Source organism: Bidens hawaiensis, unplaced genomic scaffold (genome assembly GCF_021521415.1).
Source record: "Bidens hawaiensis isolate Kalapana, Puna unplaced genomic scaffold, B.hawaiensis_p1.1 tig00028758_1, whole genome shotgun sequence".
NCBI classification, from domain to species: Eukaryota; Viridiplantae; Streptophyta; class Magnoliopsida; order Asterales; family Asteraceae; genus Bidens; species Bidens hawaiensis.
The window spans coordinates 200972-273060 of NW_027505132.1; the positions used below are offsets into that span (position 1 = coordinate 200972).

General features: G+C 35.1%; 3 protein-coding genes across 3 annotated transcripts; 2 read left to right on the forward strand and 1 right to left on the reverse strand.

The window, feature by feature from the left end:
- The first annotated feature begins 18007 nt into the window (after nucleotides 1-18007).
- LOC143610958 (protein FAR1-RELATED SEQUENCE 2-like) lies at nucleotides 18008-21037 on the forward strand. Its single transcript, XM_077085295.1, has 11 exons — nucleotides 18008-18026; nucleotides 18447-18674; nucleotides 18790-18923; nucleotides 19035-19222; nucleotides 19310-19522; nucleotides 19608-19640; nucleotides 19749-19764; nucleotides 19839-20110; nucleotides 20241-20316; nucleotides 20428-20632; nucleotides 20718-21037. The coding sequence occupies exons 1-11, from the start codon at nucleotides 18008-18010 to the stop codon at nucleotides 21035-21037; spliced, it is 1704 nt and encodes a 567-aa protein (XP_076941410.1).
- Nucleotides 21038-34177: 13140 nt separating this feature from the next.
- Nucleotides 34178-35580, forward strand: LOC143610960 (uncharacterized). The gene has a single exon (XM_077085297.1). The coding sequence runs from the start codon at nucleotides 34364-34366 to the stop codon at nucleotides 35561-35563; it is 1200 nt and encodes a 399-aa protein (XP_076941412.1). The 5' UTR covers nucleotides 34178-34363; the 3' UTR covers nucleotides 35564-35580.
- Nucleotides 35581-60850: 25270 nt separating this feature from the next.
- LOC143610961 (triacylglycerol lipase OBL1-like) lies at nucleotides 60851-66696 on the reverse strand. Its single transcript, XM_077085298.1, has 5 exons — nucleotides 66154-66696; nucleotides 65733-65926; nucleotides 64676-64709; nucleotides 63960-64591; nucleotides 60851-61181 (listed from the first exon to the last, which is right to left on the reverse strand). Exons 1-5 carry the CDS (start codon nucleotides 66443-66445, stop codon nucleotides 60861-60863), a joined length of 1473 nt encoding a protein of 490 aa, XP_076941413.1. The 5' UTR covers nucleotides 66446-66696; the 3' UTR covers nucleotides 60851-60860.
- Between the last annotated feature and the right edge of the window lie 5393 nt (nucleotides 66697-72089).

Below are 72089 nucleotides of genomic sequence, written 5' to 3' on the forward strand. Positions count from 1 at the left end.
GTATTGCATACTTATGTTAAACATTCATAATCAAGATCATATATTCATGTACATATCCCATGCAATTTACTTGAATTATTCTTGAGCTATTCTTCTTCTTCTTCTTATATTATTATTATTTTTTTTTTCATCATCATCATCATAATCATCGTCATCATCATCATCCTCGTCCTCGTCGTTTTCGTCGTCGTCATCGTCGTCATCATCATCATCTTCTTTTCATATGCTATTTATCTAATAAAAACTAATGAATGTTTTAATTCAATAAAATTGATTAAAAGAGTTAAACCTTTTGAAACCCCCGTTAAACTACTTTTTAATTTGTGTTTTAATTATATTAAACATGATTTAATTTTTTAAATTTTATAAAACATAACCACTCTAGAAATTTACTATAAAAGGAGGACTAATTCTCCATCTTTTTCACATCTCAACACATTATTTACTTAAGATTGAAAGTATTAACAAGTAAGTTTTATGATTTCATGCATTTTATAGTTTTTGTTTTGATTTTATGTTGAATGTTCATAATTTTTTTCTTCATGACCATAATACTTTTATAATAAAAATCTTATACTTTGGTTTAAGAATCATTATGATCATGGATATCCAAGATAAACACTTTGATTTTCAAAATATTAGATCAAACCTAGTTATTTTGCAAGAACAAGCATAATTATTTACCTAAATCTTATGATTCATTGATCATCATAAACTTATAAACTTTCTTTTAAATAAGATGATTTATAAAAAGTGTTGTATATAAATATTTTCTTATAATAGAACTAATATACTTCATATCTCTAAATAATTAATTAGGTAAGTTAATTATTGTTTATTTTTCTTCAACATAAACTAGTATGTATAATTTCTTTAAAATAATTCATGTAAAAACCTTTAAATTAATTAATTAGTAAATTAATTTATTATGTTAGTAAAAACAAAATGTTTAATCATAAATTATTTTTAATCTTGTTATTTAAGATTATATTAATAAGTTATAATTATGCATTTACAAATCATTATTCAACTAATAAATATCAAATGATTTACAAAAACTTGAATTCATTTTAGTTAAACTCATTTTTAATCTAAAATCTCCAAGTCCCAATTTGTCGTAGTTTACTTTCCATTTAGACTCGTTGTTAAAGTCTAGCATACGCATTTACTTGTTTAGGATAATCCACTGTGATTCTCCGCCTCGTTTGTTTGACTCCTTCAAACCATCATTTCTCATTTTCGAGGTGAGTTTCTCACACATGGTTTTTAACGCTTTTACACATTTTGAGGGAATCATATATATCCTATGAAATCAATTGTATACTTATTCATTTACAAAACTACAATTCATATCATGGACTTGTGTGTTTACTTGATTACTTGCTCAAAACTTACTTGCACGTGGTTTTCTCAATAAGTATGATCATACGCCCCCTTTTGCACGCTGTACCATTTTGTTATAAGTAAAAAAGAGACCCCCCATCTAAGTATGTTGGCTGTTACCAACTGGAAAGGACCTTAGTTGCTCGATTATCCAAGTACGTTGGCTGTTACCAACTAGAAAGAACTTACTTGCAGGATTATTACACGTGTCTCATAGAATTGAATGGTTTTTATATTATATATTGTGAAACCATTATTTTACATTATACGAACAGGATCATATTGCAAAACATGATACGTACACATGATATGAATAATTTAACGAATACTTTATAGATAATTTAAGGTAGAATACATTATGATGAATAGCGTAAGCTAGAGAAAATCCGGCATGGTAAAGGTACCTTGATAAATTAAGCTCGGATCTCTACTATTCAATGAATAGGATCAACCTATTTATAGGCACACCCCGATTCGTTAACATCACTAAGGAATGGGGTGATCCCAATTCACGAATGACTTCTCATTCGTTATGTCTCCATAAAAATGTGGATCAACTTAACGAATGAGCATCCATTCGCTATATCTCTATAACAAATTGGATCATAACTTAACGAATAACCTAGTCTATAAAGAATGGACCCATTCGCTATGCAATCCATAGCGAATGGCCATATTACAATAAATATATAGACTAAACTATGTCTAACTTATTCGATTGGCTACAGAAACCAAATCATGCACTTACATATATATCAAAACTTGTGTGAATTCACCAACTATTTGTTTAGTTGACCTTTATTTTATATATATGCTTCAGGTACAATCATTAGAGGATGAGACTTGAAGAAGACACTAGAACTTAGGTTATATTAGTAAATGGACAAGTTGTTTAATTGTTCTTATAATTACCTTGTATTTTTTGTTACAAACTTGTGTACTTGACTTTTAAATTAATTAATGATAATATTGTTACTTAATAGTGTCAAATGTGTTTAAAGCAATCTATATGTCACACTCGGGTGTTTTCACTTAAGCCGCAGTGTTACACAGCATTAAGCTTCTGGTAGTCAATGCATACTCGCAAGCCTGTGATGGTTCTCATCGGGATTAGCTCGTCTTTCTTGTTCATTTCTATCGTTATTGCTCCCTTTTTTGATACAACTTGGACTGGGCTAACCCATGGTGAATCAGAAATTGGATAGATTAGCCCGATGTTAAGGAGCTTTATAACTTCTTTCTTCACTACATATTACATGTTAGGATTCAAGCGCCTTTGATGTTGTACCACGGGTTTGTACTCTTCCCCCATGAGGATTTTATGAGTACAAAAAGAGGGACTGATGCCCTTGATGTCTATGATCTTCCATGCGATGACCTTCTTATGGTGTTACAAGACCTTGAGTAGTTTGTCTTTTTCGTCTTTGGCAAGGTGAGTGTAAGGCCCTGGTCCCGATACCTTACTTTGGAGTCGGATTTATTCATAAACACAGTTCTAAATATCAGAGTTAATTAAAAGCTTTTCGTGGAATATAGAAACATCAACCATATATTATAAATCATTCAAATAGTCTCAACAACTAAACTCTTGACTTGAAACATAATTTAAAAGTTCATTTTAAAGCATCACAACATTCTTCTCAATATGCCAGTATCTTCAGTCCAATGCCATGTGTCTTCATTCAAGTGAGCTTCCTTAGCCGATTCACCTATGTGCATACTAAAAGTCAGCTACGCTGAGTGATTTCTAGTTAATCATGCAACATACAATAAGTTCATATATCACTTACTTATCCTGCTTTACTTTCTTTTGTACATACATAAGTATATACCTTCATTCTTACTTTCGTTCTTTCTTTCTTTCATACTTTCATATTTTATATTGCTCTACATACATAATTATACGTTTAAAGAGCCTTTCGCCCCATAAACTCACATATATTATTAGGGTCTGCCACCCTCAAACCATACAACCATACATATATATATATATATATATATATATATATATATATATATATATATATATATATATATACTTTCATACGTCCTCTAAATCTTTTCTATATCATTCATATTACATACATACATCATTCATAAGAATTCACATAACATACACTTACCACTTTAGGTAAGTATATTAACTAATCACATTGAGTATGCACACATCCCCGAAAACATTACAAGGAAATGGGGCTAGAAACTCACATGAACTCGGTTCCTTTCAGAGTTAATGGTAACTTCTTTCCTTAACTGGGTGCGGCTAACTGCATAACAATTACACGTGTCAATTAGCTATCCCTACCCATATCATATTTCTAGTTTAATATAACCCTAAACGAACAGGGGTCTGGGGGCAGCACCCTTGGCAGCGAGGTCTAGAGGCAGCAACCCCTAGCATGGTCCAAGGGGCAGAGCCCGTGACTGGGGTCGAGCTGCCAGGTCAGCTTGGAAAAAATTTATTTTCATTAACATTTCTTTACTAAAATTTCATCAGAAAACTTAAGTCTAAACTAATCTAATTGAATTCTCAATTCTAATCGAATGGCAGATTCTAATCGAATGAAAATTCTAATCGAACCGAATCACCCATTCGATTCGATTACTTTTTTTGGCCTTTCGATTCGATTACATTTCTCACGCGACTCGATTACTTTATATGGCCATTCTATTCGAATACTTTTTCTGACCATTCGATTCGATTACATTTCCTTTGAATCAGGTTTCTTAAGGACCCGATTCAAATATGGGTTACATTTTCATCACTTTCTCGCATTTCCTTTCGACTCGTTTTGCTCATTTTGCATAAGGAACGAGCCTTGGTCTATACGGAACTGTTATCTTGAATTAACACGGTCCAAACGTCACCCGTTTGTCTCGTTTCATTCCAAAACACCTAGTATACGTCCAAGTTCTTAACTTTCCTACTTAATAAGGCCCAATTTGCCTTTGTATCAAATCTTAGGGCAAACCATCTTCAAAAACTAAACCTTTATATATAAAACGTACCTTTTTGGCGTATTTTGGCTACGGGTTTCAATGTGAGATTATGAACGTTTTACTTGTTTGTATGACGAAGATCTAACACAAACCCTTATTGGTTCGGATTTAATCTGTAATGGATGAGAGTGTTTGTGTGTGTTTTTTAGTGTGTATGGAGGCTAGAAGATGAAAATGAGGGTTTTAGGGTCTTAGGGAGGTTTAAGAGAGTTTATATACCCTTAAGCACATGGACCTAAGACCCATCACCATCCATTATTCGATCTTTTATTGTCCATGCCCACACTTTATTATATGTATTTAACTTAACTAAATAATAACACAACCTTAAGTAAACGAAATTTCTTTATTATTTATTATTAAAAAAAAGTAGGATGTTAATTACAGGAAGTTGGGAGTCTTTTTCAAAAAAGGCATATTCTAGATGATTCAGGAGTTCTTTTAACTCTAAGGTTGGTAGTTCTTCTATGGAAGGTTTTCTTTTTCATTGTATTCGATGATTTCATAAATTATTGTTGGCGCTTCTTGGCTAGTGTTGTCTGTTATGTGATTTTCTTGTTTTGGAATGGGTTCAAGAATAGGTTCGGCTATGATTTGTGTTTCGAGTGCGTCGGTGATGACGGACTCTCTCATATAACAAATCGCGATGAAATCAATAATATTAATACAATATAATGTGTCATCATGATGTTGTGGGTGTTGCATATATTTACCTATATCAAAAGTGACTGCCTCATCATTCACCCTAAGTATAAGTTTGCTCACGCAAACATCAATGGTGCCCTATGCGGTGGCCAAAAAGGGTCTTACTAAAATTAGAGGTACACTTTTGTCCTCATCCATATCAAGAATTAGAGGTAACAAAAAGGGTCTTACTAAAATTAGAGGTACACTTTTGTCCTCATCCATATCAAGAATTACAGGCATGTTTTCAATAATTCCTTGAGAATATTTAATGGACCGGTCAGCTAACTGAATGCTCATGCAGGTGGGATTTTGTTCTCATGTCCCTATTTTTGTAAAAACTGTATAAGACATTAAATAAATACTAGCTCCTAGGTCTGCCAGGGCATTGCTAATGAAAATATTTCCTATGAGACAATGGATAGTAAATCTCCCTTGATCTGTCATTTTCTATGGAAATTTGTTTTTAAGAATAGTTGAGCATTCCTCGTTCAAGGTGACGTGGGAAAGTTCCCCTAGCTTCCTTTTGTTTGTGAGAACTTCTTTCAGAAATTTGGCATACTTTGGCATTTGTGCAATAACTTTAACAAAAGCGATGTTGATATGGAGTTGTTTGAAGAGTTCCAGAAATTTCCCGTACTGGGCTTCTAATATTTCCTTTCTCAGACGACCAGAATATGGAATAAGTGTAACATAAGTTATGACTGGCTTTTTTGGTTATGTGGTACTTGCTGGGTCTAACCTCTCTTGAACCTTCTCAGGAGTTTATTTTTCATGACTGTTTCTAAAGTTGGTAAATCAACAGTAGTGGTTCTGCCACTTCTTAAGGTAACAGCATTTGCTGTTGCATTTGAATTTATGTTTGTGTTGCTTGGAAGGGTACCGGGTGGTCTTTCGAACAATTGTCGGGCAATCTGTCCAATTTGATTTTCCATATTTTACAAAGATGCTTGTTGGATTTTGAGGTCAGCATCATGTTTCGCTAATACTCCATTGATTTAAATGGCCCTCAAGTCGGCTCGTTTCTCTGCTTTAGTGTTCTTAGCCCTAATTTGCCTTAGCTTTTATTTAATACTTGAATTCTCTGGAAATTGACTGCTACTGGAACTTTGTTCTTGAAACTAGGGTTTAGGTTGGTGTGCTTGATTCATTGGCCTTTTTCGAATCCTCTTGGCGCTTGATCATTTCCTCAGTCCTGTTAACTGAGGTTCAGATGGCTTCTCCAACCTAGATTGTAGTTGTTGCTGAAGGCGTTCTTCTAGCAGGCTACAAAATCAACTTCTTCCATAGCTGTAAGGACTTGCTGGCATTCATTGGTTTTGTGTGATACCCCACAGGTGTTACAACTAATTTCGTCTTTGTCAGCTCGACTTGCAGTTGTTCGAAATTCTTAGAAAGTGCTTCTAGATGTTCAGAGACTATAGTTTGGAATCAAATTTCCTTCATGGAATGGAATAGATCGTGGTAGGTTATAAGCGAAACTCCTCTTTGCTGACTTCTCCAGAATTTTAAATGCTTCATTTGGATATTTGGATCCTAGATCACCACCAACGATTTGGTCAATTTCCTGCTTGTTCTGGGTGGATTGTGCGTCAAATAAAGTTTGAACTTTTAGCCAAATGTCTAATCCATGATGTGGGAATCTTCTTATAATACTCTTGTATCTCTCCCAAGATGTGTGTAGTGATTCATTGTCATCGTTTTGAATCCGGTGATGTTGGCTCGATCCTTTGCAGTTTTTTCAGGCGGAAAGTATTTTAGAAGGACATGTTCTACCATCTGTTCCCAGTTGGTGAAGGATCCAGATGGAAGAGATTATAGCCAATCTAAGGCCTTTTATCTAAGAGAGAAAGGAAAGAGTTTGTGTTTGGCTTGATCATCTGAACAATTTTGATTTTAAAGATTCCGTATATTCCTAGGAATCGAGAAATGCGAGAGTTAGGGTCTTCATCGATAACCTCATGAAATTGAACTGAATTTTCCACCAAATGAATAGTGTTGGTTTTTTTTTCAAATTTTTCAATGATTCTGGGTAGTGCCACACCATTGCCATAACCTTCATGTGTTGGTCTGGCATATTAGCTCATGTTTGGTTCATTGTTCGATTCAGCCATCATGTGTTTTGTCTGATCTTCTTCCGATATTGTTTCGTCTATTGACTCGTCTTTGGTTGTTTCAGCTACTTCTCTCGCTCGGTTGCGTATTCTCCGATGAAAAAGTCGTACGGGGTCAGTGACTGATGAAAGAAACTCAGGTGCGGGTGTAGAAGACATTCATGACATAGGAAAAATATAAAGGAAATCTATCTAACAATTAAAATTAAACTACAAAGAAATATTAAACTTTATACAATTATAGACAATGGTTAAAATAAAACTCGGAACGTTCTTAGAATGTTACTGTGTCCCCGCCAACGACGCCAAATCTTTGATGTGAGTGCATGAGTGTATAAAATATTGATTGGTTTTCACACAAATCGTGTTTTAAATTTATAAAAAATGATTTCTACTAAGACTAAACTACAGACAAATAGACAGTTGTACATATCGCATATATAGAATAGTGTTGGTAGGAACCAAATATCGATCCACAGACATAGAGTATTTCTAATTATAAATATTTGTTTTTAAATACACCAGAAGTAATAATCAGTTATGGTTGTTTTTTAAACTAAATTTTTGTTAATATAAAGTAAAATAACGTAGGTTAACAAGACGGATTGTAGACGAGAAAATTAATATATGAAGGTTACCATCTAAATGAAGAATCCACTTAACTCTTCTTTGATTATTAATATTATAAATATGCGATTAACTTGATTTAAGAATACAAGATAGAATAACCCCTCATTAAGTAGAATTACCCTATGACATAAAATTAAGTAGAATGCATAACTTCATGTCTACCACTAGAATGTCAATTTAATTAAGCAAGTAGTTTTAGTGGAGTATAAATATTAAGATTAATTTCGATTCTCAAACATCAATTCTAACAACTTTTGGGGAATTACAGGTTAGTCACACAACCCCTTGGTTGATTTAAGTATATTATAATTACACATTTGTTTAACATGTGATTTCTTTAACTAGAAGGACAACCTAATCAATCATATTTAACAATCTTGTTTTAGAATTACTAAAACTAGAGAAATTGATCATAGCATGTATCTCATCTTTTCAAATTCCAACACAAGGGAACATGTTTTGGATAAAATATCAAGATTTTATTTTTGCCATTCCTAGTCTCCAAAAACATGAGTTAATCATGAATGATTATAAAAGTTTGTTTGAAAGATATTTATCATCAATCTTGAATTAATGGATAAAGATGACAAAACATATTTTATCAAAGGATAAATGCAAAATAATCATTACTTCACAAAAACTAAATCACATATTCAGAATAATCATTAAATAGAGTTAAGTTTCATCATAAATTTAGATGGTAAATGGAAGTTTAGCTCATGATGAGCATGACAATGAACATAAAAGAAGATGAAGATATCAAACACATGATTAAACTAGAACAATCTAACCATATTAGTGATGAGTATTTCTTTAATGGTGATGGATGATAATGATGATGACGCCTTCAAACTCTTCAATAGATCTTCAATTTGAGTGTAAAGTGAGTGTTTTTAAGTGATAAACTCGTCCAAGTCTTCTCCAAGCACACCTAGTGAAATGAGACATGCACATCTATTTATAGGCTGTCTGGGCAATTCAAAACGACCTCGTGGTGGATGGGCACGCCCGTGATGAGCTGTCCAGGTATAATAAATGCTTGTCAGGTCGTACATATGCTGACTCACCACGGAGGCGTGGTACTCGGGGCACGGCCCCGTGTTTTGGATGCAAGATTCTTGTATTTTTGTCTTATTTGGTAAGGGTGGCCATGAGGTGTGTTAGGTTGTAAGGCCCCGTTACCGATGCTTTACTTTGGACGTTGGATTTACTCATAAACATAGTTCTAAACATCGACGTTAAAAAAAACTTTCGCGGAATATTAAATCTTTCGTAAGATATTACATCATAATTCATAACTTGTCTAAAACAACATCTTGTCTTTCAAATTTAAAAACATTAAACATAAAACATAACAAGCTTCCAAGAGACGCCTGTCTTTTCCTTCCCATGCCATGTGCCCACGTCAAGCGAGCTGCCTTATCCTACTCACATGCGTTCATACTAAAAGTCAGCTACGCTTAGTGAGTTCTAGTTAATCAGGTAACATACAATACATTCACATATATATACATACGCATTCGAAGATACATAATATATAACATGCTTACCTTTCTTTCATACATATATTATCATATACTTTCTTTCTGTCTTTTCAGTCCGTTTCTTTCATACTTTTATATTAAACCTTACTTTACATAATTCTACGTTTTAAAGAGCATTACGCCCTACTGTCTCGAGTATTATTAGGGCCCAGTTCCCTTTTCTGTCTTGAGTATTATTAGGGCCCGGTTCCCTTTTCTGCCTTGAGTATTATTAGGGTCGGGTTCCCTTTCTGCCTCGAGTATTATTAGGGCCCGGCTCCCTTTCTACCTCAAGTATTATTAGGGTTCGGTTCCCTTTCTACCTCAAGAACTATTAGGGCTCGGTTCCCTTTTCTGCCTCGAGAATTATTACGGCCCAGTTCCCTTTTCTGCCTCGAGAATTATTAGGGCCCGGTTCCCTTTTCTTCCATACAACCATACCACACATGTCTATATATTCATAATCATAACTTTCATACATACATACATCATTCATACATCATATATAACAATCATATCTTTAAACTACTATATGACGGTACATGCAATATCCGAAGATCGTTCACGCACCGTCAAGCATTTATTCATACATAAATCATATAAGGCATACACTTACCACTGAAGGTAAGTGTATTAACTATTCACATCGAGTATGCACACAGCCCCGAAAACATAACAAGAAATGGGGCTAGAAACTCACCTGAACTCGGTTACGTTCACCGTTAATGGTTATTGTAGGTTCCCAGCCGGATCTACACAGGAGTATCTCGTAACACAAGGGTGCGGAATCCCCACGTAATACGATACGAGCGTAAGATATATAATACGTTGAACCGAAACACAAACACACGTTACAATACTAATAAACACGATTGTATTGCAACACTTCAACACCTGATATCAACCATCACTAACACGTTTGGTGAAAACTATTTCAAAAACAAGCCGAAGTGAGGAATATATAATCCTCGACAACTTCGCCTAACATACTAGGCGAAGTTGTCATAACTTTGCTTGACTCCAAGTTCGCCTTCATCCCAGGCGAACTTGTGTAAAACATTATTCAAAACCAAAACAAACAATCTAACACGATTACAGACACATACAAAACACTAGATACTGAACTACTAACACTATGCACCAACAGTTATCCAATTCTTTAGTTGTGCACGGCTAACTGTATATCAATTACGCGTATTAACTACTATCACTATCCATATTGTATTCTAGTTTAATTATAACCCTCAATGAATGGGGGTTCGGGGGCAGCGCCCCTGGCAGCGGGGTTCTAGGGGCGGCGGCCCCTAATGGGGTCCAAGGGGCAGAGCCTATATGTTGACCATTTCATGTTCTTGACAATTTTGACTTTGACCCTTAGTCAAAGTCTGGATAAGAACTGTTGACAGCTCGTTATGATTGATCATTCGTTACGCGGTCATAACGAGTGGGACTCATTCGTGTGACTTGATAACGAATGAACCTTTAATTCATTATCTATCCATTCGTTATATTAAGATAACGAATATGGTCACGTCAAGATAACGAATTAAGCTAACGCACTAGGATCGTTACTCACCAATTCGTTATGATTAAGATAACGAATCATGCCACGTTCTGATAACGATATAGGCCATGAATCAGGCTATGTCAGATAACGAATTTGGCTTAATTCATTATAGTAAATGAGTGGGCGAAGTAGATAGTAATTTAAAAATCCTAATGGAAAATTTGTTAAGACGGTGGTGGCGGGCCACATTGCCAGCTCGGCTTGTGGTGGTGTTGGGGTTGGTGGTGCATGTGGTAGCGGTGGAAGTGATGACCAAAGGAGTGGTGGTTGAAAGGTGGAAGAAGAAATGATTGTAGGTGTACATTGGTGGGTTTTAAGGGGGAGAGAGAGAGAGAGAGAGAGAGAGAGAGAGTTTTTATTTTTAAATATCTTTATGTTTTTATTTTAGTTATTAAATGAATAAATGTATAGATTTACAAAACCACCCTCATGTGCAAAGTACATATCCAGATTTAACAAGAGAACTTAACTGGTTTAGGATTAAATGACAAAACATGATAGAATTTCTAAATATTAAGGATGTCTTCTATCATTACGTTTGCTAAAGGACGCCTACTGAAAAAACGTAAAAATAGAAAGGACTAGTTTTGCTATTTTGTCTTTAATTTTTCTATATGGATTCAGTTACATTAGTGATTATTTTTCATTTAATTTTAACTTAAAGAAAAACATTTCACAAAATAATATCCAAATTATAACAAATGAACATAAAAGAATAAATATAAAACATTTAGTAGATGGTTATTCAATGTTTCATCTAAAAATAAACATAAACGAACACAACCAAACTCAAATGGATCTGAATTACCATTATGAACAATTCATTAACATATACGAACATAAATAAACATATATGAACAAAATAAACGAATATAAATAGACACACTTAAATGAAAACAAACGAACAATTATAAAAAGTAAGTAGATGATTTATTCAATGTTAAATTCATAAATTAACATAACCAAACATAAATTGATCAAAATAGGTCCAAGTATATTATAAACATCCTTACAATAAATTTAAAGAATAGTTACAACTATAACCCTTAATCTTTTACCAATAACTTATTTTTGACTTCACTTTCAACCCAATTCCTCTCGTGATTTTTAAACGTTAAAAGCTTTTTTATATGTTAATATATTTTTTTAAATTACACCAGAAACACGAACATATTTTTCCCTTTAATTTGACTATGATATTGTTATAGTTTTTTTCAGTTAAAAAAAATAACAATTTACGTAGGGTGTTTGCGCCCTGGTTTTAATGGTTTTCAAATTTAACCGTGAGCCAAACCGTTAGTAACGGTTTTTAGTTGTTGAAAACCGAAACCGAACCTTTGAACCTGGAAAACGACCGGCAAAGAAAACCCATGGAATCAAGACAATGACCGGTTTGAACGACTTAACGGTTTCAAACCGTACAATTAACACTCAAAAACTTGTTACCTGATTACCAGTGCCGGTATTTTCCGTTAATTTATACGGGTACCTGTCTAGTAACATATTATATGGTTTAAACTTTAAAGCCAGTTTTAATGAAAATAAGTATACATAAACCTAAATAAAATGAATAGCTAGTGGATGTTGGGTGTAAAAGTAATTTATCGTAATAAAAAATTTATATTATGTGCATAAACCATCAAGTTTTTCCGTGATTTTCCAAATGTGAAAGCAATTAATTCATCATAGTCGGCTGCCGTTTTGGCAGTTTACGGTAACCCACGTCATTTACGTTGATATCACGACGCTAAAAACATATTTTCATTGGCGGCCCAAGGTTTTTAGAGGCCTCAAGCTAACAATCAAGTTTGAGGCTTTTTTTCAAACTTTTTTAATATAAACCCTCCTCCTTTTTCCGAGCTTGGGACCGGCAATAATAAACTAAAACGTTTATAGTTGGCGGAGTTTTAATTTTTTTTTAAGTTAAATCGTGTCGGTAGAAAATAATGATTACATGAAATTTATTTTTCTAGCTTTCTTAGATGCAAACCGTTAAACGAAATAATCATAATTAATTTATGCCAAAAAGTTCTTCTCAATCGACAAAAGAGCTAAACCATTTAACTTTTCATTATTTGTAGGTTGTTCGTCATTTGTAAGTTCATCATGTTTAGGTTCGTTATTTATAGGTTATTCACCATTTATAAATTCATTATTTATAGGATGATCGCCATTCGTAGGTTCTTTGTTTGTAGTTTTTGTGGATGTAAAAAACTTAAAGATGCCTCCTTTTGTGATTCAATTAAAGCCTTCCTTTTAAGTCTTTTTTGCTTTTTTGCATACCCAGATTCGTAAGTTCGGTGTCGATGTGACATTGAAACAAGTAGCAAATAACAATGGGCAAGGATTCAATTAGGCAGTTTCTAAATTTCTAAACTCTAACAGAAATGAGCAAAAAAATCAATTGAGGCAAATTTTAAACTGCCAATTCAGTATATAAACAAACAAATAAACTGACAACAATAGACTAACCTCAAATTGGTAGAGTTTTATAGCAATTTAGTAAATCCACGGACCACTTGAACGGTTGAACCAACAATCAAAAAGAATTTGCACACTTGAACCAGATGCTTATAATGCCCAGCCTCGCCTCAGAACCAAAAATTGAAACCAAAATTTGCAACTGCCAGTTCAATCAGACAATCAACAATCACTGATTAAAAATAGAAGAATATAAGAAATAGAGAATGTTATATAAACAGGGAATATGAAGCTTACTTGGTATTTAAAGATGAGCATGAAGGAAATAGATGATTGATATTAGAGAGACGTTAGCGATTAATGATGATTTACACTTTCCATTCAATAAATTTTGTGAAATCGTGTGCAATTGTGCGTGGAAAGAACCAAAATAGTCGCTTCAGTTCCTCCAATTTAGCTTACATTCTTCTGTACTGCCGTTCTTCCGGTGAGGATAGAAAACCTAATATAATTTTTTTTAAATATGGGGCCTCTATATTTTTGGGGCCTAAAGCCCTTGCTTGGCCCATGATAACTATTGGGCCGGCCCTGCATATTTTTGCATTATATTGCTATCAAACAATTAAAAAAACCAAGCATACTAGCACAGCTGTTAAACGTTAACTTGTTAGAAATTTAATAAAAATGTGTTTTTTTTATTTTAACGTTGAATTTACTCATAAATATAGTCTAAATATTAGAGTGATTTAAAAATTTTCGCGAAATAATTAAAACATCGATTATTCATACAAAAACATTTAAAACTTAAACATGTCTTTCAAGTTCAAACATCTTCAACCATGTGTGCTCCTCAAGCTAACTGTCTCATCCTATTACCTTGTGTGCATACTAAAACTCAGCTACGTTGAGTGAATTCTAGTTAATCATGCAACATACATTACATTCACATACTTACATATATACGTATCCGAAGATACATACTTAACCCGCTTACCTTCCTTACATACGTACATACTTACATTCATTCTTTCTTTCATACTTTCATTCATTACATGCATAACTATCCATACGATTTAAAGAGCATTTCGCCCTATAACATTCGCAAGTATTATTAGGGCATGTTCCCTACATTCACAGATATTATAGAATTTGTTCCATTCATTCGCAGATATTATTAGGGTCTGTTCCCTACATTCGTAGATACTGTATGGTATGTTTCTTACATGCACATATATTATTAGGGTATATACCCTACATTCGCAGATATTATTAGGGTATGTTCTCTTTTTACTCGTACAACCATACATTTATACAATTATATAAATACATCCTTACACATGTCCTTTCACATACATATAACATTCATAGGGCAACCCCTAGCAGGGTCCAAGGGGCAGAGCCCTTGGCTGGGGTTAAATTGAAGTTCAAACTAATCGAATCGAACTTATACATTATATAACATATGCGCTGCATATGTTCAACATATGCGTCGTATATGTTACAAACATATACGTTGCATATATATATACGCTCCAAACAACAGATCTTGTTATTTTAACGCTATTTTAGGGTTTTTTTCGCATTTTTGGCCCGTCAGCTGCCGTTGGCCGCCGCGTTTGGTTGGAAATTGATTATCTTTTACCAAGGTAGACTCGATTGATCTATATCCAAGCTAAGGTGACCCTTAAGCTCGTTTAATCATTCGATTTGTTCTAGATCTAGATTCAAACGGCTTAAACGACACCCCGGGGCAGCGCTATCAGGTTTTATGATGTTAGGTTATCTAAGATAAATAATTTTCTACCTTTGGTTGATCTTGGTTTGGAAGATTTAGCGGTGTAGAGAGCGTTTGGCTTAAGTGTGTGTTTTTGAGTATGTAGGATAAGGTGATGAATAGATGGAAATGAAAGGGATGTATGGTTTTAAGGGTATTTATACCCTAAGCCCATGGACTTAGGCCCATTATCACAAGTCCATGATCTATTCTAGGTCAATCTATTTTAAGCTTACAATCATTTATTTATTTTTTTATTATTTAAAAACATCGGATGTTATACAAGGTGTGGAACCGAAGAACCAAACCATTAATATTAATAATTTTACCCAGTTCTTTAGCATTTTATATTCACTTTTTTAAAACGTCCAGAAACAAAGAGGCGCACATTTGTTAAAGCCCTAAGGCCAAAATCTTCAAACTTCTCTCAATCTCTTGTAACAGATCAATCTCAAACTCTTATGCAGTTGCACATGTGTTTATCATCTCTTTCTTTTTGTTGTATCTACATGATTATAATCTTAATAAACTTGCATTAATTATTTGTTTATTGATTGTAATCTTAAGCTTATTTGTTTTATGATTGTGCTAAAGTGTTTGATTATAATTTTAATGAACATACATAATGAAATCCGCTTAATGAACATATATGAAGTGTTGATTATATTCTTAATGAACGTACTTAATGAAATCCGCTTAATGAACATACATAATGGAACCTTAATAATTAATGAATAGTGTTAGTAGTATTCTTGTTTTAGAGGGTTTTTTGAGTAGTAATTACAATCTCTAAGTCTCAGCATTTAGTAGTATACAATTTGTAGCAATTTGCAAAGTTTGCACAACTCATGTGATAAATAACCGATTGAATCGGTTCTGGCACATAAACAATTAGCGAGAACCGAATTTACTCGTTATGGAACTAAACAAGTTTATTATAATAGGGTCCGATTCCGGTTCTATTTTTCAGCCATTTTCAGTTTCGGTTCAGTTTTGTAGGTTTCGAACTGTTGCACAGCCTAGCAAGAACAGTGGTTGGAATAAATAATGCTAACTCATTAATCATGTCATGACCTATTAAATTATTAATGATGTCTTATGAGATCTCAAAAGTCCATTTTTATTAATATTTAGTATGTCACTGTTTTTAGAACGACTTTCATTTTGTGTTTAGGTCACCGCACTCTCGAGCTTGGAGAGCCCCATTGCCCACTCTTGCCACACTATGTTTTCTTAACTGGTCTCATGCTGGCTTTAGAGTTTGGCTTGGGCGTTCCCCAGGAAACTATACCGTTGGCTGCCACTTGACAATCGATGTTTCACAACAAGGGCAGAACTCTCTAGCGTAACACACGGTGAGACGAAAACCCGGATGGGCTCGGGATTTGAATTGGCAACCTCGTAAGGCATAGCCCAAACCCTTTATTTCCAATATCTTTCCAAAGTGACTTAAGTAGGAATTAAATGTGGGTCTCCATCGAAAACTCAACCTTCCTATCAAGGCCATAAGCAAAGAATATTTAGTATGTCACTTAACTCTTTTTTTACAAGCTTGGTTTTGTTTGATTACACTGATGTTTTTTTATGTTTTATGTGTAGAGAGAACAACAAGTTTTACCCAATCACATTGACTAAAGAAACTTTTAATTTACTCTCTTTGTTCTTTTTAAGTGTCATGATTTGAAAAACAAAAAGTTTAAGATATATTCAATTACTTCTTTTCTTTCTTACCAAATGATAATAATGTCTTAGGAAATTTGGTTCATCAATATTGTTTATTAATGCTAGTTGTGTGTGTTTAAGAGTAAACTTGAAAATTGGCTAATAAATTTGAAAGCGAACATTTGTAATGAAACAGATGAAAAAGAAAATATTGACACTTTTAATAGGACAAATGGAGTATTTCTTTCTTTCAAGATAATTAGAGAGGCATATTCTCTAAACTTCATCTTCATCATTCTAAATTTAACACACTAATTTGCACGGTGTAACCCCGGTCACGTGGCCTTCTCCAACACTCTGGCAACACATATTGATATGATTGTTATACTATGAGAGACATACGCGTTAACTAAGAAGAGGTGTGAAATCTGTTTTAGGAGACCTGTAGAGCACGAATTCTAAGTCACAACCATCAACATCAGTTTACTCTTTCTTGCTGCCAATGAGATTTCAATAAGACTTTGTTAAAACACAAAGTTGACTCTACCTTTTGAAGATTTTGATTTGATCCACATATATATATATATATATATATTGAGGTTATAATAAGAAGTGAAATTAGTCTAAGAAGTGTAAGAAGTAATCTAGTGCGTTATATAGGTTGATCAGATGGTGGATATGAAAAGTGTGTTTATTGTGCGGTGTGTTTTATTTTAGTTGCGGTATGTTTTATTAAATATAATGGTGAAAACACACTTCCTACACTTTTTAGGAAAACTCTACTTCTTATTATATATATACAAGTAGAGTAATTATGTAATTAAATCATAGAGTAATTTCATAATTACTCTACTTGTATATACAATTACTATACTTGATTTTCACGTTTATCACATTAATTTTATTTGTATATATATATATAGAGAGAGAGAGAGAGAAAATATGGAATACGCAAATGCTTATCGTACAAAACCGTACACGACATCTGGGAGTGTCGATCTACACCTTCGATTCAATTGCGAGCGGTTGAGGAGATCCCGTATATTTTAAGCGAGAAGGGTACGATTGTGTTTTTGATTCGTAATCTAACTTTGGTAATTTGCGTATAAACGGTTACGATCCTGATATTTAGCTTAATCAAAATCAATTTCTTATTTACGAAACAATTTTTGTACCGAAAACTATCAATTGAGCTCTCTTCAGTACACGAACTAGTTTTTCAATCGATTTTGTGATTTAGGATTTTGAAATGGAAGACGATCGTGAAAGTAAGTTTTTGTTCTGTTTGAACTAATCAACAGTAGATGTATACTATGATCCTATGTTTTTAATCATGGCAGTAACCTGTATGTTAGTTTCTATGAGAATCACATGATAATTGATTGGTTTAGTTTGCGAGCGTGTTACGAGCATGCTAATATTTGGAGTGCTTTAACATGGTTGATTTTTGGTGTTTATACTATGAGCGTATCATGAGCGTGTTAATATGAATGATTATAATATTATAGAATATGAGCGTGTTAATATTAGGATTGTTAAAATGGTTGATTTTATAATATGAGCGTGGTTTGAGCGTGTAGTTTATGTATTTTATAATATGAGCGTGTTTGGATTACTTTATGAGGCTTTTTGGTGTTAACACATTTGATTTGATGTTTGTGTAGATGATTAAAGTGTTTTGGTTGAAGTTCAAAGGGTTGATAGCATTCCTGAAGTTGCTTCTTCTTACAGACTTGTTAAAGGAATGATGTTTTCGTCAATTGATCAAGCATTTGATTTTTATAGTGAATATGCTAAAAAAGCTGGATTTGGGGTTCGCAAAGGTGGATCTTACCTGCATGATGGTGTACTAAAGACCAAGTATTTTACATGTTGTAAAGAATGTCTCAAGCCAGCCAAAATGTACGCTTCAAAAGGTAATTGTAATGAATCAAGCAAGCCATATTATAAAAGGAGGAAGATGCCGACAATTAGATGTGGTTGTAGAGCACATCTACAGTTAAAATATGTTGACGATGTAATTTTTGTAAGTACATGATTTTGTTGAAGGCCATAATCATAGTATGGTAGCAGATTCTGATATGCAGTTTATTCGTTCTGCGAGAAAGTTAACACATGTCCAAGAGGAAGCTATTTATGAGTTGTCTAATCTGAATCCGGGACCTGTTAAAGCGTTTAACATTATGAGAACATAGTACGGTGGTTTTGAAAAAGTAGGTGCAACTAAAGATGATTGTAAGAATTTTAAACAAGGTTTGAATTGTTGTATTGGAGAGTATGATGCTGAGATGATTGTTCTGAGATTGTGTGCGAAGAAAACATTTTCATCTAATTATTCTTTTGAATATGATGTCAATGATGATCGTGAGTTAATTCGTATGTTTTGGTCTGATGAGATTTCAAAGAGTAATTATCTTGCATTTGGGGATATTATATCATTTGATGCTACATTTAAGACTAACAAGTAAGTTATTGATCCATACAGTTATCAATATAATATTCAAGTGTATTAGTTAGTTTTGTGTGTATGAATATATTTTTTTATGTACAGGTACAAAACGGTTTTTGTAGCGGTCACGGAAATTGATAACCATTGTCATAGTGTGACTGTCGGTGTTGGATTGTTAGCTTCTGAAACTATTGAATCGTACACATCGTTATTGAAAATTTTACTTAATTCGTTTGGTAGTGCACCGAATGTTGTTGTTACTGATCAAGACCCTGCTATGAAGCAAGCTATTGCATCTGTGTTTTCAAATACCAGGCATAAGTTATGTATGTGGCATAAAATGAAGAAAGTTGCTGACAATGTAACCTTTAACTGTGTTTGATTTGATTGTTTTAAGCAGCTTAAATGATGAGCGCTTTACAAGCGTTTCATGGTAATAGTTTTTTTGATGTTTAATATGTGAGCGTTTTATGAGCGTAACATAATTTATTGTAGATTTTGTTAATAAGCGTTTCACAAGCGTTTAACATTTGTTTTTCAGGTGGGAGCCGATTTATGTAACAACGAAGATTTTAAGAGTAGGCTATGTAATATTGTGTGGACGGATTCAATTAGTCCTTTTGAATTTCAGGAAAAATGCCAGGCTATAATGGTTGAGTTTGAGCTTGACAAGAATAAATGGCTTACTGATATGTATGAAATCAGATTTGATTGGATACCTGCTTTTTATAAATACGAACCTTTGTCTGGATTGATGCGTACAACATCAAGATCAGAGAGCGAAAACCATTTTTTCGGACAAGCTACAAATTCTCAGTTAACAGTAGTTGAGTTTTTCAACCATTTTGATTTTTGTATGGAGATACAAAGATACAATGGCAGACGGTGTGATCATGATAGTAGGTACATGTAGCTGCAGTTAGAAACCATAAGTTATCTTGAAAGGGAAGCGGTTAGGATATATACAAGATCTATTTTTTAATGATGTTCAAGATGAAATGAATGAAATTATTGGTGGTGTTTCACAATTCAGTTCCTGTGAAGAAGAAGGAGGTTATTTGAGGTGTAAAATATGGAATTTTAATGCGTATGTTCCCGGATTTTTGGAGGTAAGTATGAGCGTTTAGTAAGCGTTTTAGTTTAAAGTTGTTTAATCTTAAATTAAACAACTAGCGTTTAATAAGCGTTTAAATTGAGTTTTTTACATTTTCTTTTTTTAGGTTGTGTTTAAGGACGGTGAGTTTGGTGAAGAATCTACTGCAACATGCTCCTGCAAAAGATTTGAACAATATGGTTTGTTGTGTCGGCATATTTTCTACGTTATGAATATGTATCAAGTCAAGAAATTCCCGAAGAGATATATAAATGATCGATGGAGGAAAGAGGTTGTGGTGAATATCAGAACAGTTCCAATGTCAGAGTTTGGTAATGATCAGAACATGATGATCAAAGAGATTTCAAGAGAAATAAAATATGCCGGCGAATACCCTTATCAATAGTTATGTTGCAGATATCGATGAGTTGATTAAAGTTAGAGATAAGATGAATTTGATGATTGAAAAAGCAGACTTAACTCGGTATGAAAGAGTATGTCCATCTAAAAGGGATAGATTTGCTGCTGTTTTATGTTTTGAACAACCATCAGAAGTTACTATCCGTGTACCTAATGGAATAAGAAACAATGGCCGTGGCTCACACAAAAGAATTAAATCAAAGAAAGAAATAGCCGTTAGTCGATCTGTGAAGAGTTATAGGGAGTGTCATATTTGTCACCAACTTGGCCACAATATCAGAACTTGCAAAGCATTGCAGCAACAACCACAACAATGAATTCGTAGTGTAGTGTTTTAAAGCGCTTAGGTAATTGATTGTTTTAGATAGACAGAGTTAGTTATTGTTTTAGATTGTGCGTTTTATAGTCACCTTTTTTACAAGCGTATGACAAGCGTTTAGATAAACTTTTTATTTATTTATATTTTTAAAACACGCGGGGTTACACCCCATCAGACCCCATCATCATAAGACCATGCAAACTAAAAAAAAAGCTAACATCATCAGACCCCATCAGCTCCCTGTTCTTGATGATCTCACGCCAATATTCCTTGAACTCCATGTTGGTTGACACTTTTGAAACCGTGTCAACCAAAGTACCATACACGGAGTCGAAGCATGTAGTATGTTGTCTCAGGAACTCAACAGTCTTGGCCTTGAACTCACTGTCTTGTAGCTCCATGAGTTCGTTATATGCATCAAGAGTTTTGGATTTCTCTTGAAGCACGTGGGCCTGTGAGTGTTGAAGGGCGGTTAGAAACTTCTCATCCTTTGCTTTCTCAAGATCCAACTTTGCATTCACCATGCTTTTCACAGTTTTATCACATGAAAACATTGTGTGTGTGTTTTTGTGTGATCTGAATAACAAGAACGGATGTGAAATATATAGACATAATTTGGATGTCTATTAATTGTGGGTAGTTGAGATAGAGTTATTCAATGTCATTTAATTTTGATGTAGGCTATCATCAATACACAAATGTCATTTATTATCTCGTAAGCGTGTTTAAGCGTAGTTGACGTGTTTAATATTTTGGTAGTTGACATAGTGTAATTTAAATTAATTAATATGATGTAGGCTATCAGTACAAAAATCTTTTTCCAATTTTTGGCAAGCAATGAAAAGGGCTGAAATGAAGAAGGTGGAGAAACATGCTAAAGCCTGCGAAGAGAACCAACATGTTTTTGTCTCTCTGGCTTTTGATACCTTTGGCTCCTTGGCACCGGAAGCTATCCGTTTCCTAACCAGGGTCCAACGGGTTGTGCATAGCAATGTGTCAACTCCAAAGGGGCAGGGGTATGTCTTTAGCAGGTTAGGGTTTGCAATTCAGAAAGGGGTGGCGGCGCAGCTTGTTGCTCGCCTACCTGCTATGTTGATGTAATATCTATGTTTCTTAATAAATATATATAAAAAAAATACACGAATATTTTTGGCAGGTGAATAGTAATAAGTGTAATTAAACTAGATTAAAAATTTGTTTTTAACCTGATACAGTGGGTTAGCGTATTACAAACGTATAATAACGTATAATGAGTGTCAGAACTACGTCATCACATTGTTCTATGTTCGACCGTGAGTGTACAGTTTTGAGCGTTGTTCAAGCGTTTTGGCTTTTTATTATGATTTTGGTCCGTGAACCTGCAGTTCTTTTTTGTCTTTTTGTCCTTTTTTTACTATTTGGTCCGTGATCTTTTCTTATATATATGCTATATTTTGTTAGACTTATATCTACATATCTCAAAATCAGTTAAAATGGATGCCTCATCATCGTCGTCATCATCATCTAAATCAGCATCTTTCAAGGAAGCTTTAAAGATGAAGATTGTGGAGCAGGTCGCTGCAGACAAAGCTTGCCGTGATAAGTTAACACATGAGTTTGTGATGCTTAACAATAATATGGATTACAGGGATGTTATTACGAATGTTCTTGTCAAAATGCCTGCTAGTACTATCCGTGATCTTGCGGTTTTGTTTATGGTTGATATAGGGAAGAACAAGTTTGAATAGTTCAAAGTATTATCAAAGGCAATTCTTGAACTAAACTGCTCAATGAAATTGAAGTTGGATTTTCTCAAGTCACTATTAGAGTAGGGGCTAGCGGCCTGATGTGTTGAGAGTTTGGTGAGCGTTTGTACTAATAATTTTGTGTGTGCTTTTGGTAATAATAATATTTCCAGTGTTTTGTTAGTTAATTTATATTAACATAAGGCTATTGATTAAAATAGATAACAAATTTTGAAAGAAGTCAAATTAGGTGTTGCCTTTTTTGGAGTTCTTCAATCAAATCCGCCTCGGACAAAGCTTCGTCGTTATTTTCACTAAATTCCTGCGCCTTCTCGATAAGATAATCTCTTTTCTTGTTTAGATCTGACAGAAGGATTTTTCCCAAATACTTTGCCCTCAACCTTTTTAGCTGATTCACTTGTTTAGGACATTCCTTGTAAAATCCCCACATCCATGGTTTCTTCCCATCATATTTCTCCATGTGTCTCATAGCAAAAACCCCACAATCTACCCCATTTTCTGTTGTTCTCCATAACATCCTTAATCTTGTGATTGGAGCTTTTTGGATTTGATCAGCAATGGGGTGATTGATTTTTCTTAAGATACATGTAAAAGACGGTTCTCTAAAAAAAATTAAAAGCACTTAAATATTTCACAAATCTATAATAGATATTATTGAGAGTTTGTTGAGCATTTACCAGGATTTGAGGATTCTTGTTGTATCTTTCTTCAAAAAGACTTCTGATTGCTTTTTGTTTGTCCCCTAGCCTTTTAAACTTTTTATCAGCCAGTAGAGTTCCTGATGTGCACGGTTGTTAAGCAATTCTATCACTCATGTTTAAAGGTTGAAAGCAACCACATAGAAGTGACCCTTTTGTAGAATTGGCACAAGGAAAATAGCAACTTCCTTAATTGTTTTGACATCACTCCTCATCATCTGTGTTTCAATGTTGTCCGTAAACACTTGGAGTCTTTGTTCGTATGTGTGACCAAATGCCTCATCATAATGGTCATTTGTCAGCAAAAGAATTCAAATAAGCGTTTAAAGATAATAGGTAGATTAAAGCATACCAACATGCAGTGTGCTTGTACCGAAGAGCCTGAATGGTGATTCTGTATATTTTTTCTTTTCTTCATAAATCATCAGTTCACAGAATGCATCCATTGCATTTTTTGTTAAATACAAACCAGGACAAAAACTCTCAAAAATCACCTTAAATGAATCTGTGTAAGTAGACTTGAAAACCTCTTTCCATATGTCTTTGAGACAAAAAAATATATATACTCTGAAATTATTTTTCATCCTCTGTGACATTTGTGCCTATGTCAACCTCTCTTAAAAGATATGGTGATTTCAACGCAGGAGCTAACTTTCTCTTTCTTTCTTCTCTCACCAACTCTTTGTCTTTATTTTCTTGTAATAATGATACCGGAGATGTAATTTTGGGTATCATATTTGAAGTTGATGTCAGTTTTATGAAATTTTCACTTGGTGACAAACCAGTGTCAGCTTTTGATTCTTGGTTTTTCTCTTCAACTTTACTAACTGAAAAACAATAAGGACAAATCACTGTAGCAGTTTACTAAATTTATTTTTATAAACCAATGCATTTTTTCTGTGTTTTACCTATGATATCTTCTAGAGTTCCATCAGTTTCAGTGTTTATGGAATTAGCATCATCTTTGGTTTCACCTCATTTTTTGTTCACTAAACTCCTGAGCATTTGTATGAACATACACCATATCAGCTCCAAGTGAGATAACTGTGAAGCAATAAGTGTGAGCGTTTAATAAGCGTTTATTTATGAATATGTTAACAAAAATTTGATACCTTCAACTTCTTTTGGAATTTCAGTACACACTGAACTATTTGCAACAGTGTGCTCCATCTTGTCCTCTTTCGATCCAACTCATGTATCTTTCATATAAAATATAAACAAATTAACATGAGCGTTTGATGATTGTTCAAGTTGTATGAAGATAAATTTAAGCATATTAATACCTTCCTTGGCCCATGCAAGTACTGTAGTAACAACTGAATCAAGTTTATTATTCCCTTCAAGTTTTGTTACTATAATATCTTCAACATTGTTTACTTCTGATTCATCACCAATGACAGCTGCATCTGGCACATAAAATTTTAAATAAAAATCTGAGTGTTTGTTGAGCTTTTAAGTTGTATAAAAGAAGTTTTTTATAAATTACCACTGCATCACCAACACATGCATCAGCAACCCTTGTATCACCAACAATTTCTCTAGATTTTTTCTTGTCCTCAGATAGATTATAAACTTCAGGAATATCTGGGATTCAAAACTTAGATATCAGAGTTTGTTGAGCGTTTATAGTATAAGTATATATAATAGTACCAATACCTTCTTCACCAACTACAATATCTGAACCAACTACTACATTACCAACAACAAAATCTGAATGAACTGAATCAATTGCGAAGTTGTATAAGAAGTGGTAACTTTCAAAGATATATAAATATATTTTTTTGAAGAAGTGCATATGGTTGAAATTTAAAAGAGAATTAGATTGTTTTATCACCTAAATTAAGGACTGTGTTGGTTTTCATGGTCTCACATTCTTGTGTTTTGGGAACCACATTTTTGTTGAATCTTTCTTCCCATTCATAACATCTTTCAAAGATCTTGTTATTAGATAGATGTTTGTCCTTTCTTTCAGGACCAATTCATTGATTTCTGAGCAAAGTTTTTCAAATTTCTCCAACTTTTTATCCATTTCCTTATTCCAAGACTGTAAAATGAAAATGTAGTTATTAATTGATTCAAGATATTCAATAAATCAAATATCTCACCTTCTCTTCCTTTGTTTCTTTTGGTGGTAGGTAAGCAGACATCCTAGACAGCTGAAGTGGGGTTAGATAAAAGTCGACCAGCTCTTGCGTGTGTGTTCCCAATGGCATTTTCAAACTCAAATGTGAATACGTATCATCATCATCATCATCATCAAATTCGCCTTCGGCATTGTGATCGGCATTATCTGTTTCCGTTTCACTTCCCACATCTGTCCCTGACAGATGTTATGTTATAAAAATGTATCATTAGAAGAAATACACATTAGAAAGTTTTAATATGAAAATAACAATTTTTTGTTACCATGTTTTTGGTTGTCATCATCTGCATCAGGCTTATGCATTGCTTTGTCACCAGCAGCTGCCTCACCAACTGCATCAGCAGGTTTATCAGCAGAAGCAATAGCAACTGTATTATTAGCAGCAGCCTCGGGAACTATCTTGTCACCGGTAGATGTAATCTCACCAGCAGCTGCAACATCATCTTTACCAGCATAGTTCCAACATTAGCAATATCAGTTGTAGGCTCAATCAATCCTTTGTTTGCAGATTCAACATCAGCTTCCACACCAACCGTTTCAACACTCTCATACGCAGGAGCGTATTCCTCGTTTTCAGAATCATCATCTAAAGGAGGCATTATTATACAAGTATCTCTCCATCTTTGCTAGAGTTGTTGTTATGTAGTTGAGTACAGGTGTTGTGACTGGAGCCCCAAATGAACTATATCTCTTCTGGTACTCGTGTGTGTAAAGCATCACAAGAAAGGTGATTGGACCGTTGTATTGTTCATTGACATATTTCCATTCTTCCTTTGTCATCTTCAGGTTGTCAATTACATAGCTGCACCAGTCCATATTTCGAATATCTGAGAGTTTATCGATTGCGGTGATAAATCGTTGGTTGATTGTTGTTGATTTTGTTATAAATCTCATACATGTGTTGAACAACATTAGGAAATTAATCTTAAACAACTCACCAACTCCTTGATCTTCCATCAACTTCTCTCTAACATGCTTTATACTTATTCTTGTAGTCGGGATTGATTCTTGAACAGATCTATAGTTGCATCGTCCCCCAATCTTGGTCTACTCCTTTTCTAAAACTGGAATTTTACCCATTGGTATCCCCAACACTTCACGAACTTTTGCTGCAGTTATCTTAATACCACTGTTGCCGATGTTCAATTCATTAAACCGATGATCATAGTTCATTAGCAAACAATGCCCTAACATTGATGGAGTTTGGTTTACTTGTAATCTTAATATTGACCCAAACCCCATTTTTTCTAAACAAACTTTTTGTTAAGAGTTCATAACACTAACTGCATCCACAATGTTAAATGGTGCACATCTGACTCGTAACTTTCTGTCTATAAATTCAACAAAGGGTTTCCTTTGTATCCTTTCAGCTGGCTCTTTTTCTTTAATGACCTTCTTCCTTGGTTTTTGAAAGTTCGAGTCAGAACTACAGTCTTCTACCTCTTTCCCCTTCTTTGTTAAAAACTTGTTTATTGGAACTTCAAAGTCCGAATCAAAATTTGCTTCAACATGTATTGTTTTAAGCTTTTTCACTCCGGCATCTACTTGTTTTGTTTTAACCTTTCGTTTAACTGAATCACACATAAAACTCAGATTAATTGCATAGTTTCAGATGTTAAATCATCCCAAAACGCTTATCAAACGCATAAGACTAGACTCAAGTTAATTGGACAGATTCATATGTTGCAATCATCCCTAAACCCTAAACGTTTATCAAATGCATAAGACTAGATTTAGGTTAATTGGACAGATTCATATGTTGTGATAATCCCTAAACCCTAAATCATAATCCCTAAACCATAAACACTTATCAAACGCATCAGACTAGTTTCAGGTTAATTGGACAAATTCATATGATGCAATCATCCCAAACGCTTGTCAAATGCTTCAAGTCATAGTTTAATTGACAACGTAAAAACCAATAATCAAAAACAAATCAGCCCAAAACACTTATTAAACGCCAAATTATACTAACAGTTAAAACCTAAAACAATGGTTAAAACCTCTCTAAAACCTAAAACGATTACAGGATTAATAAACAAACACATGATTTATCAGTAATCTGAGGTTTATCTTGTTTTTGCTTTGATCTTCGTTCCTTCGTCGAAGCAGATGAGCTAGGGTTCTTCTTTTTGTCCATCTTTCGTTACGATTGAATGTAGTACGCTTCGTCGTCGGGATCAGTTGATTATAGGTTGATTATGCGAGTGATTTTAGGGAGAGTGATGGAGACTAATTGACGATCTTACCTTTTTTGAAGAATAGAGGCGCGCGTTTTAAAATTTTGATCGGACGCTTGATGTAGTCGTGTACGGTTTGTATGATAACCATTTTAAACTACTAAAAAAATCTATAAAAAATATTTTAAAAAATCATAAAACAAAAAATTAAAAAAAAGTAAAAAAACCAAAATTCTTATATTTCATTCTAGTTTCATTAAAAAACATCATATTATACACATGTTTATAATTTAATTTAATCTCTAGTTACGTAATGTACATATTTGTACATTATCATTTAACTTTAATTTTACATATGTGTATAAAAACACTAGTAGGAAACCCGCACGATGTTGCGGCGAAGACGATTTGCAAAGCGGTAAAATATTAAATGAATGAAATTAATAAACATAAAACAAGTCATTTCAACTAAGACAAACTAAAGAAGAAGGAAGATTTGTTAACTTGATCAGTTACTTGAGATTCAATTCATATCAACATCTTACTCCGTTTGAAGGAATACAATTTATGTAAAAACATTAGACAAAATACCATTGATCATTGCATAACAGTAAGTTTATATGCATGTATACAACAAAACCATTGATAAAATATGTTGAGCAATAACTTACTACTTCTGTAATGCTTTTATAAACATACTTAGAAGTAGTAGTTAGGGTACCAAAATCCTAGAGAAATAGTAGATTCTTACAAACCTCCGGTTCTTCCAAATTTGAATCAAGTCAAAAGTCCTCATCAAGATAATACCAAAACCCATAGGCTGCATAGTTATTTCAAAACAAATCACCTTATGCGGATTAATAGTCAGAGGGTCCTTGCCACCAATTTTGATAACCATAGATCAAGAAATAAGACTCCCTGTTAATATTAAAATGAGATCATACTCCACATAAGGTTAGATAAATGAAACAAACATACAAAGCCTGTAAAAGGTGTTCCTTTTATAACTGAATAAACATTTGATTATGAGAACATGAGCATAACCAATCCTTAATGAGAAAACGGACCACAGGAAAATAATTAGTAAAAACCCGAATGAAAGAAAGATTCAAAAAGTAGTATATAAATAATAAATAATTATTAGTAAATGGTATAAACGTATAACCAATCCCTAATGAGAAAACGAACTACGGGCAAAAAATTAGTAAAAACCCGAATGAAAGAAAGATACAAAATGTAGTATCTAAAAAATAAATAATTATTAGTAAATGGGTCAAATGACCATACTTGATAGTAATCATCATGGCTTTGGGTATACCTTAAACAGTTTCAGCACAACTTCAGGTGGAACCCGAGAAGTGTTGTAGGATTCAAGTTTGTTATGGCACTGAGAAGAGGTTGTTAGTTCATATTTTCTATACAGTGTATTTACTATAGCATACTTTAAGAAATTACACATTGTATTTGGAAATGTGTACACTATTTTGAAAATACACATATCATTATATACTAATATCGGTAGTTGATATATTAGAGAATTAATCTAAGTTACCTGCATTGATCTCATTCATGGATCGTTTCACATGTTGATTGGGTTCTGTATCGACAATCAAAGTTTACATAATCTCAAAACCATAATTGGAAATGGCCTGAAACATAAGAAAACAAAATTGGTTCTTTGATAGTCACACAGGCGTAAAGACGAAATGTGTCAAATAGAGTAGTTTAAAGTATGAGTTAGATAAAGCATGATACCTGAAGAGAAGAGGTGACTTCTTGCGTATGAAGTTGTTGCACACGGGCGTAAAGGTGTTCTGACATGAAACACGATCATAGATTCAGTAACGTAATCTAGAGTTAAAAAATGGACCTTACAGCTAAAGAAGCTGCAACGCAATTAAAAAAAGACCAAGTAGACTTCATATCTAATCCGATAAATTGAGTGGAACCGACTTTCACATGCATAAATGGTGGCTGCCTGTAACAATATATGATAACTTTTTGTCCCAGTTTACCAATATATGATAAGCTTTTAAGAAAATATCTTCATGTTGAGTTAAATCATAGTAATTTCAGATCCATATGAAACATGCTTTGAATCTCAAACAAGAAATCTTGACGTTGTTCAAGAAAATAAAAATAAGAACATGATTGATGAGTTGAAAAAACCTGATCATCAGAGAATCTTTTAGAATGAGAAGAAATTGAACTACCTGCGCATTATCTTGCTATACAATGACTTCCTCTGTCACAACCAACTCTGATGGTCATTGTTTCTGGTAGAGACTCAAAAACAAACACCAATACCCCCCACATACTTGATCAACAATTTCACCAATCTCAATCATTCAAACCTAAAATCTTCAATAAAACTGGATTACAATCAAAACCCACAATCTAAAACCTCTTAAAAATAGACCCTTTTAACGAAAAATATAAACTTTTGAGGGCATTGTGTATTTACAAAATCGAGACAAACTGTTTTATTTTCAGATAGATTTTATGAAATAGCAGCTTGAACAAACTACAAACCTGATCATATTGAGGCGACTGAACAAGCTTCAAAATTGAACTAAAGAGGAAAATTGATCAGCTATGACGATTGAACTGGAAAGACATCTCAGCGAAGCCATATTGGTTGTTCCTACAAATTCGCTTTTGAATGGCAATGATGGAAGTTGATTCAGTAATAACATAAATGTGAATACTTATGAATAACACAATCAGTGGCGACGAAGTGATTGAATCGTAAGGCCGCTGGTGATCGTATTCTTCTGTTTGCATCAAAACAAAAGGCCGTAATGGTGATGATTGAGCAAATAGATAATCGGAATCGGCGATGATTATTGGTGTTGTTTAGTATGGTTTTTGACACACCTATTATTGCGCTAACTGCAAGAGGGAGTGTATGAGAGAATGTGAAACTGGCTTAAACAATAATTGTCCTAAACCACAGTCAGATACGTTTACCTTTACAAGTTTGATTACACATATATTCCTTTAATGTTATACCCTCAAACAAGTTGTACATTTGTAAGGCCTCGCTACCGGTGCCCTACACTTGGACGTTGGATTTACTCATAAACATAGTTCTAAATATCAGATTTAATTAAAATTTTACGCGGAACATAAAACTTTCATAAAACATTACACAATTCATAACTTGTCTCAAAACATCATTTGTCTTTCAACATTAAAGCATTAAAATTAAAACATCAAAAGTCTTCGGATGCCAGACTCTTATTCTTCTGCTGCCATGTGTCCATCTCAAACCAGTTGTCTCAATCTGTTAACCTGCGTGCATACTAAAAGTCAGCTACGCTGAGTGAGTTCTAGTTAATTACACATTATATCATACATACACTTACCTTCAATTATGCATCCGAAGACACATAATCATTACTTTACTATTTCACTTTCATTACATACGTTCATACTTTATTACTTTCATACTATATAAATTACTGTCCTTTTCTATCTCGGATACTATTAGGGTCCAATCCCTTCCTTTTCTATCTCAGATATTATTAGGGTCTGATCCCTCTTTCTTTTGTCTATCTCAGATATTATTAGGATCTGATGCCTTTCTTGTCTATCTCAGATATTATTAGGGTCCGATCCCTTTCTTGTCTATCTCAGATATTATTAGGGTCTGATCCCTTTTTACTTCTCTATCTCAGATATTATTAGGGTCTGATCCCTTTCTTCTCTATCTCAAATATTATTAGTGTCTGATCCCTCTTTCTTCATCTTCGTGCATACTGTCATTACATACTCATAACATACATACTTTCTCTAATCAATCATACATATCCATATATTGTGCTCATATCTATCATATACATTCGTCTATCATAACATACCTCCCTTGTTAGCACGTGCAATATCCGAAGATCGTTCACGCACCGACAAGCTTTCATTTACATTTAAGATATACATACATAACATATAAACCATGCAAGGCATACACTTACCAGTTAAGGTAAGTGTATTAACTATCACATCGAGTATGCACACAGCCCCGAAAACATAACAAGGAAATGGGGGTAGAAACTCACCTGAATGCGGTTACGTTCACCGTTAATTGTAATCCCTTTCTTCAGTTGTGCACGGCTGACTGTATAATAATTACACGTATCAATTAACTATCACTACCCATATCATCTTTCCAGTCTTAGCTATTGCCCACAACGAACGGGGGTCCGGGGGCAGCGCCCCTAGCAGCGGGATCTAGGGGCGGCAGCCCCTAGCAGGGTCCAAGGGGCAGAGCCCCTGGCTGGGGTCGAGCTGCCAGGTCAGCTTGGAAAAATTTTATTTCCATTAACTGTCTTAACGTATTTTTCATTAGGATTTTAAGTTATTATTTTATTCACCTACTCATTCGTTAGCCCGATTCATGGTCTAGTACTGGGTTACTTTTACTTAGCATTTAGCGAACTTAACATTAATCGAAGTTAAACCTTAAGCGAACTTATAACCAGCGAAGTTATTCGTATATTTTAGCGAACTTAAGAACCAGGCGAACTTATTTCAAGCGAACTTGGTCAGCTTGGCGAACTTACCAACAAGCGGAGTTATAGCCAGCGAACTTAGTCAGCAGGCGAAGTTATCCAGCAGCCGCTACGGGTTTGATTTTTGACCCAAAAACATTTGTTTCAACATGAAATCCTTGGATATGATATTAACTAGACCCGCGATCATTCCCATGGTCTTTTTCGGGTAAAACTTGGCCAGGAAAAGCATAAAGTTTGGACTTTTAGGCTTAAACGTTTAATACTAGATCTAGGGTTCATTTTATACGAGCCGCACATGTTTGCAGGTCCAACGAGTTCGTTTTAGCATCATGTTCGCAACTTTACATTTCATTTACATCCGATCTATACTCGTTCTAAGTTTCAAGACTAAACGTTTATAAAAACGTAAACTTTAAGGTAAAAGACGTACCTTTAGTGCTCGTTTGGATTTCGTTAAACTTGGTTAAAAACTCTAGATCTTGTATTTAGCATGTGTGATAAAGATCTACTTGAACTAGCGTCCACTCGATCTCTAACTTCGCTCAAATCTCTCGGCCACAAGTGTGTAGTGGTGTGTGTGTTTTGGAGTGTGTAGGCAAATATGGAAAGATGGAATGAGGATTAGGGTTTTAGGGTGGTTTAAGAGGTATTTATATCCCTTAAAGCCCATGGACCTAAGGCCCATTCCCCTTAATCCATCTTAATTAGTCCAAGTCCATGATCTTTTCCTTATTAGACGCTATTTAATATTATTTAACTCACGACAATTTAACGCAACTTCCTTTATTTATTATTAGAATATTTAGGATGTTACAACATTGATGCTTGGTTGACTTGTACTTTATAATCCACATCTCGGTTTCTAATAAAATTTATATCAAAACGTTAATAAAAATAAAAACGTTGCAATGGTAAGTTTGATTTTTTTAAAAAAACTTATTATACTCATATATATAAAAGGTTGTAGTAAAAAAATAGATTTGAGGAATATAAGAAAAAATATGAGGGAGTGAAAAACTAAATAATACTTAAATTTACAAAAAAGATGCAAAGACAAAAGGGAAGAAATGTAATTATATATTACCAAATCAGTTTTCACGTAATATAGTGTTGATTAAAAGACAATTTTAATCCTTGAAATTCAAATTTTCATGTTACATGTATTGTACTTATAACAATAAGTAGAGGTGCAAATAAGCCGAGCTGCTCGCGAGATATTCGAGCCCGAGCCCGAGCTCAAGCCTAAAAATAAGCTCGTTTAATAAACGAGCCCGAGCTCGAGCTTTACTTATCGAGCACGAGCTGGCTCGCGAGCCTAAACGAGCCTGCCATTTGTATAATTTTTTTAAATATATATTTAATAATTATTAATTAATAAATATTATGTTATGAAAAAATAAATAAATATAACTAAATAATATATATTCTTTTATACATAAAATTATAATAGAAAAAAATATATAAAATATTATAAATATATAAAAAAATAATTTATATATAGTAAACGAGCCGAGCTCGAGCTTAAAAATTATACATATGTGTATAATTTTGTTAAACCGATTATGCAGACAACACAGATTTATATCTATAACATTATGTACTGCATGAGTTAGAGAACTCTAAGATTTTAAAAATTATAAAAAAAAATAACTACATAGACAACACAGAATAGTAACTTTTACAATAAAAATCGTTGTAGAAGTAAAGCCAAGTTTGTGGTTTTATAGTCTATTTTAACTTAAGTAGTTTAGTAAACCTTAAATCTTTCATTCAAAATTTTAACACTAGGAAAACCCCAATTTTGAAACAAAGCAAGATCTTGTTAATTATAAAAGCGGTCCCACCATTAAGGTAGCTACAAATACCGAATCCTTTCTTTACAATCTACCCATTCATATTCATTCCCCTTTCTTTCCTCTATTCCCACTTCACCTTTATCACTTCTCCTCTTCTGAAAGTAACCACACACAAACTCAGATTCCTTTTTCCTTATTTTATTTTATTCTTTCAACTTACAAAAAAAAACTCATTCAACTTAAATACAATGGTAGACGTCGATAGAAGAATGTCCGGTTTAAACCCCGCACACCTCGCCGGCCTCCGCCGCCTCTCCGCCAGAGCAGCCACGTCATCACCCTCAACCCCACTGCCAGCTCGCAACAGCCTCATCTCATTCACTTCTCTAGCTGACAAAGTTCTAACCCACTTAAAAAACTCAGGCGTACAAGTCCAACAAGGGTTAAGCGACAACGAGTTTGCAAAAGCTGAAGCCGAGTTCGGGTTCGCATTCCCACCCGATCTTATAGCTGTCTTATCCGCCGGGTTATCCGTCGGACCCGGGTTTCCGGATTGGCGGTCCAACGGGTCAACCCGGCAACAGCTAAGGGCCAGTCTTGAACTCCCTATTGCTTCAATATCTTTCCACATTGCGAGGAACGCATTGTGGTCGAAGGCGTGGGGCCTTCGCCCCACGGATCCCGAAAAGGCGATCAGGATCGCGAGGAATGCGTTAAAACGGGCCCCACTTTTGGTGCCCGTTTTTAACCACTGTTATATTCCGTGTAAGCCTTCGTTGGCTGGCAACCCGGTTTTTTACGTTGACGAGAATCAGATATTTTGTTGCGGGTTTGATCTTTCGGATTTTTTTGATAGGGAGAGAACGACGTCGTTTGCGAAGTGTTACCCGGAAAATGTTAATAATAATATTAATAAACAAGGACGGAAAGTTAACGGAATGTTATCAAATAATAATATTACTCGACGGAGTCTTGACGCCGTCGACGGAGGGAGGGTTCCGAGATGGGTAGAGTTTTGGAGTGACGCCGCCGTTGACCGCCGCAAAAAGTCAAACTCGTCGGAGTTATCTTCACCGGAACGGTATTTTGAGATCCCGAGATCGGGTACGTCGAACTGGGTCGATACGTATGTGAAGCGGATCGGGTCGGTTTTGAATCAAGGTGGGTGGGCGGATTCTGACGTGTCGGATATTGTTGACGTGGCATCATCCGGGTTCTTTGATGGTGAGATGGTGTTGTTGGATAACCAAGCTGTGATGGATGCTTTATTGGTTAAAGCGAATCGGTTGTCGGAGTCTCTCCGGGAAGCTGGTTGGAGCTCAGAAGATGTTTCGGATGCGTTTGGGTTTGATTTCCGGCGGGTGAAAGAGCGTAAACCGGTTAAGAATTTGTCGCCGGAGGTGTTGGCGAAGATTGGTAGACTTGCGGAATCTGTGTCTAAATCTTGACGCCGGAGTCGACGGTAACCGACAGACAGATTCTTTTTCTTTTTTTTTTAGATACTAAAAGTAATTGTATAATAAATTTTATGCAAAGAGAAACAGCGAGTTTTACTCGTTACCGCTAATTTATACTATTTTATACAAATAAATAATTACTGTCGTTATCATTTGGTGCATGTATTTTAAATTGAAAGTTGTGTTGACAATGTTTTCTCAGTGATGATATTATGAGAGAAGACTATGTAAATATGTAATCTTAGAATTTGATCGGTGTCAGGTTGGTTTGTTACACTATGGTTGACATCCAGTATAACGGTTGATAAAATTTTGTAATACGCATAAAAAGATATGAATGAATCAGAAACTACAAAAACGAATATAAATTAACTACCTGTTAGTACCGATACGGATGCGGATATTAATATTGTAGGAAACTGAAAACTTTTAAAATAATATATCGTTCACGGTACACACAATGCAAGATAATGTATCTTAGGCTGAGGGGTGTGGAGCGCTAGAAAGGGCGCAAGAGGCCAGCCGCTCGCGCCGCGCTAGAAAGGGCGCAAGAGGCCAGCCGCTCGCGCCCCGGGGCGCGAGCACCACACCACCGAGGCGCGAGAGGGGCGCGAGAGGGGCGCGAGCACGGAAAAAGAGGCGGGCGCAAGGGTGATCGCGGCTGGAAATGGGCGTAAAGTGGGCATTGGGAAGCGTGCATGACCGTTGGGGCTTTATAAATTGAGCCGTTGGCTCTTAAAGTTTATTAAAAAAAAATTTTTAATAAACTAGTTATATATATATATATATAGAGAGAGAGAGAGATAGAGTTATATATATATACTTTTGGTAGAGGAAGAAGATGTGATTTCAGAGGAAAAAAGAGGTAGAGCAAGTGATGGAGACTGTCTAGAAGAAGAAGAATGGTGATGATGGAAGTCCATTGAAGGAAGACTGGAGACAGACAGAAGAGATATTTGTTCAAAGGTAGAGACAGGAAGTGAGTGAGATATATAGCAGGATGTGATTTTGGACTATGTGTTATGTTAAGACTTTGTTTGTATAATGTGTGTTTTTTTAGATATTAATGTGTTTTTTTAATTAATGTGTGTTTTTTTAAATAATTTCTTGTTTTTTTAATAATACGTTTTTTTAATACATTTATAAAAAAATAAAAAAATAAACCGCTCGCGCCCCCTCTCGCGCCCCTCCACACCATGGCCCGGGGCGCGAGCACCACTACCAACACCCATCTTATCAAGTTTCTCTCTCTGCCACACGTCACAATATTATTGGCTGGCGCCCCCACTCGCGCCCCCTCTCGCGCCCCTCAGCCTTATGTTTAATCGGGCCATTACAGATGGCACAGGTTACTAATGAAGGAATGCACGTGTGAGTAGGGGGTCTTTCTACAAAAAGATGTTATTGGGTTTATGACTTTATTCCAACGTATGTATGGAAATCGAAAAAGTAAAGTGGGAACAACCAGGACGATGTCGTTTCATGATGGTGTTGCTTCGGAAACGGTGTCGTCTAGATGAAAAAGCAAAGTGTGTTTTTGGGGTTGGGTGTTTTTACACTTGAACCCTGCACTCTTGTTTCTTTAATTTAACACCACAAAATATAAAGAAAGTCATTTATTTAATTTTGCTTTATTGGTTGGAAGGATGGAGTGGGGCCGGTGTTTCAGGTGATAGTATGGGAAAAGGGGCTGTTTGGCAGTTCAACATCGGTAACCGGAAATGGATCACAAACAATAAGTTTGGTTCCGTTAGATTGGTGGGTATACATCAGTAGGCAAATTTCACTAGACAGTTTAATGGCACTCTTCACTCTACCGGGCTCACCGCCCCCCTCCATAAATTGGTCAAACGTGACCTGAGGTCATTGACCATGGTCACGCTACTAGTCTTTCAATCAAACTTTTTGTTTATTTTAATTTCCTTTTTTATATTATTAAAAAATGGATAGTGGTGAATGATGAAGAATTATGCATTTACTTGGTTGAATGGTGATGTTGAATAATGGGAGGGAGACTGACGTGGCAAATATAGGGAATGGTGGTGAGGGGTGTCTACCCTTTAGCCTTATTGACAACACATGTGTGAAAACGAATTGGGTCGTCGGGTTGATCAAACAAGTTTTGAGTTTCAAATTTGTCTATATAGTTTTCTAGCACTGAATTAGGGATGAACAAATGATACCGAGTATTGACACAAATATTTTTAACAATCGGAATTGATACTGGTATGATACTGAGTTTATCCTTACATTGAACTGAATTGAATTAACAGATGAGCATATCAATTTGTTTTGGTTTTAACGGAATAGTCGTTTTTGGCTGTTTGTTATTATTATTGAACTGATGGAGAGAGACGAAAGGAAAAAATGTGCGTGCATGTGAGTTCTGTACGTGTGTTATGCAAGATTGCAAACGCTGACAATTGGATTTCTTTTCCCACCATTTTTCAAAATTATTTGAAAACTTTAAACATCGAATTAATCACTGGCTAATGGCTAATAAATTATTGGTTGAAAGGAGTAGGTGAAAAGCATGAGATGAAAAAAATGGTTTTTTTCTTTTACATTTACAATAGGGTGTTATGGAAGACGTGAATGTAAGACCATGTGTAGTTATAAAGCTCTATTATCAGGGGTTATGCGTCACGTGGCGCCCAGTCAGAGTTATGGTTTTGTACAAAAACAGACTGTAGTCATCTCTCCACATCCAGGGGTTATGCGCCACGTGACGCCCAGTCACTTTTACACTTTTTGTTTTTATTTTTATTTTTAATAAGAATAATCAAATAACAATAATATTTTATTAAAAAATATTACAAGAAAATAAAAAAAAACTTTTCGTCGTTGTTGTCGTCGTCGTCGTCTTCGTCCTCGTCCTCGTCGTCCTCATCGTCGTTTTCATCGTCTTCGCCATCGTCGTCGTTGTCTTCATCATCGTCTTCATTGTTGCCCTCGTTTTGATCATCGTTTTCACCAGGCAGAGGCCGATACATCCAAAGATGTTGGACCAAATCCTCCTTTAGTGCGTTATGTATCTCTCTTGACCGCACGGAATCCGAATTTTCGAGTCGTTGCTCCATACTTGCCGGAGTCCGTGGTGGATCCGGGTCCGGTATGAAAGTTGGACATATTGCTCTTCCATCGTCCTCGATGATTATGTTATGCATTATGATACACGCATACATAGCACATCTCATTCTTTCTAAAGACCACAGACGACAAGGATTTTTAACATAATGCCATCGTTATTGAAGAACACCAAAACACCTCTCGATATCCTTTCTCGCAGACTCTTGCACTTCTTAAAATACTGCCTTTTTCATCCATCGGTTCTCTGAATGTTTTAACAATTATCGCGAACTCTGGATATATTCCATCACCCAGATAGTACCCATGATCGTAGAAGTTATCGTTAGCCCAAAACGAAACGACGGGAACGGTCCCAGATATGTAACTCTCCATCACAGGAGACTGCTCTAAGACGGTTATGTCATTGTTGGAACCGGGAACACCAAAGAATACCGACCAAATCCAAAGGTCATATGAAGCGATCGCTTGAAGGCTGACTGTTAGTCCCTTTTGGTCACCTCGTGTGAATTGACCTCGCCATGCAATTGGACAATTAGCTCATTCCCAATGCATGCAATCTACACTTCCTATCATGCCAGGGAAACCATGCACCCTTGTATGTGCCTCGTAAAGACGTTGTAGATCGTTAACGTTGGGCTCTCTCAGATAATGTGGTCCATATAGTTTAAATATTCCTATATTTTACAAAATTTTTATAAAATAAATGATCACAGTAAACAAGTGATAAACTATTTAAAAAAAAAACAAAACGTACCGTAACAAAAATGCTCCAAGGTGACCCGAGTTGTTTTTTCGGCCATCTTTAAATACTCGTCGTTGATGTCGGTCGTGTTTCCGTATGCGAGCAAGCGCACGACTGACGTAACCTTCTGAATAGCCGTGAATCCTAGCGTCCCTCGAGCGTCAGGCTTTTGCTTAAAGTAATCAAACTCACGCTCCAAATCATTGGTGATGCGCATAAACAAATTTTTAGACATTCGAAAACGACGCCTAAAGGTCTTCGGGTTCTTGTATCTCGGCGTGTCGCAGAAGTAATCCGCCATCAACCGGTTGTTGGCTTCGGCACGATCTCGTTCGATATATGCTCTTGTTGAAACGGGGGGTGGAGAGCTAATCGCACCCGTAACGGAACTCATATACTGTGTCACGAGTATTATCGCACTCGTAACCGCCTGTTCCTTCTCCACGTCCTGGGCTTCTTGGTCGGGCCCGAAAAATTGTTTATATATAGATGGAGGATCCATATATAGTGAATTTGGTGTAAAGGAATTATAGAGTTGTAGAGTTGAAAGAGAATTTTTATAAATTTGATAAGTTTTGATTGGGAATTAGTTGGTTTAATATATAAAGAAATTATTATTTTTTATTTAATCACCAACGGTAACATTCAACGGTCCATTTTTTGATTTTTGTGCCATCACCCGCGTTTTGTACACAACGTAGCAAAAAAAAAATCTTATAACGCAGGGGGGGGGGGGCGGTGTACCGCGCTAATTAATCATAGTTTTGTGGACAATAGTTTGAAGAATGTTAATTACCAGATCCTAGCGAAGGTGGTTCGTTTTGCCATCATGTATTGTCTTATAAGCTTGTTTCCCACGCTACTTATCACTACTAGAGGTCGTATGATGCCACCTTTGTAGTTTCGACAAACCATTTTTCCAGTATCTCTCATGCAAGGTCATATTATGCAATGTAATACAGGCATATGTTATATTCCATATCTTATCTCTTGGCCACTTTTGTGTTAGAATTGAGATGTTAACCCACCTTTTTTCTAGGAATAATGAAAGCTCTTTCAATGTCTTTTCTTACAGATTCTTGTGCTTTTTTTGAATAACATTCGTCTAGCTTCATGAGGGCATGTAAACGCTTTCACGAAAGTGACGCATTTCAAATAAATACCAACGGTAAGATAATATACGTTGTACTCCACATCATTGACATGAGCGTTTGCTCAAGTGCATCACCATCAACGATGTCATTAAAAATAGGTGATTACTCCAAAACATTGATATCATTGTTTGAGCCATCGATTCAAAACGCATGACAGATCCAAAGGTCATATGATGTCACGGCTTGAAGCAACATTGTCGGGCGTTGATGATCATTCCTATGTTGTTGACCCCACCAAGCAATCAAACATTTTGAATACCACTAATGTATCCATTCAATACTACTAAGCATCTCGAGAAAACCACACATTTCTTTATGTACTTCGTATAGTTTAATGTCACTTGCTGACAAACTCTTTAAATATCTTAAAATACAATAACACCTTAACTAAATAATCAAATAAAAATAATAAATATATAAAGATTTAAAAATAAACAGTTAATAATGACTAAATTACAGTTTTTCTACTTTAAACTTTGGCAAACTATAAACTGAATCCTTTAAAAAAACCACTTTCACTCGCTATCTTTTATATGAAATCTTGCTTTTCGTTTGGAACCATGAAAGTTGCCAACAAGGCACGTTAGCAGGGTGTTTCACAAGCCATAACGTATGGTTTAACTATTTAACCCAAAACTGCGGATGGTCTACCCTATATAGATACAGACATTTAAAGAAAAAACTATAAAGTTACGAGAAACCCAAGAAAACTATTCCCTACTTACCAATTAAGTTAGCATTGTTAAAAAAAATATTATATTCGGCTTGCTATATGTAACTCACGAAGTTACATATATGTATGTATACAAAAACAAACATTGTTTAAAATTTGTCATATAATTTGTAAAGAAAAATATTCGTTTTGAAAACAAAAATGTGAACTTTATTTTCATATTTTAAATAAATTGGGGGCGTCTAGTTTGTATATTAATCGCGGGAGACCATGAGTACAATTGTTTTGATCAAGCATACTGGATACATTCACAAAGGGTCGTTACATTTAAACGTCATCCTCATGGTGTGTTAACAAGTGTATATGGCTCGTATAGGAGCTATATGAGTCGCATAGCCCCTACATTATTGACACATGTATTTTATGACAGCTTTTGCAGTCTCTATGAGCCGTATATTGTCTATACGACCTGTATACATTTAGACACATTTTGCCATATTATGAAATAATTTTGGTATATATGGCTCGTATAGCTCGTATACAATTTATATAGAAGCATATGGTGTTTGATTAACTTATATGATATTGGAATAACCTATGCATTAACAAAAAAAAAAGAAATAAAATACTAGTTGCTAGTAAATGCTCCAACGGTTCGTTGTGAAATAATTTTAGCACACATGACAAACTGAACCGACCGTTGCCTCTCAGTCACGTGCGTCCCACCGTCCCCAATCTCAATGCTGAGTTACATACTCATCTTCGTGTGGCTACTTCCCCTTTTATCTTCACATAAAATAATAACAAAATATATTCCACGTCTCACAAAACCCATTTTTATGATGTAAATACTTATCTGATTCGTAGGCTCTTTCTATCTTTTACATTATACATCATACATATATACCCAACTAACGGTTAAGGCATACACATACTCTTTAGTCTTTACTCGAATATCACTTTCGATTTATGAAATCGTTACCATTCATTATACTTATTTATTCTTTACAACAAAGGCTAGAACTTAAAACCGCTCTCTCTTTTATATCATTTCTTAAGTATGCATTGTTTTGGATAAAAATATGTTATAGAATAATGTATCAAAATATGATATGTGAGGTTTAGTGCTAAAATGATAATCGACAAATATATGAACAAAATATAGATGAACACCATGATTTGTTGCGAGGAAAAACCCCTTGATCTTGTTTAGATCAAAGGAAAAAAACCCCGGGTGATGAAAAATCGTCTATCACCACTTTATTAATCACAAAAACGGGGTTACAATGGGTGGAGTTTATGATCAACGAATACAATAATGCTATGTGAGTGTGATTACAGAGAACTATCAGCTAGAGTATGTGCGAGTGTAATTGTGTGACCTAGTATTGATCATAAACTCGATATAAAAAGAAAAGAAAATAACAACAAACTAACTAGTCCTACATTTACGCCATTTTCACACTATCTCCAACGTTGCTTTAGACCACGTGCTTGACAACTCCAAATAGCGAGAATTCTGGTGGAATAAGTCTTGTAGTCGTTGCTCTTATTGAATAATAACCTACACGTAGGAAACAATTGTTAATAATGCCTATTGTTGAGGATCCTTGATCCTATCACAGCTCCGTAACCCCTTCAGAAGGATAATTGATCCAGATCTGTCATCAAGAATAACATATCCTCAGTGTAAAAATTATTTGCCCTAACAATTGCCCTCAAAATGGCGGGTGTTTATGCTTTACAGTTGGCATTTTGAAATTTGAAATCCCTGCAAAAGATTGATGGATTAGATAGTCGCCAAAGATATTTATTATCAAGCCCTTGAAATTACTCATAACCGCCTATATATGTGATCCCTATAATCCATTTATAACCTCATATTCAGGCCGTTCGTCAGGTTTCCTTCCTTCTCTCTTTATTCTTTTAATATTCTGATAAACATGTATATCGCCTCTTCTTCTTCTCCTCCCTCTAAACAGTCCGACTAGTCCTCCGATGACTCCGGGTTGACGGAGATGCAACCTCAAAACCTTATAGCCAATCCATCCATGGAGATATGCAAGTTTACTGACCCCGATATCGATGAATTCCGATCATTGTTTCCACCGGAAACCGTTTTCCGACCGTACGATTCCAGCGTTCGATGTGATGTTTACTCTCAAACCTGGGTGTGTTTTCCGAGTTGTCCCTTTCTCATTGGCTACACTTATCCTTTTCCCCCTTTCACACAGAGTTTCTTTAAAACCACCGGCATATCGTACATACAGGCTATGCCCATGACCCGGAGGGTTCTAGGCACCATTGAAAGAATCATCAAAGAAGAGAAGATTGATTTCGGCATCCAGGAACTGTCTCAACTTAATACCCTAACTACCCACGATCCAAGTCGGTTCCAAACCTCGACAACCCCATCCGATTTCAAAAGTCACCTTAAACGATTCTTTTTGGAGGAATCAATTCTTCTTTGTGAATCGCAACTCCATACCTGGTGGGGCTGATTTTCCTTTAAAATGGGTCAGAAAGGGTAGGATCCTGGATCCTTAACAAAGACATAATCCGTGATAACTGATCTAACTCTAAATCTTTTTTCTTTCTTATTAGCAGTTGAGAACTTTGCTTCCCTGGCCAAGCTACCTGGAACAAAAGAAAAAACAAAACGATTTCTTGCCCTGGATTCCGAGGTTAGAACTTTTCAAGCCCGATTTGCGGAAGCTTTTTGTGAAATCTCCTCAGACTCCAACATGTCAAGTAAGATTAGCATAATAATTTGAAATAAATAACATTAGATAGAATACTTATATGTTAATTTATCCCTGTAGGTGCTCAAAAATCTCAGAAGTCTGCCAGCAAGTTCTCCTTGGAGGATATCGATAGCATGATTACTTCTCAAAATATCAAGAAGGAGGCTTTGAAGGCAGCAGCCACTTCCGAGCCAAAGACTACAACTACCAGAGCCAAGTCAGCCGCTTCCAAAAGAAAGAGATCTTCCGAGCCCGAAACCCACTTTGACATGGTCCTCACTGTAAGCATCCTGTATCATGACGTCTTGAATTTAAGGATCCAACATCCTTCTAACCTTCACTTAACTGTTGGTTACAGACTGTGAATGCTTGCAAAGACCACTATGAAAAATTGTGAACCAGATGAGTGAGAAGCTGTCCGGGATGGGAAGTGTTGTGGTCACCAAGGATAAAGCCTTAATCCAGCTCTCGAAAGATAAAAAGCAGTTGGAGGATCAACTATCCTCAGCAGAAGCACAACACCAAGAAGAGGTGAAACAGGCTACCTAAGAGGCAAAGATGTGGGTTGCGAGAACAGTTTTGCAGGCTAAGATCAAGATGGCGACAGAGGCTGGTGATCCTGCTTTCGACAAGGCTGTTTGGGATGTTGAGAAGTGGAAAGCGACTTTGGTGTCTCTTGGTGGTGAGGAAGATGTGGCAATGGGAGATGGAGCTGGAACTAGTGGGGCGAAGGAAGTGATGGAGACTTGAGAAGGAGCAGGTGAGGCATAATGTGAGGATGTTTCCTGAACGGGCGATGAAGGATATCAAAGACAAGGCCAGAGCCCTTTTTTTATTTTGCTTTGATTATGTTTATAAGGAAAAAGAAAAGAAAATAACAACTAACTAACTAGTCCTACATTTCCGCCATCTTCCCACTATCTCCAACATTGCTTTTGACCACGTGCTTGACAAGTCCAAATAGCGAGAATTCTGGTGGAATAAGTCTTGTAGCTGTTGCTCTTATTGAATAATAACCTACACGTAGGAAACAATTGTTAATAATACCTATTGCTGAGGATCCTTGATCCTATCACAGCTCTGGAACCCCTTCAAAAGGATAATTGATCCAGATATGTCATCAAGAATAACATATCTTCAGTGTAAAAATTATTTGCCCTAACATGCATACCGCACTAAAACATAACATAGAAAGGAGGTTTAGAAACTCATTGGATTTTAATGACTTCTTAACTACCAAGCTAAAGCTTCCTGAATGAACACTTGAACAACTGAACAAGATACAAACGTAACATTATTATTATCCAACTACCCGAGCGCTACAAGTAACCGCCTAATTCCTAAGTTATTGCCAATCGAGTTCTTACATGGGCAGTTAGCCAGCTATCACATAACAATATTACTATACGGCTTAGATATCGCATGACCTAATTATGGTGTTACTTGGTTATCACATGTCTAAGTTGTCACATAACATAATTCTCCATAACCATCAGTTAAGTTCATTCATGGGTAATAAGACAGAATTACAAAAATTGTCATTTATGTTTATACCAAATTTCACTCATTGTCCTTTTTCTTTAAAATTGATATGTTTTATCCTTTATGTTTAAAAATCCAAAAACGTTTGTCCTTTGACCCTAACTCAGTTAGTTTTTCTTGTTAAGTCAGATCAATGTGAGGGCAAATCGGTCATTTACATATTAAAATTATTAAAAAAAATACAAAATCTAAATCATTATCATCCACTTTCACCATTACCAGTCTAGCTCCATTGTTCACCTTTGATCTGAAACGTGAACTCCAACTCTATGAACAACCACCATATTCAATTTCCAGTTTTCCACCACCATAGATCTCAATCAAACCACAAATTTCAACCACGATTTTGACCTTGAACTTTCAGAATGTTAAACATAGAATTTATGCTAATCGGCGGCTCGTTTTCATCGATTAGGTTTGCTCAAAATTTTGTTCTTAGTTGTCGTCGATTTCACGGTTGCCAGAACCATCGGAACTCGCCTTCGATCTAGCTGGCCAACGCTTTTTTTACCATAAAAGGGTCTTTAAGAACCGATTTGCATATTGACCCGTTTTATACATTAACATACCCGGATGGATTAGCGGGTCTGGTCGGTTTGACCATATGAACAAGCGACATACGGTGGCGGTGATGGAAACCCTAACCCTAAATCTCGTTCACATTTTGCCGCTACTCAGCTCCATAACTGCTCGACATTGAAAACCCAATCCGTTTTCCACCCATGCGTTCCGATTTGGCGAATTCTGACCACCGAGTGTCGCCCCTGCGTTCCTCTAACCTTCGCACGTTCAGTCTGTTCTTCCACACATGGCTTGACTCGCATCTATTTACATGTGAATACCATAATTTGTTCATGTGAATGCTTCCAATTTAGGAGAAAAGAAAGGGGAGCGTACAGTAAAGAGACAGAGGGTGTGAGATGGGTGAAAAGGGATGATGATAATGATTTAGATTTCGTTTTTTTTCTTTATAATTTTAATATGTAAATGACCGATTTGCCCTCACATTGATCTGACTTAACAAGAAAAACTAACTGGGTTAGGGTCAAAGGACAAACGTTGTTGGATTTTTAAACGTAAAGAATAAAACATATCAATTTTAAAGATAAATGACAGTAAGTGAAATTTAGCACAACCATAAAGGATAATCTCAGTAATTCTGTCTGGGTAATAATCACAAAACACTATTACTACACAAAACTTAGATATCGCATAACCTAGTTATCACATGACGTAATTAGTTACCGCATGCCTAATTAGTTGTCGCATAACATAGTTCTCACATAACCAGGATCACACGTGAACTGTGCCTATGCGTGAAATTTTTCTACGTGGTAACTATACTAAGCTATAAGTTATCTATGCGATAACTATATGTGATAACTATCTTTTAAGTGATAACTAATTAACCACGTGTGAACTTTGAAGTGTTATACATGTAGCTAGGTGATTACTAAGCGATAACCACCATAGCGAGATAACATCAACTCATGCTATAAGTACCCAATTAAGTTGAGAACTCCTAAGTTCTAGATCTAAGCAGAATCTCTATTGTTCAATCCTTGAAATGATTCAAGATATAAACTCGAAGATTTCATATGGTCTAAGTATCATTCCCTTGAGATTTCATGCCAATCCATCCATGAAATTGTAGTCTTTTTTGAAGAAAGCATACCCGTAAACTTGAACCGAAACCCTAATTAAAATGAGATCCGATGATTGAGAGCTTGATCTTGAAGTTTTACACCGATGAGATGAGCTAAGATCTTCACACAAGTGTTCTTCAATAACAAACAAAAAAGTAGAGATCTTAATGCTCGAAGCTCAGTTTCTCTCACTAATTTATTTATCTCGCATGGGCGCGCAGATACACACTTAATTAATTGGAGATGAAGAATGAGAGTGGTAGCTAGATGCTTAAGGTTTATTTATTTATTATATACCTATAATCCCATAATATTTCTTATAACTCCGTGAGCTTAAAAAAAATGAAATCCATGAGACTCATAATCTTCAAGGAAATTATGAACCCATTTTGTATGTATATATAAGCCTTTTATTTATAACTATAATAGCTCTCCATAATAGACTATTTTTAAGGCTCTTTAATAATTAGAGCTTTGTTTTTGTTTATTGTTATCACAACTATCATCAATCTATATTTTTATTTTTATATAAAATTGTCTTCTTTTAGTACTCTTCTAAGGCACCTAAAATCTCATAGACGACCCCATATATGTGTGTGTATGTGTGTATGTATGTATGTTGCATTGGGAAAGGATCATGAGAGAAATTACTCTTTGTGAAAAGATTCGTGAACTCCATCTAACCACGGACTTTGAGTGTAGAACTTTTTTTCCTGGATTTAGATATTAGGGTTTAGCGAGTTGTCAAAATGTCATAAAATAGTAACCAAGTTTAAAGGTGTTTTATTTAGGTTAATTTTTTTTCTAAATCGAGTCACTAAATCTTCAAATCGAGTCTCACAATTTTTTTTGTTCATCATGAAAGTAGAATTTAATTATGGTTTAATTTTCGAACTTTGAGTTTAGCTTTTGCGTTAAGGTATTAGGTTTTAGGGTTAAGCTTTCAGGATTTTTGTTTTTAGGGTTTGGCCTTTAGGATTTATATTTAGGGTTTGTGGTTTAGTTCTTTGGGTTAATTTAGAGATGGAGTTTACAGTTTAAGGTTTTAGTAATTGTTAGATAGAGTTGTTGCAAGTTATCTTATGAATGGGAGTTCTATCATGATCCTTCCATTATTAAACTGGATTACATTCTAGAAAACTTTTAGATAAAATTCACGTGACAGCAATACTATAAAATTTGTATAAACATTACAAACGTCTTTATTTATAGACTATTCTACTTTTATACACATTAAATTCGGTTAAAGTAAACGACAGCTTCGCAAAGAGGCACTCATTCGAGCTACCAGCCCCGTATCATTCTTCCTCACTTGAAAAGAGCACATTCTCAAAGTTCTTGAAGTAGATAACTTTAGTTACTGAGTTGTTTGCTTCTGTACGTACTTGCATAAATTCTTCCGACGTCACCTTTGGTGTTTAACAATTTCATCAATTATCAAATTAATGTAGAGCATTGATACTTATGCTTGTTCATCATATTGTAGAATAATAGTTATTACACTACAATAAAACGAATTAGTTAATTAACTCAAAACTATAGCGTAACAACTATTACTTTCGTGTAAGTTGAATTATTCTAATGTTTCTTAAACTTATTATATATGTTAAAAGTTGTTGTAAAGTGCTTCACCTATCTCTCTCTATATGTATATAATTCACGAGTAGTTCTCTGAAGCGCACCATACTTGCATCCCTAGTTAATTAATCATTTATCTACTTATGAGTTGAGCTTGAATTTCTTTAAGCGAAATGAGTTTGTATTTTGTTTAAGCGAAATGAGTGGGCTTAGGTGATCAGGTCTGCAGGGTCATTGCATCACCGGACTCATTTACACTCCAAATAGGTACTATCTTCTCTTGAAATAATAATATATGAAAAGTGTCGAAACACGAAATGAATCTGACCTGATCCACGACGATGTTTCCACGGATTTTCGAGATGAACGAACCACGTCTTGATCTTCTTCATCAGCTGCTGGTGACCTGCGATGGCTTTTTGGGGGTGTGGAGGTGACTGCTAAGATATCCTGAGGATTTCTTGTTCACAGACACAAAAAGTGGTGGTGGCTCTTATTGAGCATGACCCTTGAATAAGGAGGTGGAGACCTCCTTATATAGAGAGTCTCATGGCCACCATCATGATACCCTAATGGGCCTAGCCCAATTAGGGTTACCTCCACAAAACCCCCTCAGCCCAATAACATTGTATTAGTCCATATAATAAAATAAGCCAAACATAATAAATTGAGGATCGTAAAACCGGGTTTAGTACCATACCCCTACAAGCCCCCCCAAGTCCAGTGTTGCTCCTGGACGCGCAAGCGTCTAGGTGGAGCGCTGGACTTTATGAGGTGTGTTAGGCTATGAGGCGGTTTTTTCCCTGTTCTTTGGCCTTATCTTTATTGTCTTTGAGTTTTGGGAGATTTTCTTCATGATGGTGACGAGCTGTAAAAATAATGAAGCCTGCGCGTGAGGCGGCTTACGAGCTATAATAATAGAGCCTGCGCGAGTTGCGGCTTACGAGCTGTAATAATAATGAAGCTTGCGCGTGAGGCGACTTGCGAGCTATGAGAATAATAATGCCTGCGCGCGAGAGGCGGCTTACGAGCTAAGAATAATAAAGCCTGCGCGCGAGAGGCGTCTTACGAGCTGAGAATGATATAGCATGCGCGTGAGGCGCCTTACGAGCTATGAGAATAATAATGTCTGCGCGCGAGAGGCGGCTTACGAGCTAAGAATAATAAAGCCTGCGCGCGAGAGGCGTCTTACGAGCTGAGAATGATATAGCCTGCGCGTGAGGCGCCTTACGAGCTATGAGAATAGTAAAGCCTGCGCGCGAGAGGCGGCTTACGAGCTAAGAATAATAAAGCCTGCGCGTGAGGCGTCTTACGAGCTAAGAATAATAAAGCATGCGCGCGAGAGGCGACTTACGAGCTAAGAATAATAAAGCTTGCGCGCGAGAGGCGTCTTATGAGCTTTGAGAATAATAATTGAGCTGGCGCGTGAGGCGGCTTACGAGCTGTGAGTAATAAAGCTTGCGCGCGAGAGGCGTCTTATGAGCTTTGAGAATAATAATGCCTGCGCGCGAGAGGCGGCTTACGAGCTAAGAATAATAAAGCATGCGCGCGAGAGGCGACTTATGAGCTAAGAATAATAAAGCTTGCGCGAGAGAGGCGTCTTATGAGCTTTGAGAATAATAATTGAGCTGGCGCGTGAGGCGACTTACGAGCTGTGAGAGTAATAAAGCTTGCGCGCGAATGGCGTCTTATGAGCTTTGAGAATAATAATTGAGCTGGCGCGTGAGGCGGCTTACGAGCTGTGAGTAATAAAGCTTGCGCGCGAATGGCGTCTTATGAGCTTTGAGAATAATAATTGAGCTGGCGCGAGAGGCGGCTTACAAGCTGTGAGAATAATAAAGCCTGCGCGCGAGAGGCGTCTTACGAGCTGAGAACAATAAAAGCTTGCGCGCGAGAGGCGTCTTATGAGCTTTGAGGATAATAAAGCTTGCGCGCGGGAGCGTCTTACGAGCTATAAGAATAATAAAGCCTGCGCGCGAGAGGCGTCTTACGAGCTATAAGGATAATAAAGCCTGCGCGCGAAAGGCGTCTTACGAGCTATAAGGATAATAAAGCCTGCGCGCGAGAGGCGTCTTACGAGCTATAAGGATAATAAAGCCTGCGCGTGAGAGCGTCTTACGAGCTATAAGAATAATAACAGCTTGCGCGCGAGGCGTCTTATGAGCTGTATGAATAATAAAGCTGGCGCGCGAGAGGCGGCTTACGAGCTGTAATAATAGTGGAGCTTGCGCGTGAGGCGGCTTACGAGCTACTTTATGTCCCGCGCCACGCGCAGATGTTGCATGCGTGTGCGCGTAGACTTTGGTTTTGTGTTATGCGCCACGCGCAGATGTTGCATGCACGTGCGTGTAGACTGTGATATGTGTGAGCATGTGATGCGTAAGCATGTGTAATATGCGTGAGCATATGTGATGCGTAAGCATGTGTAATATGCGTGAGCATATGTGATGCGTGAGCATATGGTATGAGGATTCCCAACCCTTGAGTTTGGCGCGTAGCCATATGGTATATTATGAGGATTCCCCACCTTGAAGTTTGGCGCGTAGCCATATGGGATATTATGAGGATTCCCATCCTTGGCGCGTAGCCATATGGGATATTATGAGGATTCCCAACCTTGGCGCGTAGCCATATGGGATATTATGAGGATTCCCAACCTTGGCGCGTAGCCATATGGGATATTATGAGGATTCCCAACCTTGAAGTTTGGCGCGTAGCCATATGGGATATCATGAGGATTCCCATCCTTGGCGCGTAGCCATTTGGGATATTATGAGGATTCCCAACCTTGGCGCGTAGCCATATGGGATATTATGAGGATTCCCAACCTTGGCGCGTAGCCATATGGGATATTATGAGGATTCCCAACCTTGGCGCGTAGTCATATGGGATATTATGAGGATTCCCATCCTTTAAGTTTGGCGCGTAGCCATATGGGACATTATGAGGATTCCCAACTTTGGCGCGTAGCCATATGGGTCATTATGAGGATTCCCAACCTTGAAGTTTGGCGCGTAGCCATATGGGATATTATGAGGATTCCCAACATTTGAGTTTGGCGCGAGGCCTGATGCGCGCATGCACGGCGATGGAGTGGTGACTCGTGAGTGCGCGCGCATGGCGGAGGTCTCTTGCGCAAAACCCAGATGGTGATTTCCGCGGCGGCACATGCACGGCTGTGGAGTGAGAATCCGCGGGGGCGCGTACATGGCGGTGGAAATCTGGTAATTTCTGGATCTGCAATTTTAGAGTCATATCTGCAACTTTAGACCTAAAATCCAGGTCTGTAATCTAGACCTAGATCTGTAAATCAGATCTGGACAGATCTGAAGCCCGGAGCAGATTTAAAACCATCACAGATCCGGAGACCTGATCATTCGAATCAGGCAGTTTCTTTTTGCACAGATCTGGAAGCCTCTTTTAGATTTATGGATCTTTTTGAGCTTTAATAGAACAAGCCTTGAAGCCTTTTTCTGTAAAACTTCCAGGGTTTTTCCTGGGAGAGATCTGACAGCCGAGGTGAAGATCGAAGGGCAGTTCGTTGCCGTCCCACGGATGGCGCCAATGTCGAAACACGAAATGAATCTGACCTGATCCACGACGATGTTTCCACGGATTTTCGAGATGAACGAACCACGTCTTGATCTTCTTCATCAGCTGCTGGTGACCTGCGATGGCTTTTTGGGGGTGTGGAGGTGACTGCTAAGATATCCTGAGGATTTCTTGTTCACAGACACAAAAAAGTGGTTGTGGCTCTTATTGAGCATGACCCTTGAATAAGGAGGTGGAGACCTCCTTATATAGAGAGTCTAATGGCCACCATCATGATACCCTAATGGGCCTAGCCCAATTAGGGTTACCTCCACAAAACCCCCTCAGCCCAATAACATTGTATTAGTCCATATAATAAAATAAGCCAAACATAATAAATTTAGGATCGTAAAACCGGGTTTAGTACCATACCCCTACAAAAAGTGAAAGTAAATGTGGTGTTGCTAGTCATTTAAGGTTATATGCGAAGCCTATCAAGACAATTTAGTTTTGATTAAAACTTTCCCAAAATATATTCAATTAAATTACATCAATCTGGGTACGAGTATTTGGACGTAGTGGTTATCCTTCTTCCTAACGTTGAGACACTTGTTCTTACAATCCCTTGAAGAATACTAGGTCTAAATAAGAAAAAATGTAAAAACAAAAACAAAGGTTTTGTGAAATAGACATTAAGCGAAGACCAAGTCAAAATAATGAATGAATTTTGTTTCACATTGAAACCACACTTTACGGTTTTTGGGAAAATAGCAGTTCAAATGAATTTGTATTGATGTCCTCAATTATCTTAAAATTATTAAATTTGGGAATAGCCTTGTTTGCTGGAGCGTGCACTCGATCCATTAGATGAATTAGAATTGGTCTTGAATGAATCAAGCTTAAAAAATACATCTCGTTAAAAGAAGTGATTTACTGAAAAAAGAATTTTTAAAGCTCTACGCATAATTTTTTTTTCATATAATACAAATTATTTGTAAATCGAAGACTATGCAGGCCATGAGTTTTATTTTTTTTTAATGAGCTAATCGATAAATTTTGCATTATAATATGAGATTATAGCTCTACAAAAGAAATATAATCCAAATTACGTAGTTTTGGTAGGTTATAATGAAAAAGGTAAATAACCTAATGGAAAAATATGTTACAAAACATATGTAAAAAACATTAAAAAAATTAATAGATTAGTAATTAAAATAAATGATTTATTTGAAATAAGTTAATTAGGTATTGAAATTACTTTAAAATGGTATTATAGAAACTAAAAAAAGGTATAAAGGAATATGCAAAAAACATTATTATAAAATAAATAAGTTGATTAATTATAAGATATAAAATACAAACAATATAAGAAAGAAAAAGAAAGTGAAAATCGATAACTTTTTAATATCTTATTAATTTTTTAAAAAAGATTACACCATCAAATTGACAATTTTATTATTTTTTATATGAATACAATAATATTGTCAGTTTTTTATTATTTTTTTTTATTTTTATTTTATCTTTACATGATTGTATACCTGACATATGCTTATATAAATTGGCGCACAATTATACACGGGCATTTTATGCCTATATATACGTGATCATACATACATGTAAGCAGTTTTGTATAACTTGTTGGACGTAGTCGTGAAGTGAGGTAGAGACTAACGATTAATCGGGATTAATAAAGATAAATTCAATTGAAACTTATATGTAATTTTTCAAATTTACATGCATATACCACGTTATGTATAAAAATTCAAATGTTAACCGATTTTCACAAAATAGCAACCAGTCGGTAACTAACCAGTGAGGTACCGACTAATGAATAATCGATTATTAATCGACGCATAGACACGATTTTTACAACCATGCGTGTATGCACGAAAATATATATGTTATGTCATTATATAGTTTGTTACATGATTATGAATATTTAATTGGTGTTACTTTATTACTCCCTCCGTCCCATTATAAGTGTCCTGGTTTGATTTTTCAAGTCTTTTTTGTTTAACTTTGACCGGTAATATTTTTTTTTGTGTTATATAATACTTGATGTAAACTATATGAATGGATTGGGTTTTAATGTATTTTTATATTGATATAATTTTCATCAAGTATTATATGACACGAACAAAAATATTTATGGTCAAAGTTACAAAAAAAACTTGAAAAATCAAAATATGACACTTATAATGGGACGGAGGGAGTAGTTCTTACGTGACACATCTATTTTTCTTTTTTTCTGTGTGTATAGGTGGGTTGTACGTATTTGTTTTGGAGAGTGATACTTTATATCATTTTATTGACCTAGGTTATGGGGGGGTGGGGGCCCCTAGTGTATGTATCCAAATTCAAATAGTAAAGGACGCTGGCTTTGTGGGGTTGCTAGATACTGCCATGGCACTGGGATTGGGTCTAGAGTGATCGATCTGTCAACGCATGGGAAGATGATATCTGTTGATAGTGAGAGTTGTGGATCACTCGTCCACTTTGAACTTTGAATTTATTGCAAAACAAACAACAGCCCCCATTAATGCCAATTTTCTTATTCAATTGGGACCTTTCACAAGCAATCTTCTTTTGTGGTCGCTTTCTTGTATCATGTGATTTATGTCCGTATCATGGTTGGCTTGATCCCGCCCCCTACCACCAAACCATCAAACAATGTCAAAAGCATAATTGTGCGACTTTTAAACGGATAAAGTAACAATGTAGCATGTACGTTGTAGAGTTACCAATTGATAAATCACAATGTGACCCGTGTGTTTTGGTGTGATAGAATTCAATATAAAGAAGTTGTTTCAATATGAAGAAACGTATCCTACAATTTTGGAGAGGTAGATTTCAATTTTGGTGTGTTAGATCAATGGGTTGAGCGATATAGACCCATTAAAAGCATTTTAGAAAATCAACACTTTTTGTAAACAAAAATAATTAGTATAAATATATTTTGTATAAATTAAAAATAAGTAATATAAGTTGTTATATTTATAATTAAAATAATATAAAATATTAGTTCTAAAATAAAAACAGTTAATAAAACGTATTTTAAAACAAAATAGTTAACAGCTTTACTCACATGTAAAAGAAAAAAATTAATTAAAAGTGTTAGTTATAAAATAAAATAATTAATCTAATAATATTTTTTGTAAAACAAAATTATTTAATACCAAAACGTTTAAAAAAACAATTAATAGAAAACAATGTTTATGAAATAAACTAGTTATTTACCTGACGTATTGCGCCGGGGCGTTTGGATCAGTTTATGTATCTATCGAATTACGGCAACGTATGGATAAAGTTCGTTAAATATCGACACTAAGTTAAAAAAATAATCCGTCAATGCAGGAGATGGTAACAACGCTCGTATAAGTTATAATAAAAAAAACATCATATTATAAAGGTCGTAACGATTCAAGACCGATTTTCCTGCACGCGTTGCATTGACAATTCAATTAGTAAAATTGGGCGTTATAGCAGCGAGTCATTGAGAATTCGGTTAGTATTGGCTATGTTCGTTATTGTATCGGAATTAAACCTCAAAAAACATATTAGTCAAATTAACAAATTAAAAATAAAAAATCCAAAATAAGTAGTGATACTCATATAACGTATTATAGAAAAAATTAACATTTTTAAACAATGTTTACTCGTTCTGGAAACCCAAACGTTGGTAAAACTCGAACGTTGCAGCGGAGAGTCGACGAGACCCTGGCAGGTAAAAACCGAGCGTTACGACGACAAGACGACGCAAATTCGAACATATTGATTACATTCGTTACCTTATAAATAACGTTGGTAAAACACAATCGTTGAAACCCAAAAACTAATTTCGTCAAATTAACATATATAAAAAATTATAATATTCAAAACTACGTTCATCCAGTCGTAAAAGCCGGGTGTTGGTAAATCCAAGCATTTCCGATCCCAGGCGTTGCGGCGGTGAGTCGGTACAACCCGAGCGCTGTCGGTTTCGAGCATTGCGACGATGTGTCGACATGAATTCGGGTGATTTTGCTTAGGTTTGTTACAGTACCGACCAGAACTAAAACAAAAAGGTTGGTAAAACTCTGACGTTAGGAAAACTCACCACAAAACCTGGGAGTCAACTCACCTCTGTAATGCCCGTGACCGGAAACGCTCGAGTTTTCCTAATGTCTGAGTTTTACCAACCTTTTTGTTTTAGTTATTGTCGGTACTGTAATAAACCTAACCGAAATCACCCAAGTTCATGTCGACACATCGTCACAATGCTCGAAACCGGCAACGCTCGGGTTTTACTGACTCGCCGCCGCAACGCATGGGACCGGAAACGCTTGGATTTACCAAGGTTTTGATCCAATACCTATATATATATAATTAGCTTTTGAGCTCGTGTGATACATGAGATAATTAAAAGAATTACATTTAAGCTATATAAATTAAATATTTAAACTTAAAAAATAATCTGTATATATCAAATTAAATGGTTTTATAAGTTCAAATTATATTATAACGCAATTTCTTCGTAACTATGAAAAAGATGCACTTGATAATTTTATAAGTTTTAATTATATTTTTTTGATAGAATAATGAATTCTAACAAATGATAATTAGATTTTTCTTTATGAATGACATAAAAAACAATATCATATATAAAATTAGCATGAGTAAAACACGCTATTATATTCAAATTTTTCAAAAGAGACGGATGAACACTACATAGATAAATGAAGGTTGAATGAATATGTGATAATAAAATTGTTTGTTCATAATTTCTTTTTTAATCATCTAAGACCTATAAATATTGTTTATTTAATTTTAACACATTCAAATACTACACTAAAAATGTATATAAATCATACTATACTAATAAAAGAAAACGTAAAGCTCAGGTTTTATGCTTATATTCATTTCTAACATAATTTTCCCTCATAATTCCTAATCTTTCATCTTGTTCATCCTAGCTATTTATGAGTCTTGAGTCAAAACCATTCTGGCACTTGGGTTGTAATCGGGTTATAAATAGATTTTCTCAAATATGTAAAATTTATATTCTATATGTTTTATTGTTTGTATTATATATTCATTTTTTACCTTTAGTTTTGTTTCTTTATTTCAAATAACGGACTAGATTTATTTTTATTATTTGAAAAATCGCGTCTAATAAAAGTTCGATAACTAGTTAATTTTATAAAAAGATAGATATGATTTCATTAATGATATAAATATTTTGATTACATTGATTCATTCATTCATCTGCAGCTTTAGAAAAACCCTAAATTACCTTCAACAAACATGTTAACAATCCCAGCCAATTCACCTTCGAACTAATCCTAAACCCCCAAACCCCTTTAAATTTCACAGAGACATTATCCAATTCCATTATGCAAAAACAAACCCTCCTTCTGCTCTTCTTCCTGTTCTCTGCCGCCGCCGGAAACCCACAAACTCCCAGTCAAAGACCGCCACACCAAAGTCGACGGTCGCGGCCGCCGTGTTTGCCGCCACCGGCTCCGGCGTCTGCCATGGCGGCTCCGGCACAGTTCATCTTCGAACCCTCAATCATCGCCGCCACCTGCTCCAGTGGCGAAGCTTGGACTAAGACACCGAGGGGGGATGGACTCAAAATGTATTTAAAAAAATTATAAGCCGGGGGTCGGGCTCAAATTTACTGCCGAAAACGGCTTAATTTACATTAAGTATAACAAATTTCGGGTGAAAAACGGGTAAATTTACACTACCGCGCAAAAAAGGAGGTCCAGGTTTAGATTTTCGATCGAAAACGACTTAATTTACACTACGTATAATAATTTTCGGATGAAAAACGGATAGAGTTACACTACCGCGCAAAAAAAGGGGGTCCAGGCCTAAATTTTCGGTCGAAAATGACTTAATTAACATTACGTATAACAAATTTCAGATGAAAAATAGGTAAATTTACACTATTACGCTAAAAAATAGGGGAGCCCGGGCCCTTCCGGGCCCTCACTAACTTCGCCAGTGCCTGCTCCAACACCGTTCCAGCGTCTGCCATGGCGACCGTCGGTGCCCTACCCGCCGGAGCTCCGATCCCAGTTGGGGTACCTAAGAATTGGTCGGTAATTGGTTCGAAGTTGTTATGGTTTCAAGGGTTTGAAGTACCCTGGTATATCATAATAATTATCAGCAGCATCAACATCATCTTCCTGGGTTGAAATTAAGGTTGTCTCAGGATGCGAGAATTGTGTGTTTTAAAGTGTTGAATTGTGTAATACTGTAATAGTATGCATGGGAGAATGGAACTGTGTTTGTTATTGGAGTTTGGTGTTGTATACTTTGGTATATAGAGATGATGAAGATAGGGAGATGATGATGATGATGATGAGGAAGCCTTTAATGAAGTGATGAATATATATTTCATATTGTATAGGTATAACAAACATCATATCAGTTCAAATGGTAGGTTTTGTTTATTGTTAAACCAAAGGTCGGGGGTTTGAACCCCATCCTCTACACGATTTGAAAGATAAGTTTTAAAATTATTTATAGGCTTAGGGGTAAAATGGTCATTTCAATCTTTTTGGGTTAGTCAACTGACGGAAAGGAGCCAAAAAAAACCAGCCCGAGAAATGTAATGGCACAACCTTCACAAATTCTTTTTCAGTGGGCAATCCATCTCTCGACGATATTACCCAGGGAGGCAAATGCTAATTCTCAAAAATAAATTATATAAGACCCATTTTTTAACAATCATCTTGGCATTCAAATAATTAAAGACGACCCTAGTGTATATAACATATTCAAGGTGATGGTTGTCAAATGCAAGATACAATGCATGTGTTTCTTTGTCATTTCAAATCAGGAATCCCACAATTCAACTTTAGACTGTATCCTTGCTATCTCATAATCGTACGAAGTTTAAAGAAACTCAAATTCTAGAAATTAAAGATTATGAAAAATTAATGCTAAATCTTAAACTTACAACCAAACATGTTTCTAATAACATTTATTAAGTAGAACAATTGACTTTTTCGGTACACTAAAACAATAATCAACACTATGTTTTTACGTGGTTACCAAAATACAACTTACGTACCAATATTGTATGTTATGTAACTCATAGTGGATGGTAAACTAAATTATTTGAAAAAATATTACTAATAAATGTACATCGTGGTTCTCGTCCATATGGTTTGAACAAAATATTTAATTAAGTTCAATAGTTAAAATTTATCTTTAAAGTCCTGGAATTTTCATTCTCATTACAATCACATCCACCTCAACTAATATTGTCCAACAACATATTTAACTCTATCAGCGTGCCCCTCACGTGTCGGTTGCTTTCATTTCCACCAAGACTTATCCGGCCTCTACTTTTTTTTAAAGGGGGGGGGGGGGGGGGGTTGGGGGTTACTTGGTTCTTTATAAAAATCACTCAAACTTATATATCAAAATCATCTTAATTCGATCTTGGTCATCATCTAGCGCTAAAATTCTTGCAAATGCAAGGTTAATGGAATTTTAGGTGGAATTAAAATTTGTTGTTAAACAAAAATCTAGCGCTAAAATCAGATTTTAGCTAAAATTCTGATTAAAGACCAAATTGCCCATCACATACAAACAATGTAAATATTCCATGTCTCTAGGGCCGTCCAAACCGCTCGACGTTCTAACTCGCTCGCTCGCCGCTCGCTCGAAAATTACTCGGAAAATGCTCGCTCGTTTTTTCGCTCGATTGAAAACGAGCCGCTCTGCTCGGTTCGGTTTGTAAACGAGCCAAGCAACGAGCAAGGGTCTGCTCGGTTCGGCTCGGCTCGAATATTTTTAATTTAGTTTATATATAATTATATATAAACAAATATATAAATATATAGACAAAACACATAAATATAAGCTTACAATTATTCTTACCCCTTCAAAATTTTCATATTCCATCAATTTTATAGTTTTATTTGTTCGATTCAAGTTTTTAGAATACTAAAAGTTTGTTTGCATGATCATTATATCTCACTCTAAACTTATTTATAATAAAAATTTACAATATATTACATGTTTGTCTAAAAACTACTAGTTTATTTATTAAATATATTATTTACAACATTCAAATTTGTTTCTTATTGAATTTTTTAAAGTGAAAAAGAAAATAAATAATGCTCAAAATCGCTCGATGTTCGATCGAAAAATGTTCGATTCGATTCTGGCTCGTTTTGGTTTTCGCTCGGTTCGAATTTCAGCCGCTCGGTTTGGTTCGGTTGTAAACGAGCCAAGCAACGAGCAACCCTTCGCTCGGTTCGGCTCGACTCGTGAACAGCCCTACATGTCTCTGTTTGTTAATATAGGTACCAGCCATTTGGAGAGAATGTCATGGTTCAAATTTTGGTATTGGGCTAGATCATTCTTTTGATGTAGTTTAATATTAAGAAGTAGATGAGTGTACGCATGAGTCACGGTAAAATAAATATAAAAGTTTCATGGATAAATTAATTGACATAAGCAACTTAAATCGATGCATTGCATAATATAAGTAACTTAAATCAAGTGTATCTTTGTAATGCTACAGATGATATGATAGTAAGTAGGCCGAGTAGCACCATTTATTTCAACACCATTTATTAGTAATTCTAATCATCATATTCTATTCCATTAAGAAGTTGTCTTTGCTTGGAATAATAATCTTCTTGAAACGTATTGAAAGTGTCAGGAGAGCACAGTCTAGTGAGATTAACATAATCTTGAGGACAATGAGCCGATACACCAGGAAGTATTAGTCCAAATAATCGAACCCCCAAAAGAAGTCTCCCTTCTTTGTACTTCCTCCCGAAAGCATATGTCAATGCACCACTTCTTACCACTTCGAAAAGGGCATTCAAGTACATCAGCTCGATCAATACAGGCCGGTATAAAGGCCGGAAGTAATTCTTGTTCGGTACTTCCTTCATCACCTTCAAAACACCATTCCAAAAAGTTTATTGTAATTATCTTGCACATACTTAAATTATATGATTTGATGTTGTCTCTTTGTAAAGCTATATGCAGTGGACGAGTAATAGAGGGTCACATGGGCGACAACGGGCGCAGACCCCCCCCCCCCCCTCGGGGCTACAAAAGGGGCGATTAGGGGGTGGGCGGCTAGTTTTGGCAGCCTACCATCTTTGTTTTTTTTATTATAATAGTTTGTAAGTGAGTGATACACACACATATATATATAATATATATAGGTAAGGATCTTAAGAGAACCCTTTGCAAATTGAGAACTTTAAGAACCATTTTAAACCATTAAAAACACCTTTAACAAAATATTTAAAAAATCATAAAACAAAAAATAATAAAAATTTTTAAAAAAGTAAAAAAACCAAAATTCTTATATTTCATTCCGGTTTCATTAAAAAAAAAATAAAAATAAAATAAAAAAACGTTGTGTTATACACATATGTATAATTTTATATAATCTTTAGTTACGTAATATAAACATATGTACAATATCATTTATCTTAAATTATACACACGTGTACAAAAAAACATGTAAATGTACATATATGTATATATTATACATATGTTTATATAATTTGGCTAAACCAAGTTTTTTTTATGAAACCGGGATGATAGAATAAGAATTTTGGTTTTTTTACTTTTTTGATTTTTGTGTTTTTTTTTATTTTATGATTTTTTTTATTTTTGGGTTTTTTGTGGTCCAAAATGGTTCTCATAGTTCTCAAATTCAAAAAAGTTCTCTCATGATCCTGATCCTATATATATATATATATATATATATATATATATATATATATATATATATATATATATATATATATATATATATATATATATATATATATAGGGGATGGATCTTGCGAGAAGTCAAGTTACAGCGAGAAGTGCGAGAAATCAATCTGGACCATTGATTATACTTAATCAATGGGTTAGAAAAGTTATGGCAAACTTGTAATTATGAAGATATTAATATACTAATATTTTAATTAAAAAGGGTAGTTTAGTATTTGTTTTTTTGACTTTTCAAAGTGAAACTTAAGTCATTAATAACATTAATTTGTTATTATTACTATCTAATTGAAAGTTACCTTTAAATTTTTTTAATTGTTATTTTTTAATTGATGTTATTAATCAAAGTAATGTTAAACAAATATAATTTTAATAAAATACTATAATATCTTCAATCATATTTATTCAAATGCGTTAAATATTATATATTGCCTACACAAATTTATGTATTATAAACACATTCATATTGTGAAGATAGAATCACGAATGCGTATGTGAAAATTTTACAATTGTGGGCTATTAACATGATTTGCTATTTATTATATGAAGTATAATAAGAAAATTAAAAAAAAATAATTTATTTTGTAGGTTCATATATGTATTGTGTATCTAGTATTTGAATTGTATATGTGTATTTTTTTTATCGTGTGTAGGTTCATTTATGAAATGTATAGGTTCATATATTACTGTGTATGTGGTATTTCCAATGGTTTATGTATAAATTTTATCGTGTGTAGGTTCATTTATGAACTGTGTAGGTTCATATATTACTGTGTATGTGGTATTTTCAATGGTGTATGTATAAATTTTATCGTGTGTAAGTTCATTTATAAACTGTGTAGGTTCATATATTACTGTGCAGGTGGTATTCCAGTGGTGTATGTATAATTTTTATTGTGTATAGGTTCATTTATGTACGTATAGGCTCGTATATGTAGTATGTAGGTGATATTTCGAATTGTGTATGTGTAATTTAATTCATGTGTATGTTCATTTATGTACTGTGTAATTTATATTTATCAACGCTATTGAATATAAGAACTATTATCTGAATAAATGTATGAAATTCAAATTACGAGGGAAAAAATAATATTGATAAATCAACAAAATTGATTTTGATAAAAAAAAGAAGAATTTAATATAAGTTGATTTGGCTATATTTAAAAAATAAAAATAATAATTAATTGTAACTTCTCCATACATTATGACATACTAAATGTGAAAAGATGCACATTTTACTATAGCACCCTTGTTATTAAATAAATGACAAAATAAAAGAAAAAATATGATTGGTCAGACTCATTTCTCGCACTTCTCGCAATAAGAAACACTTCTTAAATGAACCTAATCCCATATATATATATAGGGGTACAACACCATTACAACCTTAAACAAAAACTAACTTTTTGTTGATTGGGCGTCACATGACACAAGTCTCCCCATTTTGTAGCTCTCCACTACACATAGCCTTATCATTTTATTTTTCTATATAACTAATTAATAATATATAATATCTTATGCGGTCATTAGTATATTGTACAGGAACAATCCCTTATGCTGAAGTGAAACGTTAAGGTTACATAAAGAATTTTTAAGGATAGGTGTTTTAGGATTCATCAAAATATTTCTAGGCATTGTTGTAGTTCTTACCAATCGCTACCCTTGTATGCCAATTCAGCAAGTTCGCGTAGGTGGCAAGTATACCCCCATAGAGTTTAATGATAAATTTTAAAATAAGAATTAAGTTTGGTCGAAAACTCTATGGAGTTCCTTTGTCACCGAAGCTAATTAACTGAGTTAGTTTGTTACATCAAGGAACTTAAAAAAATATTGTCAAAACTTGCAAGAGTTCATTTGTAGTGATAACGAACTATCTATAAAAAAAACATCTAAAGATAAACTGATTTCTAAATCACGTGCTAAAAAAATAGATTAATTACCTGCCCTTTGTAGAAGCTGTTGAAGTAGTAACAATAGCCAAAGTGTTTGAACATAAAATCAGAATCATCAAATGGTATTCTCGGCACAATGTCATTCGAGTAAATTAACCGAAAGTATCGCTCTACACCCAACAGAGATTCCATGGATTTACAGAACTCACCATCTCCAACCCTCGGTTGTCCAAATGTATACACACCTGCAAGTCTCTCTAGCAACTCGAACTCTTTATGGAACCTTAATATCACGGGAAACAAGACCGCTAGTGCACCACCTAAACTATGGCCAGTTACAATAAACCGGGTGTTCTTGTTTTCGTCTAGTTTTTCTCTAAGAACTTGCCTGATTTTGTAATAAGCAAAAATTTTATCATCATATTCTTCATATTCCTCAAGTTCTTTAGGCCATGAGACGTTTTTTTGTAAGCCTAACGCTTTCATGAAGCCCATGTGGACTTTACCTATGCCGTGAAGAAGGAACCATGAGAAATCAAGATCTGTGCACCAATCATCTGCGCTAAAGGGAGATGTTCCTCGAAATGAGACGCAGATTAAATCATGATCTCCAGTTTTATCAATAAATATAAACGCTTGCGTGGGGTGTTCCTTTGTGGTCGCTGATTTTGTGTCGAACGCTACAAAATAAGTTGTGGAATCAAGAAGTGTAGATGCTTAATACAAGTGAACTAATAACATTATAGGGGTTGGTTGTTTCTTACCATCCGAACAGTTGTAAAATCCTACAAACTCCATCTGCATAAACAATGTTTATTAATATAGTTGTATATAAGTGACTAGAAGAAAGATAAAAGAGAAAATGATCAACACAACCATTTTAAGCAATGAGTTTACTAAACTTATCTCTTTTAAAAGGCTCGTGATATATGGACATTAGACCGTACTATTCACATAACAGTGGGCTGCTACATGACTCGTGCCTATACGATACATATAGTAGCATATGTCTATACGACTCGTATGTCTTGTAATATATAAAATAAAAAAAAATCAACTTTTGTATACTTTTTGTAACAATTGAGCGAATACAAGCAACTACTTTTATCTTTTATACTTGGTTTTTATATACGAATCGTAGGTGTCGGTGTAGTAGAGCTGGCAAAAAAATTCCATAAGGTTCGATATAGATAATTTTTACAACTGAAATAGATCAGGATGTATTAAAACATTTTTTAAAGAGGTCAAGATAAGTTAGGAAAATGATAATAACTTTTGTTTATGGTTACAATGAGTTTTTTATATATTAGAATGGACTAAAACAAGGCATATCCTATTTTCTTTCAAAACAAAATCCGTAATCATAATTTATCTAAACCGAACATAAACAAACAGAAGAAAAAGTAAAACAACAAAAATGTTTCCCCCGTCGTAGTCGTTCACAAAGAAAAAAAACTTAACTCATGTTCGAACGAGGACGACAGGGATAACATTTTTGTTGTTTTACCTTTATTGTTTTTTATTTATATTTTGAGTTATTATTTTTTTTAATTTTTTTAAATGGTTGTTGAAATCCTTTTTATTTTAACCTTTACTTGAGTCAAGATGTATTGACTTAATTCATCTTGACCTTAATCCATTCAAAAGGTATGAATTTGACACAATCTGCACGAGAAATGATCACTTTCGCTAGGATTAAAATTAAATAAAAAAATTTTTGCGTAAAGGCCATTTTATCAAATTTATCAGTCGACTCAAGATGCCATATGATGACTTATAAATATTAGTATTTTATTGTATTAAACTTATAATTGATAGCACCTTCCAATGATCCTCGACTATTTTCTTTACACGAGCTTCGTTCTCGTATGCAGTTTTAGCAGCCATGATCGCAAGCGCGCTAATGTAACGTGGATCTTCACGATGTATTTCATCATCCAGCTCCACTCTTGTGTCTGTTAAGCCGATGGCTGACAAGAAATTTGGCGATTCTCTACATAGTTCCACGCTCTTCCCTGGAAAATGTTACCCATTTAAAAAATATACTTTTCATGGTTACCGAATAGGATTTATGAATGATTCGTTATGTATTTTATATTTTGATCATGCATGAAAAACAGTATACATGCAGACGACACAGCATTAAAATGAACAATTATTCAAGTTAAAAAAAAAGCGTGTACGTATCATGTAAACAATACATATGGCATTAAAATGAACAATTATTAAGTTAAAAAAAAACCTTGTATTGTATTCATGACGAGCATGCAGAAGCTAGCATAGTGCGTCCAGAGATTCAGGAAAGACTCGATGAAACGCCCCAAACATTCCAACGGTCTGGAAATTAACTTGAGACCCCTAATGAAGACAATGGAGATGAAGATCAAGAATCTATGAGTGAATGTTCCACGTAAGCCCTCATCATCATGGGAGTTTATGAATTTTCTTGCTCCGATTTTTTCGTCTAGTAGAAGAAGACATAATTCCCAAACTCCCACCTCGTTGAGATCCAACCGCATATATTCATCGCCCATGTTGAATTTGTTTCTCTAGAAAAAAAACTTGTTCTTAGATGTAGACGAGTATGATTGCATATATATGTGTTCTTGCGTAGCATTTTATAAATGGTGTGAGAGAATAAAGATTAGCTTACTCATTGGATAATTATTCTCTGCAAAAGATGAACATGCTTCCTAAAGTTTAACTGGGCGGATTTCCATATTATTTTATGATTATCTCTTCACGAATGGTTACCATATCCTTAGGACTTTTCCATGTTTAGCTGATTAGCTCATTAAGGTTTTTTTGTTTATTCCTTTTCTTTCTGATGTAATTCTTAGGTTAAATTCACAATAAGCACCATAAAACTTTAGAATGTTTGTGGGTTCTATGAATTATTAACTAATTAATCGATAAACATAAAACTATTAAGTAATCAAATATATATATATATATATACATATATATATATATATATATATATATATATATATATATATATATATGGGCCAATGAGGTTGGCAGTCAACTGAGAAAAACAAAATTTTTAAACATTATTAAGGGGTTATGAGTTTTTCAGTTCAAATTCACCAAATAACATAATTTCATCGTTAAAAAAGAAATAAATTTGGATTTCAAGATACATGAGGTTCATTGGTCGACAGAGATCTAATTCAACTTTCCAACTATGGAATAAATTTGGCAACGACGATTTTGTTGTCTTTTGTGACGCTTCTATTCAAGGTATTGGTTGTGTTCTTATGCAACGAGACAAGATCATTGCTTACGCTTCGCGTCAACTTAAGGTGCACGAGAAAAATTACACGACACACGACCTCGAACTTGGTGTGGTCGTGTTTGTCTTGAAAATTTGGAGACACTACCTTTACGGCATGAAATGTTTGGTCTTCACCGACCATAAATGTTTACAACACATTTTCGACCAAAAGGACCTCAATATGAGACAAAGACGATGGGCCGAATTGCTAAGTGATTATGATTGCGAAATTCGCTACCACCCCGGAAAAGCGAATGTTAAATCCGTCTTGCTCCATTGTGTCACCATCCAGTCTGACCTTCAATACCGCATTTTCGACGCACAACACGTCTCCGTCACCGAGGGTAACTTACACGACGAGATGTCGTGTGGCGCCGAACTCTAACTTGAAACCAAACGTAATGGCTTACTCTATTATTTCGACCGTTTATGGGTTCCCGATCGTGACGGTATTCGCATGTTCATCCTCGATGAAGCTCATAAGTCACGATACTCTATTCATCCCGGTGCGGATAAAATGTATGCCGATCTTCGTACCATGTTTTGGTGGCCGGGAATGAAGAAAGATATTGCAGTGTATGTATCTAAATGCCTCACTTGCTCTAAGGTTAAAGCCGAGCATCAAAAACCGTTTGGTTTGCTCGAGCAACCTCCGATACCCGTTTGGAAATGGAAGACATAGCCATGGATTTCGTTACCAAACTCCCACTACTCAAAGCCGCAATGATAGTATTTGGGTGATTGTTGATCGGTTGAACAAGTCAGCCCATTTCATACCATTTCGAGAAAAATCCTCCGTAAGCGAATTAGCCCGAATCTATGTGAAGAACATCATTTGCCGCCATGGAATGCCTTTGACCATAATTTCCGATCGTGATGGTCGGTTTACCTCTCATTTTTGGAAATCGTTGCAAACCGCCTTGGGTACTCGTATTGATCTAAGCACCGCTTATCACCCGCAAACCGATGGTCAATCCGAGAGAACAATTCAAACTCTCGAAGATATGCTACGCTCTTGCATACTAGATTTTGGTGAAAATTGAGATACTCATTTACCACTTGTAGAGTTTTCCTACAATAATAGTTTTCACACTAGTATTGGCATGGCACCTTTTGAAGCTCTCTATGGCCGAAAATGTCGTTCCCCGATTTGTTGGAATGAGGTTGGTGAATCTCAAATCACCGGTCCCGAGCTTGTTCAAGAAACTTCCGATCTAATCGCTCTTATTCGTCAAAATCTTCTTGCCGCTCGTAGCCGCCAAAAGAGCTACGCCGATAAGCGCCGTAAACCTCTCGAGTTCAATGTTGGTGATCGAGTTATCCTCAAAGTATAGCTCCTTGGAAAGGGGTAGTTCGTTTTGGCAAAAGGAATAAACTATCTCCGCATTTTGTTGGCCCATTTGAGATCGTTGAAATGGTTGGTAAAGTTGCGTATCGTCTAAATCTCCCCAAAGAGCTCTCCAATGTTCATTCAACTTTTCATATTTCCAATCTCAAAAGTGCTTAGCCAAGGGGAATCTCCATATACCCCTCGACGAAGTCCGAGTTGATGAGTCTGTGCGCGTTATCGAGAAGCCTGCTGAAATCGTGGATCATATGGAAAAAGAAACCAAGCGTAGCCGTATTCCACTTGTCAAAATTCGTTGGGAATCTAAACATGGCCCCGAGTACACTTGGGAGCGTAAAGACCAAATGGAGTCCAAGTACCCGCACCTCTTCGTTACGGCTTAATTTCTAATTTCGGGACGAAATTTTCTAAAGTAGTGAATGCTGTAACATTTCGGGTTTTCCGTTTCCTTTCGGTTTTGTAACCATTACCCGACACGGGTTCGGGTTCGGGTATTTCATTAATAAATCCAGCACTTGTTTTGTATTTTATTTATTTATTAACTTATTTGATTATAACTTTAAGATTGTACAAGAAACAACCCCCAACCAACTTTAATTCATTTTGAACCCAAATCTATAGAACAGGGACCAAAGTGCAAAATCATACAAAATATTTTCCTCTTCTCTTCTTCCTCTTCCCACCGACGGCTAAGACACCCCCCTTTTTCTTGAACCATAATTTACGGACCAAATCATGTAATTGATCATATCATATCAATCCTTACCTTAATACGATTTCACCGACACCCTAAACTTGGTAATCGATGAGCAATTGACAGCTAATCCTTTAATAACGAATCGCGGACCGAAGCAATCTTAAAACACTATATAAAATCGTTAACATTTCAATTAAACCTGCACATACACTCCCCTCGACCTCGCGACACTAAAACCTAAGTTATTCAGCCCATACATTGTCGTTAAGATCCAGATTCGTCACCAACTAGAGCCGCGACCATATACTCTTGGTTCTCCCTCAATTCAGTAGCATACAAGGTAATTAAAAGGTGCATTCAATTCGTTTTTTCCCAACAAACCTTAACCCCAATTCAATTTCGGCAAACATCAAACAATGAAACCAATTTAAAACCTAGGGTTTGAATTGGGGAAGAACATAAACTATGTATTGTATATTTATATTATCACTTCTATTGTTGTAACAAGTTAAGGCGCTGGCCTGATGGCCAGCACCTGTGTTCTTAAGGCTTGAACTGGCCTGGGGCGCGGGTTCGAATCCCCCCGGCCCGGTTTTTGGGTTTGTATTTTTTATAATTTCATTTTAATAAGTTTTTAAAATGATTATACCTACATAACACTAAATAAACATCGCCTTAATGAACCGAACTCCTAATCAACTCTTTTCCTTTCATATTTATTTAAATATGCTTATTTTAATTTTATAATAGAGGCTACGTATATATATATATATATATATATATATATATATATACCTACACCTTATACAAATACTCATAAATACTAAATTGTATATATCCTTTTTATGACTCTCATTAACGAACTAAATTGTATTAAATATACAAAATATTACGTTTAACTTTTCCGTTAATATATAACTTATCAAACTCTAACGAAAATCAATAATTTTGATAATTAAATACTAATAATAATAATAGTCATAATAATAACACAATAACCGTATGATAATAAGACTAATTACATATTAATAACTTCATCAAGACCCAAGATCCTTCTTATTATTTTGTCATTTATATTTAACTCACTTTATCGTTAACAATTAGGATTAATTGTCGTCAAGCCTCGAGGAGCTTGACTGTTTTCCATCCTAGCATTTTCTTTTATTATCTCGTCCTCGTTTATCCTACTCTATAGGGTAAGTAAATTCACATCCCCCTTTTTACCGTTTTATAATTTTGGGGGCGTTATGCGTTCACAGCCAAATTTATTATTGATTTACACTACAATTCCGTTATATGCATAATTGTAATTGCTTGATTAGTTGTTATGTGCGAATGTGACGATGTGTTTATTTTATGTTGGTTGGTACCTCATCCTCATCCTCATTAGTATGATCATACGCCGTCGAAGTAAACCGTTATCAGTGTGATTCTGTTGAAAAGACAACTTTTATTTATTGTTATACTACTTGTAGTGATTTACGATTATTGCATGTAATTGTCATTTTAATACTATACATACTCAAAACTGTGATTTACTTGCTCAACTCTATGTTGACAAAATATATATTTTCATGCATGGCGCAGATAGCTTTATCGGATGAATCAAGTATTGGAAGTTAGATGAGACCTTAGGTTGCTTGATGATTGAAGAAAACTTTTATTTTAAGTTCTTTATGTTTTGAATATTTAATTGTAACAGTATTTCATTTGAAACGAGGTTTGTGCTTTTGAACTTGATATATGAATGAATAATTTAGATATTGACACGTGTTTTTCACTTAGTGTCTTCTGAGCTATGATACAATCAATGTCGCGCTCCGGCATGTTCCGCCGTAGGTTGGGGTGTGGCAAAAGAACTTCCACCGTAGTTACGTTGGGTCTAGCTTTTTTATTAACAAAAAACACCAGTTCACAAAATTTGTAAAAACATAAAAATACTGGTTGACTTTCCATTGTAAAACCATTAAAAATGCCGCTTACAAAGCCGTTGTAAAGCATAAATACACCGGTTCGTTAAAATTATATTTATAAAGAACACCGATTTGTAGCCCGTTATAATCACTTCATCACACCGGTTGTTGGTTCGTTGTAAATACTTAAATAACAACGGTTAACAACATTTTGTATTAAGTTTTACCGGTTAAGAGCCCATTGTAAATAAAGTTTTATGATGGTTACCAGTCCGTTGTTAAGTATAATATACACCAATTACAACTCGTTTTAATATCTTCTATGATATACACCGGTTTTGAATCCATTTTAAATATATTTTGCAACACTTCTTTTAAAACGGTTTTGAAACCGTTGTGTAAATGATATTTAACCGTTTTAAAATGACCATTTTCTATACTAGTGATAACAAAATCATCTAAACTCAAATTCTTGGTCATAATCTAGCGCAAAAATCCTTGCAAATGTAAAGTTAGTGGAATTTTAGATGGAAATAGAATTTGCTGTTAAAAAAATCTGGAGCTAAAATCGTATTTTAGAAGCTAAAATTCTGATAAAAGGCCAAATTGCCCTACAAAAATGTAAACATTTCATGTCTTTGCTTGTTGGTAAAGGTTTTTACCATTTGGGAAGAAGTGGTTCAAATCCTGGTACTGGACTAGATCATTCTTTTGATGTAGTTTGGTACGTAGTAAGAAGTAGACGTGTGTGTGTGAGTCAGTGTACAAAAAGTAAAAATAAAAATTCCATGGGTAAACTACTTGACATAAACAACTTAAATCGATGCATTACATAACATAAATAACTTAAATCAAGTGTATCTTTGTATGCTACAGATTATATGGTAGTAATTAGGACTAGTAGCACCATTAAATAATTTATTTCAACACAATTTATTAGTAA

Coding starts and splice junctions, on each gene's coding strand:
- LOC143610958 (XM_077085295.1), top strand. Junction 18,675..18,789: donor CAAAATGTACGCTTCAAAAG/GTAATTGTAATG, acceptor AATTTTTGTAAG/TACATGATTTTGTTGAAGGC. Junction 19,223..19,309: donor GCTACATTTAAGACTAACAA/GTAAGTTATTGA, acceptor TTTTATGTACAG/GTACAAAACGGTTTTTGTAG.
- LOC143610960 (XM_077085297.1), top strand. CDS start 34,364: ATGGTAGACGTCGATAGAAGAATGTCCGGTTTAAACCCCGCACACCTC.
- LOC143610961 (XM_077085298.1), bottom strand. CDS start 66,445: ATGGGCGATGAATATATGCGGTTGGATCTCAACGAGGTGGGAGTTTGG. Junction 65,927..66,153: donor CGTCATGAATACAATACAAG/GTTTTTTTTTAA, acceptor AACATTTTCCAG/GGAAGAGCGTGGAACTATGT. Junction 64,710..65,732: donor TAGTCGAGGATCATTGGAAG/GTGCTATCAATT, acceptor TTGTTTATGCAG/ATGGAGTTTGTAGGATTTTA.